A 72,089-nucleotide genomic window follows, 5' to 3' on the forward strand; every position below is an offset into this window, starting at 1 on the left:
AGAAAAAGAAAAAATCAAGGAGGTAATGTACCATTAACAGCCCCAGTGAAGAAGAAAACACGGTCTTTAGATGTCTTTGACTGAGAGACTATAAATAGAGGAGTGTGAGGGAGAAGAGTTTCATTTGTGAAAAATCAATCTTAGTAGACAGACATCATGTTACAACCCGATTCCTGTGCTTGTGGGATGGACAATTTACAATTGTTCCAAGTCCCTCCCACTAATATTGCTTTAGAAGAGTCCAAATGGGAAGAATATTACCCTATTTCTAGTACTTTAGATTCAGAGACAGCTCCGATCGAATTTGAAATTAAAGGACAAGGAGATCAATATTTAGATTTATCTCAAACTTATCTTCAAATGGTATGTCAATTTGTCCAAAATGATGGAAGTGATCTGGCTGGAGATCCTGCTAAAACAGCCCCAGTGAATAATATCTTACATTCCTTGTTTACGGAAATTGATGTCAATGTCAATGGAAAAATAATCACTCCAGGGACCGATACTTATCCTTACAAAGCTTATCTGGAGAAATTACTGTCTTACAAACCCAGAACTTTAGCCACACAAATGAAAGCTTGTAGTCTATGGGAAAAAGATACGGCAGGACATATGGACGAAAGGGGGCTAGCAGCTCTGGGAGTGGCTGCTAATCAGGCCTTTGCTGTAGCTCATGATACTTGTACCATTAATAAACCCATCATCCCAGCGTACCCAGCCAATTCTAAAAACGAAGGATACAGAAAACGTCATGAAGCTATAGATGCTAGTAAGAAAATCACTTTGTTGGATCGTTTACATCTGGATTTGTTTCAACAAGATCGATTTCTACCGAACGGAGTGGACGTCCGTTTGAGATTTAATCGAGCTAGACCTGATTTCTACATGATGACGGCTCAAGCCAATACGGGAAAAGTCAAAATATTAAGTATGGTCTTGTGGGTGAGAAAAGTGAAACCTTCCCCTACTTTAATGAATCAGATCAATCAAACTTTGAATACTTACAGAGCCAAGTATCCATTAAGAAGAGTCGAAGTCAAAAGTTTTACCATACCTACAGGAACTCAATCTAAGATTACGGATCATCTGTTTCAAGGCCAGATGCCAAAAAGGCTCATTTTAGGGTTTGTGGAGAATGCAGCTTTTAATGGAGATAAAACTAAAAATCCCTTTAATTTTCAAAATTTTGGGATTAAAAAATTAGATGTTAGTATCAATGGAGAGACCATGATGACTCGTTGTTTCGAACCTAATTTTAATGAAGATTTATATCTGAGATCTTATCTGAGTATGTATCAAGCTTTGGGAAAATTAGGAGAAGATTGGGCTCCGGACATTACCTTAGAAGAGTATAAAAACGGATACACTTTATGGGGCTGGGATTTCACGAAAGATCAAGAAGCCCAATCGGATAAATTTCATCTCATAGAAACAGGAAATTTAAGAGTAGAAGTCCAATTTACTAACAATACGGCTACCACTTTAAATTGTGTGGTGTATGCAGAATTTGATAACCTCTTAGAAATCAACAAACAGAGAGAAGTGAGCATTGATTATTAATGGATACAGGACAGTTGAGAGAAGTGTTATCTAGAGAATTAAAGAGTTCGTTTGGTGGAGTGTATCCTTTAGATTTATTACCAGATCAATTAAAATTTGGAGAAAAAGCCATTGTAGTCAATACAGATCCTCAAGATCAACCTGGAGAACATTGGGTGTGTTTATATGTAAGCAGTCCAGTGGTAGAATATTTTGATTCTTATGGATTTCCTCCCTTACAAAAAGAAATTCAAGACTTTATCCAGCGTCATGGTCATCAATGGATTTATAATCCGTATCGATATCAAGATTGGAATACGGATGTGTGTGGACAATATTGTGTGTATTATTTACATCAAAGACATATCAAGAAAATTAAAGCAGATGAATGGTTATTTCCCTTTGACCATCCTACAGCTTTACAAAGAGATCATTATGTAGCTCAATGGTTTAAAGACACTTATCATAAAAGACCAACAGGTCATGGACAAACTTGTCAATGTTTCTATCAAAATGTATTGTAAAAAAAAAATTGTTATTGTTATTATTATTATTGTTGTTTGTTGTTTGTTTGTTTGTTCTTAAAATAAAAAAAAAGAAAAAAAAAATGCTGCCTAGGTGTTTTTTTTATAGAATCTGAAACTGATGCTCCTATATATAAAAATAGTAACAAAAGAGTTAAAAATAAACTAACACAAAGAGTTAAAAATAAACTTACAAAAAAGGTATAAATACGAAGGGATAAGGTGTATGAAAATCAGTTTGATGAGGATGAGTTTGAGTAAAAAGTCCAAAGATATGGAGGAAGAGAAAATACCATTATTAGAAAAAAGAATGATCATGCCTATGGAGGTAAATGATTCCAGTCCTTCCAAAAGAAGAATAGAACTAAAAACTATGGAGGAGGAGGAAGAACCCTGTAATGTTTACTTGCCAGCAAATGAGAAGATCCATGACCCAAAGGACCCATATAGAAGCTACAGAGTAGCCATTAACTGGACATTAGTTTTAAATCAAGTGAACGAAGAAATAGAAGATATAGACATTTTTCTGAACCTTGAAGATGAAATTCAATACCTGATCCTAAAAAAGGAAATTCATCCCTGGACAGGAAAAGTGCATCAAATCAGGGGTTTCATTCAAATGAAAGAACCTGTAGGAGGACTGGATGTGCATAAACTTAATCTTACAGCAAGATTTGATATGTCCCACAGTACACCCGAATTAGAAAGAATGTTTTACAGGCAAGGTGGCAACTATCAAGAATATGGAATTCTGAAACCTGAGGAGAGAAACAAAGAATTACTGGAGAAATGGGAAACAGCAAAATTGTGCCTGGAGAAATTTCATAGAAAAGAAAAAGAGAAATGTTATTTTTGTTCAGCTTAAAAAAAAGTGACATTAAAAAAAATTTATTCCAGTGTGTATTATAAAAAAAAATTTAAAAAATAATCTTTGTGTGTTAATAAAATGTTGATGTGTAAAATAAAAAAAAAAATTTAAAAAAGTATTTCTTATTTCTTTTTTAAAAAATTAATTTTAATTTTTTTAAACAACAGTGACCTATGGGTGTTTTTTATGAGACGTTTCTATTATAACCAACTGTGTATCAAAAAGGTATCTATTCGAATCATTGAAGTGGCCCTTAAAAGGGCCGTTGTTGATTTTTTTCTTTAAGGGTTTACTCCCTTAGTGGGGCTGCAGGCCAAATCCTCTCCAAGGAAACGGATTATAGCGACACAATGGACAGGGTAGGCATCTATCTATAATCCTGGCAGAACACAGGTAACATGCGGGCCTTTGTCTACATTGGTCACATATGTAGTTATTTTCCTCTTCCTCACAGAGGCACAGGCTACAAAAGATGGTGGTGACTGGGGCTTGTAATCCCCAGCTGGGGATACAGCCCTGAAACCTCGTGTGGGTCTGCTGGCTCTGGTGGCTCTGCTGGTGTTCCCTACTATAATCTTCATCCACCGTTGATGGTATAGGCGATGGCGAAGGGGAATCAGGAGAATCGGGAATTGAAAAATTCCTTCCCTCTTCCTGGGGCCTGGGGTGGTATATAGGCCTTGGTGGTGGTGGCGGTGGTGAGGCTGGTCTTGGTGGTGGTGGTGAGGGTGATCTTTCTCTTCTTCTTCTTCTCCTAGAGTTCAGTCTGTCATAGGGGGTTGCTGATATCCTTCTCGCATGGCTGTTGTCACTAATCCGGACCCGCATCATTGGGCACCTTAGCAATTCTTGTCCGTCTGAAATACGTTCTACCGCATAGTAGCAGACCAACTTTATCCCTGGGATAAGGAACAATTCCTCATGGAAATTTTCCTCAGTCATCGTAACGGTGGCTGGAAATCAGCTAATAACGAATGACAGTTAACAGCTGACGAGCGTTGGTATTTATACACACAGCGCGACCCGAAAAGAAAGCACTTAAAAGCCCGGATGAAACAGAGCTCAAAAAATCATGGAGAATTCAAAATTGTGTTATTCTGTGTTTGTGAATATCTCTATTGGATTAAATAACATATTATGGAATGATATATAGTTTCAAACCTTCTAGTGAAAGAATGAAGGTAAGTTTTGAGGATGATTTCACAGTATTATTCATACATGACATTCCTCCGTTGTTTAGAACAGGCTCATTCATGCCGAAGCGAAGGCCTAACCTTGAGTGACCTGAATACGTAAAATAAAGAGTTTTAAACTTTTAAAAGTGTGACACCAAGAAAACTTAATGTCTATCATAAGATCGAACCTAAGGAAAAGTGTTGAGAGGGTTTTTAAATCAAAAGAATCCTTACAAGTGTAGAAATAAACTTAGCGTCGGTCTAAACATAAACACAAGGGAGGTCAAAGGTCAGTCATTTTCAGAAAATCAGTGTCTAGACTTGTATAGAGCTTATACGATTCTTTTCAATCCTGATCTTTAATGATGAAAATGTTGACATGAATACAATTGGAAACTTATAAAAATCATTGGTATCTACTTTATTTGCAATGGGAAAGTCTAGATTTTTATAAAAAGACCAAAACAAAAAAAACATCTCAGCGTCTAAAAAAGGACACAAGATGGCGTCCTATTTATATAGAAATAATAACAAAAAAAAAGCTTAGTGTCTTTTTTCATTCTTTTTTTTATTTTTTTAGTTTTAACAATTGTTCCAAGTGTTGAATTCTCCTCTGAAATCTTAATCGATCAGCTACTACAGTCATCCATTCACTTTTCCGATCTTCGGGGGGTAAATCATAAATTTCATTCAAGTCTGTATTAAACGTCACACATTTTTTAGTAGATCTGATATTTCCAGAGATTTCATTCCGTATTGAATACAGATTTTCTCCATCGTTTCTATTTCTTTCCAAAGTAGAATCACTTTGCTCCCTTGGGGATGACATAGAAAACTGTAGGGTTTTTGTAAATATTGCATCATGTTCATCCCGTACATTTTTTCGGGTAAAGTCTTTTTCATTCGTTGACATAGGAAATGAATAATCGCTAATCTCCCCACTGTCGTACGATGGGATAAAGCCAGGCATTGTAACCACAAGTCCTGAGTGGTTTCTATGATGTCTGCTTTCTGAAACACTTGTTCTGCTTCGGGGGGTAATGGTTGTTCCTGTTGTTCTAGACATTGCATTAAAGTATCATAACTTTCCAACACTAAAGTGTGATAGTGTCTCAACATGATATCAATGATTTTTAAAAAAGAAATGTTTTTTATGACCTTATTTATACTTTTTGGTTTTCTATTTATAGAAATAAAACCAATCAAGGTAAAGATAGGGCTTAAGTTAAGTTTTTTTTGCACACGGTACTATACTACACAGGTGTGTTTTAAGACTCTTGAATCGGTGCCAAGATTAAGTACATGACCCCTCTCTGCAGGTGTTTTAAGAATCAGATCTCGTGATTAATATATATAATTATAGTAACAAAAAGGTAAAAATAGTTTTTCAAAGTTGAATAGGTGCCAAAATTTCACCTGTGCAGGTGTTTTAAGAATAGGATCTCGTGCTATTATAATTATAGTAACAAAAAGCTAAAAATAGTTTTTCATAAGGTATATAAACTCAGAGTTCAGTCAGTTATAGCATTAGTCTTGACACCTGTAGAAAGAATAAACATGGCAGAAGCAATGATGAATCTTAATAATCTTACAGGTCAGAATTATATTCCACCTCAGAGTAGTGGATTAGGATATGCCTTACCCACGGCACCTGATACACAAGATCCCATCGGATTGGATTTAGGACTTTATAATATACCAGAACCCATGACCAAAGAAGATATGAGCATCTTAACCACCACTCTGGATGGAATTATTAAAATGCTGACGGATTTAAAAGAGTATAACACCAGTGAATTTTGTTTGATAAGGGGAAAATTATCCAGATTAGAAGTTAAAGTGACTAACATCCAGGAGAAAATGAATGGTGGATTTTATCAGAAAAAACAGAGTAGCAGCAGTAGCAGCACAGGAAAAAAGACAAAAGAAACAGATCCATGTTACATTTGTAAAGAGTTGGGAAATTGGGTTCCAGACTGTCCAAGAAAAAAACAGGATTTGTGTTACAAATGTGGAAGAATGTGACATTGGGTTAATGAATGCCCAGAAGATGATCAACAATTAGTGAAAGAAGTACAAAAATTAGAGAAAACTCAAGAGAAGAAAAAACATCAGGAACATCAAATTCCTACCAAAGGCACTAACAAAAGGAAACTTGAGAATACCAATGTAAAGGAGAAACTAAAATTGAAACTCCAGAAAAATAATTGACAGTTTTGTTGTGAATAATGGATGTGAAACAGTAAGTTTTCATGTTTTTTGTGAACCTTGTGATATTCCGGTTAGGACTGTTTCTCTGATGTTTTTTTCTTGTTTTTGTGTGATAATGACGTCATAATGGACATAATTGAATCGCTGCCAACACTGTGTAAGTCCTGGGTATTGGTGACTAACCCAAAAAAATCCTTTTGTACACTGATAAAAAATTTGTGATTTTCGTGTTGTAATAGGACTGTTCTCTAATCTTGTTTTCATATTGTATTGTATTGTATTGGATTGGATTGGATTGGATCAATAATAAAAGGTTTTGTTGAAATTTTTTTGTGGATTTTTTGGATTTTTTTTTTAAAAAGGGTGAAAAAAAAGTGCACTTAATTGACCCGTCCAGCGCATTTTGGATTTTTTGATACGGTATCCTGTATAGACTTTCTTATTTTGACTTTTTTTTTACCGTCTATAAAGGCCCCTATACGCCTGGATAGACCGGTCCAGCGCATTTTGCATTTTTGACATTTTTGACATTTTTTTACCGTCTATAACGGCCCCTATACTCCAGGATAGACCCGTCTATCCTGGAGTAATCTACTACTACCATCTATTTAAAACAAGACATGGATAGCATTGCATTGGTTCATGAATTGGCAATAAAAGGCGATATCATTATCCATGTTATCTGTCACATTGTTTCTGTAAATCCAAAGTTTTCATGGTGATAACTATATGTTAAGTGACGGTAAAGCAAGGACAATGACAGGAAGTCACTCAATGTTAATTATTTCCAGAACTGTTGGTTCATTTGTGGCTACCTCCACTATGATGTTTTGATTGAACAAGAGATGATTTTCGATTCTGTCTGCTTCAGTGAAACTTTTAAGGATGCTGTTTGCCTTAATGACGGAATCGTTGATTGTAAATCTCTCCTTAATATCCTTAAGTTTTCTGCTTCATCCCACATTTGGCACATTTCAGAAAAGTTGCTGCTGCATTAAACGACCCGATGCTCTTGTGACATGCAATACCCACATGAGTGATGGCACAACTCACGGAATCAATGATTAGTTGTTTCTGATTTCTTGACACTGTATAGACATTTTCCAATGTCGTCAATTTTTACTAGAACAGTGTCTGGACTAGTTGTCAAACTTTTCCCATCATATGATCGGACCGAGACATTCGTTATGGAGTAGGAGTCGCCAACCTTGATTTCCTGTATTTCTTCACCCCAAATTGTAAGAGGAATGGTTTCAGAAATATCCGAGACAATTAATTTACACTTGTTCAATTCTGTTCCGGACTTGAGGACTTGGGTATCTGCTTCTGCTTTTTCAAAAATCTTTACTTTGACACAAGTCTGAAATATAAAAATATTTATAAGTAAATATTTACATTCACTGTATGTATTTTCCTTTATTTCTTAAGAAAACCCATTGCCATTAATGAGTGCATGAACGACACTGAGCAAGCCACATGTGTGTTTTCTTGAACAATGGCTGTTCCATCAGTTCTACATACAATGGCATATTCATCTTAAAAACAATAGTAAACACATTTAATTTTACTTTGTTTTTTAAAATAAACAATAAAATACTTTCTTTGTTAGTACGGGGAATTAACGTCGCAGCAGTTGCAGAAAAAAAATTATATATTTTTTCTGCAATAGCTGCGACATTAATTCCCGTACTAACAACCAAAGAAAGTATTTTATTATTTAAATTACAACGTAAAACTACACTGAGTGGCCAAAAGTATTGCAACAAACATGGCTGACGTCATCATGTTTAACTTGCTTCAAATTTGTTTTAAATATTGACGCATAATGAAATAGATTTTGTATATAAAATTCGGGGTGTGAATTAGTCGGGATATGATTTAATTTCTGGAATGTTTAAGTTTTAACTTGAGCATACGATTTCCAGCTTGTTGTGAACGTAAATAATGTCAAAGAAAAAGAGAGAATTGTCAACTGAATTAAAGGAGCGGATTCTACTATTTAACTACAGGGGATTTAACAACAATTAAATAAATGAAGCATTGGGAATCCATCGAAGTACAGTGGTGCGAGTTTTGTTAAAATTTAAACATAAGGGAAGTGTAGAAAACAACCCTCGAAGTGGAAGGCCACGAGTGACAGATGAAAGGGGTGATCGGAAACTTAATCAAATTCCTAAAACAAATCGCTGACAATCTCTGGGAAATTTTACATCAACTTTCAACAGAAATGATCTAACAAACGTGTCCAGTAGAACTGTTTGACGTAGATTGCATCAATTAGGATACAGGCAGGGTAAAATCCAAAAAACTCGGACAATATGTAAACTAACTGACAACGGAGAGTACTGTGGTGCCGAGGCAAAAGACATTGGAATTCTGATCAGTGGCAAAAAGTTATATTCTCAGACGATACACAGGTAGTTATTGGACAAAACTAGAAAACTGACCACTCAGCAAGGGCCCCGCTGAGGGGTAGAAATATATTTTAAGGGTGCAGCTCATTGAATGAGAGTTTTACTTGATTACATTTAAAAAAAAAATATATGAAGATTATAGGTAGCAACTGAATTTTTAGGAACTTACCCAAGTTTATCTATAAGAAAGATATGGACTGGACACTAATTAAGAAATTTTTATTCCAGTGACCTTGAACTTCCCCAAATGACCTTGGGTCAAGGTCATGACACACCCTTAGGTCATGAGCATTCTGTGTCATGTAGTAGATTCTCATGTTTCTCCGTAAGAAAGATATGGACTGGACATGTTTGCACAGATAGACGGACGGACAAGCTGATTCCTATAAACCCCCCAGACTTCGTTTGCGGGGGGTAATAATTTAGGAATGACTTTAATTCTTGGCCAAATTATTCGAGTATAACCTGGTTTGGGTCAGTTTACGCTGTTTTATATTCGCGGATTATAAAACAGCGTAAACTGACCCTTCGCGGATTATAAAACAGCGTAAACTGACCCAAACCAGGTTATACTCGAATAATTTGGCCAAGAATTAAAGTCATTCCTTATAATTTAATTTTAAAATCATTAAATAACTATGGGTGTAAAATTTCGTTGCTTTTTATTAGTTCAAATTTGCCGCTTAATAATACAACCATAGTAACGGAAGTGATGGGAAGCGAGGGGAGGTAAAAACTAATACACAGGCCTAGCAGCTTTGTTGTTTATTTACATGTGGTAAGATCGAATTATTGTTTGAAGTTAAAGGTACATTTATTAAATATGGAATTTTCCATGAATCCCGAGGACTGGAAAGGATACAGATGTTTCAGCTGGTTGTCAGGGGGGTGTGTCCCAATACCAAACCAGGTTATACAGAAATAATTTGTGTTCCTTTTTGGATATTAACCAATCAGAGGCTAGAATACAAACAAAATTAAATTATTTTACTGTATACTCTTGAGACATTATTTTTAAAACTAATTAGGTTTTATTTATTCCACAAATTTTTAACGTTTGTTTCTCAGAAATTGAGCTAACATCCGATTTTTACCTTCTGGAAAGCATTGAGGTTTTCCTCTATTTCTTTTATGGTTCTATATTTCGAATGCTCTGGCAACTGGAACTCGAAGTCCAAATTTCTTGCAGGGGTCATATTTGAGCGATGGTTATATTTGACATCGAATTTTCCGCTTGATTTCAGACTGGGTGACATTTGTACATTATGAAGTGACACTGGTGTTCTGAAATGTAACCAAGAAAGAGTTTTACAAACAGTACAATAACTACAATTAGGTACACATTTAACAAGGCCAAGTCTAAATATTTCTACTGTAAGAGATTTTAATAATTTTTCTTGAATTAGTTTTTATATTATCATGATTATATTGTTAAATTGCTGGAAGATAAAACTAGAAATTGTTAGTGTTTTCCCTTTATCTCAAAGTCAAAGGGTTAGAGATCAATTGTAACAGGCCAGGGGCTGAGGTTTATAAACAGAAACTCTGTGGATCTTACAACAAATTTTCATTTCAAAGCTTTTTGTCAATTGAAGCCGTCAATTTGGTTAGTAGCCGGTTCTTAGGGAAAACACTGAATTGTCAAGAGGACATGAATGGCCCACAAAGGGTATATTAGTAATTAATGCAGTGTATGAAATTTGATCAGAATTCCTTTAATATATTAGTTACATTAAAATTGAAGTCTAAAAAGTTGGATATAGATGATAAATTCTCAGAAAATTATGTATAAGTGCATACTTATGTACTTTATCAGCATATTAAGTTTAACAAGAGGCTCATGGGCCACATTGGAACTGAGCTAAACGCAAAGTGTGATGGAGGTCAGATGGAAGGACAAAAGGACGGACATGACAAACACTATATGCCCCGGCCATATTCATGGCGGGTCATAAAAATTGAATGGTTTTTGTTTTGATTTCTCAGGGGACCATTGCTGAAGTTGTCAAATTTGGACCATGTGGGAATTAATTGGAAAAGTGTCAAATTCTTTTTCTTTTAATATTGTTTGTATTTCTACCTTAAGGATCCTCGACACCATGTGACTTGTGATGTATATAGAGAAAAACTTTAAATGTTTGATTGTTCATGTGAAAAATATTAAATATTTATAATGTAATTAATTTAATCTTTGATAAATAAAATTTAATTGAAATAAGTCTGAAAAAAAATAGTAGTTGAGATCGGGGTGATTATAACCTTTAATGCATTGATTCATTAATGTTGCTTTCTTGTCAAACTTTCACTAAAAAAAACAAATATTTGAGACAAATATTGCAATATATTATTTTATACGTTTTATAATACTGTTTAATCAAGTTTTATATGCATAAATAAACAGTCTAATTATATATTAAATTGCTTTTTTTCTAGCGTACTCTAAAGTACTCTATCGTAATCTAGCGTACTCCGCTTAGTAGTATCCCGGAAATGGTATTGAAAACAATTTCACTGTTGGCTTACTAGAAAATGTATAGCAGATGTAAATATTTAGGTGTATGTATTTGCTATTAATTCCGATTCATTTCTTAAATGAGCTTTTTTTTCAGCATGAAAAGAAGAAAAATGTTCTTAATAGGCCTAAAACAATTTCTTACCAGTAATCCGACTGACCCATTCAATTTAACCACGGGTGCATATTTTGCGTGTCAAATCTGTGTTTGATCAATCAGCTGATTTCTTTTTCTAGCAATATTGATTGTAGCTGAATTTGAGACGTTACCAATATGTCAACCTAGTCAACGTTTACTTTGAATATAAAGAGTATTAAGGCCTTATTTATCAATTTTTTATTATTAAGATTTCCTGCAAATTTTGATCTACATCGTCTCAAGTTTCTCCCCCCCAAAAAAGGGGGGGGGGCTACATTATTGCAGCTAGTCACCTCGAAGATGGCGTACAAGGAAGATAACTCGGAGAAAATACGTCATAAGAATACAGAAAACTAGGTACTTGGAATTACAATGAAAAAAAATCTATACATTCAACTGATGGTATTGAAAAAAAGCAATTACTTACTTGCTTTTTGACATTTCTAGCATTTGTTGGTGTGCGGAGGCACTGAAGGACACGGCAACGGTGTATTCATCCTTTCGTTGTATTGTCATATTAAAATATCTGCTCCCGTTTGCCGAAATTTTTACTGGGGACAAGCAGTGGATAAATCCAGTCACCATGGTTACAGAGTTGTCTGATGGTGGTGGATTTTCATCCATCTTTCGTTTTTCCTCCGAAGATGTCATCTTGGCAGTACCTTGACTTCACTCGTGGAAAACCAGAATAAAGCATGACGTTAGCTCTTTCGAAGTTTTCGGGTTTTCATTAAAGTATATAAAGAAGTCCAGATTTTTTCCGGCTAGAATTCTACACTCCCGCCAAGAAAATTGCATGACGTCAGTCGTTTTGTTGTTATTGGAAGTCTTCGAGTCACTTCAAGTATATAAAAATGGTACAAGTAGAGCTTTCTAAAAAAAAGCTTACCGTCTTTAGCAACAATCTTTAAACCACTGTATACAGTAAACCATCTACACCTATCACACAATATCAGGCCATTTTATTCTTGAAAATTTCTTGGTTTTGTATTTCTATAAAAAGTTTTTTACTGGTATTAGCCCTACCATGGTTGTCGCTTGGCCTTCTCCGTAAATTTCGAGATCTTTCTGCAAGCCTCGGCTTATTCCGTTACCTTCTTCTAACAGCATTTCAACCAATGAAATAATTGAAAATTTTCTCATTATGCAATTTCTACCAATGCATAGGCCGAAGACTGTAATCGGGAAATGGCAAATAGAATACAACAGGATTTACATTAAAAATTACCTTTTAAATTCAAGTACAATTAATATATTTCTCATGAAACAATATATTTAAACTTCATCTTAAAATACTTATTAGAATACAGTATGGAAAATACACTATGATTTAACTTATCGTTGGTACATAAAACATTCAAATCTATTTAGTGGTGAATTTATTATGATAATAGATAGTTTACGATGGACCTAAATTTAGCAAAAGTTACCTCCCGTTGGCCGCCATATTGGAGGTCGACTCGGTGAGTTTTCCTCTTTGTCTTACCAAGTTAAAGAAAATATAGCAGAAATGTTTGGTGGAAAATCTTTATTAAATATTTTTTTTAAATAAAGGAGGTTTCCAAAAATTTATACACTTCAGAATAATATCAGCTAGGAAAACGCACAAATCAGATCAGAATTGAAAAGTTTACCGAGGGGGTGGGCGGGGGGAATCCGGGATGTTTTGCGCCAATTCTGTTTCGCACTGAGATGGTTTTATTTTAAATATTTCATCACATTTTCATCCGTTTTAAATTATTTATCAAATATGACATAAATATTTTGTGTGCTCAAATTCATGACTTAATAACATGGACTGCTATAGTTAACGGATCGTACGGTGCCCGTTTGCTCAGCGTGTCTGTTCAACAATTCAACAGTGTTTCAATGAGGATTTAATTGTAATAAGTTGGGGATCAAAAGGTGAGAATTTAAGTTGATGTGTAGGTTGTCCAAGCCAGCAATAATTACTTAATTAGATGGTGGTATTATAATTATCTACTTGTACGTAATTAGCACGGTGTTATAATAATTCATAATTATGCTATGTATGTATACTTCAAACACAGACAAATAATTTACGTGTCTGCTTAAAATATATAATCTTCTTAAATTTGAAAAAAAATGTTCCAAAAATATCTATATTTACATATATTTAAAATCTGAAATTTTGTTAATTGAACCAAACTCAGTAGCACATTTATGTACTTGGAGTGAAACACCGTGGGGCGAACCATGCATAGGTGCGAAACATCTCGTTACCGGCGGGGGAAGGGGGCTTGAATTCTAATACGAAATCATGGCTTTGCTATTCTTTACAAACAGATTTTTTAAAAATATATTTTAATGTAAAACTTGGATCCCACATTGTGGCCCCACCCTATCCGGCGGTTATGATTTGAACAAACTAGAATCTACAGTATCTGAGGATGCTTCCATAAAAATATTATTAATCATGGCTTTGCAGTACTTGTGAAGAAAATTTTAAAGATTTCCCTATATATTTCTATGTAAAACTTTAATTGGCCATTGTGGCCCCACCCTACCGACGGGGGCCATGATTTGAACAAAATTGAATGTACACTACCTGAGAATGATTCAACATGAGTTTCATCTTTCCTGTCCCAATGGTTCTTGAGAAGAACTTTCAAGTAGATTTTTAAAGATTTCTCAATATATTCCTATGTAAAACTTTGATCGGCCATTGCGGCCCCACCCTACCCCAGGGGCCATGATAAGAACAAACTTGAATGTACATGCACTTCCCTGAGGATGATTCAACATGAGTTTGATCTTTCCTGTCCCTATGGATCTTGAGAAGAAGATTTTTTTAAAGATTTTTCCTATATATTCCTATGTATAACTTTGATCGGGCATTGTGGCCCCACCCTTGCCCCGGGGGTCATGATTTGAACAAATTTAAATCTACACTACCTGAGGATGATTCCACATGAGTTTCATCTTTCCTGACCCAGTAGTTCTTGTGGAGAATTAAGATTTTTTAAAAAAGTCATTAATTTATCACTAATTCATAATTATCTCCCCCTGGAAGAGGGCGTGGCCCTTCATTTGAACAAACTTGAATTCCCTTTACCCAAGGATAGTACTTTGTAGCAAGTTTGGTTGAAATTGGTCCAGTGGTTTTTGAGGAGAAGATTGAAAATGTGAAAAGTTTACAACGATGGTGACGACGACAGACAACAGACAAATTCTGATCAGAAAAGCTCACTTGAGCCTTCGGCTAATAAAAACAAAAAATGTGAATAAGATTTTACTTTTATTTCTTTACAAAATTCAACAGACTTGATGAAAATTTATCAGACAATTGGTAGATAATAGAATAAAAACTAAGAATCGTTAATAACAATTAGGGTGAAATCACCATGGATCGGACACCCTCGTACTTCAACAAGTTCTAGCGATATCGCTACCGACCGAATATTATCAAAATGAAACTTAACATGTAGTATGTGCTCAAAATATAAACTTTTGACAGAATCGTGTGCTATTTATTGAGAAAATATCACTAAAAACCGATGTATTCGAAATAAGTCAGAATTCACCATGGATCGGACAATATTCACCATGCATCGGACATACAATATTTAAACCAAAAAAATATCATACCTTGATCTCGGTGCTTTAAAATTAGTGATATCGAAACATTTTTATCTTTTATTTAAAAATTAACCATCTAGTTAAATTTGAATGACTATTTCAATCCACAAATGTGAAGAGATTTTTAGTTGCATTACATCGCCTTAGAAAGGCTTTACAATGCTAGTAATATGGCAACTCGCGCCTTTGTCTCGTGAGTTATCATCATCTAGTTTAGAGTAATAAAATAGAGTCCACTTCTAGTCGTCATATATCGATAACTTGTATTTTCACTGAAAATTTAGAGTTTCTATTTTCTATTTCCGTATAAAACAGCTATCATTTGGGCTTTATATGAAAATGGAAGCGATTACCCATGCATCGGAAAGTGTCCGATGCATGGTTAATTTGTGTCCGATGTACGGTGAAATAAATATACTAGTAAAAACAACTCTAAAGAATATTATACACACATTGAAGTAAATTTTTTGAAAATTTTCTTTAAAATTAATAATGATTGACAAATTTTACCTAGGTCCGTCTCGTTCCGTTGAAGTCTATTTAAAAGAACGACAACTCTAAAAAATGCAAAATTGTAAAATGCTGGTTACTCTCCTTTGATGATGCAAAATATGACGTAATTTCAAGGCCATTCTTGTGGTATTTTTATCACAACATGAAAATAAAAATCGGCATCATTAAAAAGTCTAAATCTTCACCTTTCAGTCAGAAACAAGTAAAAACACGACAAGACTCAGGTTCAATAAAAGTTTATTGCTTAAAGTTGTCCGAAGCAAGGTATGTGTCCGATGCATGGTTAACTCACCCTAACTATCTAAATTTTAGATGACTTCAACACACATATACACACATGCACAGAGTATCAAATAATTATGCAATATTGCAACAGTTTTTGATTTCGATGAACAGCGTTGCCATGGTTACTAAAAATGGAAATTTCTGTGAAATTCCTGTAAAATGCTACTCCTCCCACAGTTTTCGTCTGATTTCAATATGGTTTGGCATACAAGTAGACTACATTAAGATACATAATTTTGTGCATCAGTTTTTGATTTCGATGAACGGTGTTGCCATGGTTACTAAAAATAGAAATTTCTGTGAAATTCCTTTAAAACGTTACTCCTCCTACAGTTTTGGTTTGATTTCAATATTACTTGGCACACAAGTAGACTACACTAAGATACATAATTCATTGCATCAGTTTTTGATTTCGATGAACGGTGTTTCCATTGTTACTAAAAATAGAAATTTCTGTGAAATTCTTTTAAAACCTACTCCTCCTACAGTTTTCATTTGATTTCAATATAACTTGGCACACAAGTAGACAATATTAAAATACATAATTCTATTCATTGCTGCATGTTGCAAAGTTTCAAATCCATGTGCTACTTTTTCTTTGTTACATGTATATGTACAGACCAGTAGAGCTATAGTCTCATCAGAGACTTCTGGTTTAAATAATGTCCCCACAATTCTAAAGCTAACACTATAGGAAACAATTCTTTGGCAGTAATATACCAAGACACCATATCGTTTGACCTCTCGCCAGTTAACCATTTGCTACCAAGAACAGCTGCATAACCTTCATGCACACCTGCAGCATCAGAATATAATTTAAGGACAGACGATACGTTCCTCAATAATATATAATTTTTTCTAAGATTTTGTCATTGAAGTATTGCTACTTTAACATGTTTACTCACAAAAAATTGAGGTACCTTACCAGGCATTTGTGCAAGATACCAGAGGAAGGTGTTTCCTATAAAACCCTTTTGGAAAAAAAAATAATTTTCCAATATCACATTTTTTAGTGTTTCATTTTTTTTTTAAAGAAAATCAGAAACCAGTTTAGAAATCAGAAGGTAATTAAAATTTTGAATATTTTGCATAAATAACGAAGATATACAAAATAGATATTTGAGAAACGTATCGACTGACCTTAATTGTATCTGATGAAACCCATCTATCAAATAAGAAACAAGTCTTCCCGTTGAGATTATCAATGAATGTAGACCAGGCATGCATGTCTGACCTTGCTTCAGCATTGAGCGTAATGCGGTATGAAGGACAAGAATGACCGATTGTTAGACCTATCAATCTACGTAGGAAAGCCCTGCCTGGAATAATAACACTACAGGCAAAATTTAATAAACCACTGGAGTTCTTGCAAAGAAATGCTGCGTTTCCGCCTCAAAGTATGCAAAAGACAAGATATTTTAGCTTTTTATGCTCTGGCAAACGTCACGGTCCACTAGTCCGAAGGCTCTCTAGTCCGACAATCCACTAGTCCGAAGGTTCACTTGTCCGATGGTCCATTAGTACGAGGGATCTCTAAAACAGTTCAAAAAGTCACTTCCACTTTTGAGTTATTTCTCTTTAAATGAAAATTTACGAGGCTTCATTTCCAGACAAAGGCTCCGAGACTACAAAAGTTGGAGCTGAGATTCTACCGAATTTAAATAATAGAAGGATTGAAGTTGTGCACATCGGTTTTTGTTTTTCGATTTCTGTATTCAAAATGGCGCTATATAGGGGTCAAAAATTAGAACGCCTAAAAGAGCGAAAATTTAGACATATTTTCCTTTGTATCTTTAAAACTAGAAATATTTTGACAAGACATGTAGAATAAAAGTTGTGCACAATTTTAAGACCTTTCATTTGACACCACTTTAAAGTTTTTGCTTTATAACTCAAAAACGGTAAATATTTCGAAATGGCTGTCGATAAAAAAGTTGTTCTTTAACATCTTATTGATCTCATGAAAATGTTATTTTGTTCGAGTCTTGTGTTTTAAATGCGCCAGAAGCTTGACCTATATACAGGTAACTGTTTTCATTCAGCAAGTAAACGAGAGCTCTTCATGCGTGTAACTAAAATAAACTTACTATCAATAATAAACCTGGCTACATTAGATACTAATATTCTTTAGAATAAGGTTCTTGAAGTGTTTTGTGCTTTATTTTCAAGTTATTTTTTGACAACTTTTCCTTTTATTTCATTTTTTTCAAAGTCGAATAAACCAGTCTACTTAAAAAAAGGGAAAAAGATAACCTTTTCTTCTTATCATATAAAAAACAAACAATATAGTGAGAAAAAAAACACAACTTTGAAGCATAGACTATTCACAGCCATTAAGTGCACGCCTTTTATATTCAACTTGTGTGTTTACAATTATGTAACACCTCCCTCGATAGCGCGTGGCAAAGAAGGTCACCGGGGATCAATCGGCGTGTGATCCAGCGACCTAGTCATACACGAAACAAATCATAGAATGGCCATTCCAAATTCATTTTGTAAACTAAGTCATGAGTGGATAAATATATTGAATCTTTCAGATTATTTCATAATATCTTTGATTAAATCGCTAGTGCATTTCATTTAATATTTTATTCGCTGAATTACAGGAAAATTCCATAATTATTTTTATAAACAATTTTTTTCTCGATATCGAGGTAATTGTGTTTTATTTAGAATAAAATTCAAAATATGTTACCTTAATTAATTCCTACTAGTAATGGAACTTTTGAAACTTAAATGTACATGTATGTAATCTAATATACGTTCTTTTGTCGACGCCCTTAAAATGTATTTATCATTCTGTTCGCATACAATATCAAGTTTAGTAGAAAAAATTAATTTGTTCAAGGTAAGATGTCTAATAAATTTGTAATATTCAAATACAGTTACGCATGTATGTCTCATTCTACATATTTTGGAGGCGCGTGTGTATGTGGGATTTTGTATTTCCATACGCTCGATATGCGTAGATTTGGAACGCTTTGTATATACACAGTTGTACTGTAATTAATTATAGGTTCCCATTATTTTTTTCTGAAAATCGGAACACATTTATCAGCTCTCTTAAGGTTTTACGGACACATACAATGTACACGCATGCAAGTACAGAACATGCAAGTTTTATAATTTAAGTGCATATGCAAGAGCGCCCCAAATATATGCATATCGAGCGTTTGAAATACAGAAAAATCTAAATCCCAAGTCTTTTTTTTCCATGACCTTGCAATAAAATATCGGTTAAACTGAAATGATTTTATTGATTTACAGCATATATTAAAGTGAAATTATAGGTCCGCTGAGTTGATCATGAGTAGTTTCTATAACGGGTAGTCCTCCTGGCCAGTCATCGTCACGGTTTGTAACATCGTAATTACACAGGTAAATACTAAGATGTCAATCTATATATTTTTCATAAGAAATGAATTACCGGGAGATGTCTCGTTTACTCTGACCATATATTGACAGCGTTTATGAACAGCTGTTAAAACACAGGCCTTTGTAAACCGGTCAATCACAAAAAAGAAAAATCCGAGACATAAAAAACAGAAAATATAAATGTCTCTGGAAATAACATTTTCTTTAGATAACTAAAATAAATTAATGTCCGCCGATTTTTTAATTAATCCAAACATTCATTGATGTGTACCTGTACAGGCAGTGTGTCACCTTTTTTGAAACCTTCGTCCAAACGAACAATATATCTTGAATGAATTAACTAACCCCTTCAGTACACACACATTCGCCTACACCTGAAATCTAATCAAAATCAGATCTTTTTACGGCCCAAAATTCATTCTGATAGTCGCTGTATTTCTACTCTGATTGACTATTCATGTACCTTTAACAAATATTCTTCAATTTTCTTCGAGACCCCTGCATCACTAGTCAGGCCGATATCCACGACCCAAACCACTACAGTTTTATTAACTAATATCTTCATTTTCTTTTCATTAAATCTTTTTTTTTAAATAAATTTTTAATTATAAGAAATCCATGCAGGTGCTCCACGTGTCAATTATTGTGATAGAAGTACTTACTACGTGACCTGATCATAATGCATTCATACTGGTCAACTCTGTGATGCATGGTGTGTATTTATCAAACCTTTCAAAATCTTTCCTCTTGACCACATCTTTAAGTGTATTAAAAAGTCAAACGACTTCCTGTCAATTTTGAATATCGCTGCCACACGTGAATTTTGAACTTTGATAACCAATTTCATTATTTTCATCAAAATGCAAACAAACGACTGAAGCATCTTGAACACAAAAAGGGTGGGTGGGGTGCATAACTACATGTATAAAATAAAAAAAAGCAAAGGCGGATCCAGGGCCGGCGCGCCGCCCCTCCCCCCTTCCGTTTGAATTTTTTGTATGTATATGTAGAACTTATATGTCCATTATTTTAAAATCAAGGAAAAAACATCTCTTATTTGTAAGAATTTGTCAACTTCGGGGGGGGGCTTCGCCCCTGGATCCCCACCAGGGCTTTGTCATAGACCTACTAGGGGCTTCAATGCATCCCCCAGACCCCTCCTCTGCCTTCTACTTTGCCCCCCTTCCCCGTTATGAAATTCCTGGATCCGCCACTGCAAGGGACGTAATAAGCAAGAATAATATAGCTTTGAAGGGATGTGATCTTCGGTATTGGTACTTTTACCTATGATATATACACAAAGACCTCTAGATCTACACGACAGAAATAAAACTTGAGCGGCAGCTCTGCTTTAAAACATGTATCTACTTTTCGGTACAATCAGAGAAAATTATAAGTATTTAGCAAATCCTTGCTACAAAGCACAAACACCATAATATTTAACTTGACATGTAACTACATGTGTAAGATTATTCCATCAATAATCCACGAACATACATTAAAAGGATTATAAATACACGTATCTGTAGAAATTAAAAAAGCAATTTGGAATTTTAAAAACTGTCGGCGAGTTTCTTATTGCTGCTATTGCGTTGAACATGCCATTTGATTGACAATCTCTTTATATATGCCAGGACAGACATCTCTACATGTAACTTTTCAGGGACGTAGCATCGTTTTTGAAAAGGGGGGGGGGGGCAGCCAGAGAAAAAAAAATCAACTTACCTGAAAAGACTTCACAACCAAAACCAAAAAAAGGAAAATTGCCCAAAATCCTATTTCCTGGCGGAAGGGGGTGGGGGCAACGGGACTATACTGCAACAAAAAGTGGGTGTCAACGGGACTTTCAATGAACATTACTTAAGTAAAAAGTTAGGTCTGAAAAAAGGGGAGGGGGGCTGATCCTACGTGCCTGCTCTTATAGCTCATACTTTATTTGATCTGCAATATCATAAGTTTACTTGAGTGAATACCTCGGGGTCTCTCTTATCCTTTCGACAGCCTTTTAGTTTGACCAACTATCAAAATTTAGCCTTTTGAACAGTTGGCGTTAGGGCTTTCATACTTCACATCCGAAATTCTTTGTGACAAGACCTTTCCCTGGGAATAAATATTTTTGACCTTGTGACCTTCACCTTGGAGTTTGACCCACTTTTTAAAAAAAATAACCTTGGCAATACCTTTTGAAAGGTTGGGACTAGCGTTTTCACATTCACAAGTGTATTCCTTGTGACAACGCCGTTCATTGGATATCAACAATTTTTACTATTTGACCTTGACCTTGGAGTTTGACGTACTTTAAAAAAAATTAAAAGTTTTGACTTTTTACCTCTGACCTTAGAGTTTGACCTACCTCTGAAACATTTTAATCTCATTCATAACTTTTCAACGGTTGGTGTTAGGGTTTTCATGTTTTTACATGTGTGTTTCTTGTGACAAGACCCTCCCTTGAGTACCGACAGTTTTGACTTTTGTCCTTGACCTTGGGGTTTGACCTCCTTTAAAACAAACGTTGACCTTTGCCATAACTTTTGAATAATTAATGCAAGGGCTTTCATATTTCAATGTCTATTTCTTGTGACAAGGCATTCCTTTGGATACCGTTAATTATCCTTGACCTTAACATTTGACTTTAGTATAAAAAAAATTAACCTTTGCCATACTTTTCAATAGTTAGTCCTAGCGGTTTCATATTTCACAGTTATATTCCCAGAGACGAGATCTTTCTCTGGGTAACATAATTTTTTATCTCTTGACTTTGACCTTGGAGTTGGATACGGATTTGAGAAACTTAAACCTTTGCCATAAGCTGCTATACCGGGGCATCAGTGTTTCACAAATATGTTCAATATCCAAACTGGACAAAAACATTCACAATGAATCCTTAAATTATTGTGTGGAACCTGTTAAATTATTTGACTCGATCTATGGTCTGAAAGAACATGGCTGAACTTATCCAGTCAATGACTCAAAGTTTGGGATTTTTCTTAACCACACAGCTAGGTTAAGGACTCCCATATATATATATACGTCAGCCTATGCAGAGGTTCGGGAAAGCTATTATGACGTCACGTTAAAACAATACAAATGAATCTCGGTGAATAAATACTATATGTTCTTTTTAATACACACTAAATAATTTTGTTTCTCATAAATATTATAAAGATAAATGGACGTGCAACTTGTCTTGCCATAATATCACTTAGCGTATGTAGAATGAAAGCCAGCTTCATCTCGCTGTAGGGGAGAGGCAGCGAAAGTCGGACGGTTTTTCGGACCCCCTCGTCTGCACCTTTGGTAAACGCTCCAAACTCTTCACATATATCCGGAAACTTTTACATCACATAAAATGATGTTTTTACCCTCTTTCTATTCTTAATTTTCATTGGTTAAAAGCTTTGTAATGTTATAAATCAAAACCAAACACGGGAAGGCAAGGGCTGATAAAGTCGGACATCGACAGTGAAAGTCGGACATGTAGAATTTAAAGTCGGACACATACTGGTTTCGACATTTAAAGTCCAATTTTCTTCATCTTTTAGGCTAAATCATAGAGAGTAGGACACGTAGTGTGTGTGGTGGGGGGGGGGGGGCTCACTTTTTTCCCAAGCATTACTTTTCACAATTGAAAATTATTTTCAATGAAAGGCTGGTTGCCCCACCACCACCTTTTTTTTGTTGCAGTATAGTCAAATCAGGGCAATCTGGTAATGTATGAATAAAATTTGGTTTTGAAAGAAGTTGGAACCCTCTCACTAACCCCCGAAATAGGATTTTTGAATTTGGACAATTACCCCCCTCCTTTTTTTTTTTTTTTTTTTGCTCGTCGTTTTTTTTTTTCTTCAGATAAGTTGATTGTTTTTTATTTGGCTGCGCCCTCCTCCCACTTTCAAATACGATACTACGTGTCTGGGCAAACTTCGTGAACATTTACGTGATTATTATGTCATAAACTTAGTAGTCATTGTATGGATTATTTAGATAAACTTTCCATTTAGACCAAGAAATTTAAATGAACATATAGTATCTTGCGATCTATAAACCAATGCGTTATCGTGTGAATAAATTTTTAGGTTTAAATTGTTTCCAAAATTAAACCCATTTATATAATAAGACAGATAGCCGGAAAGGAGAAAACTATATATCCTTCAATCTTTAAAGTGGAATCAGTAATCTATGGAACTAATTTTATTTTTCAACAAGGAAAGTTCTTTTTTTTTTTTTCAAAATAAACAATGAAACTGAGTGCCGAGTTATAAACATGAAACTCAAATAAAGCCGTGAAAAAAAAATATTTGTGTTGAATTTTTTTTTGACTTTTTCGCGGCCTTTTCTTCTTTTATTTTCCTCAGTTCCAATATTTCTCGTTTCTCTGACTGTTAAAATTCTTTGAGATGTTTTTTGGTTTTATAGGTGTTTTTCGTTGTTTTTCTGAAATGAAACAATTTCTTTAGGTAGACGTATCTTTTTTTATTTCTTCCTTCCTAAAAGTTGCAGGGAATCAGCATGCAGAATTTGATTTGCAAAAGCGAAAATATTCTTAAATTACCAGTAAATTATATTACATAATAAGGTTCCGGGTTCAAATCCCATCCCATACCGTATTTTTTATTTTTTTTTTCGAAATGTTAATAAATTGTTATAGTTTTTAAGAAAATTGACAATTAAAAACAATGTATTGTGTGTTGTCCGACTTTAAATTCTCCTCTGTCCGACTTTAAATGACCCAGAATGTAAAGTCGGACAGTTTAATTTTAATGGTTTTTATAAATAAATATCCACCAAATTATTATTATTAAGGGAATAGTTAATATTTATCATGTAAAAGTATGCTTCAATTACAAAATATATTAGCCATCACAGAATACAGACAGCAAACTGAAGATTTCTCCAAGGATCACTATGTGTTGCGCATGCGAGTTTTTATCCGGATCCGTGAGATGCGTATGTACCCGACGAATTTTAGAGGTTATTTCAAACATTTTCATGACTTACATTTGAATGAAACAACCAATAACACCCTGTAAACAGAGATACTTAAGAAAAATACAAACGACACTAAATGTAGTAATGATTTTATTCTGAAAAAGAAGAGTGTCCGACATTCGATGTTGTCCGACTTTAGCTGTTCCGCCCCTACTTACTGAGATGACGTCATTTCGTAGTTTGACACGCAGTTTCTCTGTACTTGAGGCGTGGATCAAGCTTTTATCGTAGCTTGTAAAAACAAAAATAATACGAAACACGCTTAGTCGGACCAAAAGAGAGACATATTCTGAATATATTAATCCACATTTTATTGTCATACTAAATTGATAATGTGTAGAGTTTATATAAAGCCCTAGGGTGCACATTTGTACAGTAACGTGCCAGAATGAGGGGTCCAGCCCCTCGAAAATATCAAAAGTTCAACGATATCCGCTTCACTATGAATTCTGAAATTTTCAACACATGTAGCAATTATTCCTACTATTCTGAAAAGTGCTGGGAGCTGGTTGTGCATTGTTTATTTATTCCGTAATGTAGCATTATTCCAATGCGTATTACATTTTTGTCTGGAGTTTATAGAAAGACGGCTAAATTTGAAACAATTTCCGAGCATGAGGAAGTTGCTCCCAGCACTTTTCGTGTTAAGGAATTTGTGTCAAAGAAAACATAATAAATTTTATAGCTGAAAAATGCCCGTATATCGTGAACTTTTACGATCTTTGTTGTAGTACAAAAATGTTCTAATTTTAAACCTGTCACGTGACAAACAGCTGATGTAAGTGATGTCGCTTTGGCCGAACTCAGCAGAGACCCGATTTATACAAATGCAAACACCACAATTCACATTTATCATAACTAATGCTGTAAAAAAAAAAATGATTAAAATTGTATTCATTTTCCCTGAATATGTTAAGGCGTATATTTCATGGGCGTCCTTAACCTAGCTGCGCAGTGTGTGTTATGGTCTTGATGAAAGGTCATTTTGATGAGTTTGGATGAGAAACTATAAATTCGTTACCGTCTTTTTCTAGTGAAACATTGTTGGTATCATGCAGAGTGTGACATGGCCTAAACCCAAGTTCAAGGTCACTAAGGACAAGATATTTTGACTGGATGTATGAACCGTATGAACATGTGTGAATTTGAGAAGTCAGTAATACACAGATGGGTTTTGCCCATAACCAGAGTGTGTCATGGCTTTCGCAAGGTTATTTTGACAAGTTCAAGGTCACATACATTCCTTTATCATCTTTTTACTACAGAGTGAAACATTGTTAGTTGATACTCCTTACAAGATTGCTTATAACCTTATGATATGGCATGACCTTTACTCAAGGTCATTTCTTCCTGCCTGCAGCTCCAAAGGAAGACCTACTCGTTGCTTTGCAACGAGCTCGGCTCTAGTTTAAAACAATTCTCGTGCATGTGCCTGTGTTAGATGTGTGTGTGTGTGTTTTGAATATGTGTATGAATGTCTAGCCCTCGAGAGAAAAAGTCACAAGATAATGTAACTCCAGGTCAATTTTTTTTAAAGCTTCCCTTTTTTTTTTTTTTGCAAAAGCTTAATAAAACGTGTGTGAAAATTATTTACTGTTGTATTCAAATCGGACTTAACTGGTTAACAACATGGTGAGAATCTCATTAAATAATAGAAAATTACATATCGATATAAAACTGGACGAACTTCAGCTGTAATCATATTTTATAATATAATAAAACATAGGTATACATATGTTCCATAAAACTCTATATTTTAAATGAAATTTGTATCGCTCTTGATATAATATGCAAACAAAAAGTTCGTAACTTTTTTTTTTATTCGGACCAGTGAACCTTCGGACTTGTGGGCTTTCGGACTAGTGGACTGTCGGACTAGTGGACCGTCGGACTAATGAACCTTCGGACTAGTGGGTAGACCCCCTGGCAAACGTGCAAGCCATTAAAACGGAATCAATTTCTATTCCATACGAAGAAGAAGACATCCAAAAGATGTAATATGCCTATTACCCCCAAAGCTCTGTGATAAAGCCCAATGGAGTGCTGATGAGAATTTCTCAAAGAGCTGACAGGAAGATGAGCAACCCATAGGTAAACATGTGCCATAGTAATATTTACCTTCCCATACAAAGCCAAGTAAATGATAATCATCAGGGTGAATAGGGAGTAAACGAAAAGCATCCTCAATGTCTACTTTCGCCATAAGCGAATTAAATCCATGTGATTGAACTAAACCGATAAAAGTCTCTATATTTTCGTAAGAAACGGAACAAAATTCTCGTGGAATTGAATCATTAACTGACTCTCCTTTAGGAAAGGACATGTCATGAATGACACGGTATTTCCCGATCTCTTTTTTAGGAACCAAATCTAAAGGCGAACAGACAAAATTTGGAAATGGGGGTTGATCATAGGGACCTTTGTATCGTCCTAATCTTAGTTCCTTATTTATTTTATCACAGACAATTTCAGGGTTGTCAATAGCACTTTTATGATTTCTACATTTTAAAACTGACTGTACAGAAGGTGCTGCACAAATACGAAAGCCGGAAACTAAAAAATCTCTGTCAATCTGATTGTACCTTTTAAGGTGATACGCCAGTCTATCACACTTCACTGGTGTTCTGAGATTTGGGGGAACTTTGTGATTTTTTTTGGCAGAGCTGCAGGTGTCGGTTGCGTGTTTTTTGCCACAGTGCACGCACAGATGTTTGACTTTGCACTCTGAGAAACTACACTGCCCTGTACTGCAGAATCTCCAGCAGAAACCTCTTGGGTAGTTTGGTCGCTTCTGGATCTTAGCCTGAAAGGGGGTTTTGACGCGCTTTGAATTTGAGGAGAGGTTGTATATTCCAGATTCCTTCTGGCTTGTTGCCACCCGTCACAACTCATCATGCATAACCGACCACTCAAGTTTATGAACTTGACGAAGTTTTCCAAATTCTTCATCGTAGAATCTTACTGCCTGGAAACCATAGTCTAGTGATAGTTTTCTAATGTTGTTGCCGCACTTAATGAGATCTAAAGCAAGAGATGGATATTTTGTGATGTACAAAGACATGTAAATATCAAAGGCATTATTCCACTGATGGACTTTAAGAAGTATTTTTATAGGGGTAGAATGGCAGTTATAAGCTTTACACCCGAAAAAATATCATGTACTTCGTCAGGTTGCTTGACATGTGGTAACAAGGCAGCAAAATCTACGTATACGTCATCAAAAACGACATTCCTATGTTTGTCACTGACATGATACGCCAAAGGTTAAGCATTTTTGACAATAAAAATGTTGCTAAAATTTACAGGCATTGATGTACTACCTTCGACGGATCTAACAGATGGTAAACTATTGCCAGGAGTTGCTGTCAATGATGATGTTGATGGTGCAGGTTGGCTCATCGTAGAGCGTGAAGTCAAGTTACCAACTAATGATACCAGATCTGGCGGCATAGTGGGTGGCTGGCTAGTGACAGTTTGTGCCGTTGGATGGTCGATGCGAGGAGTTGTAAAAACAGACTGGGTGGAAGTGACGGGCTGGTTAATACTAGAAGAGTTTTGAATTTTCTTAAGAAGGGCTGCTGCAATCTCGTCTGCAGAGGGTAACTGTACAGATTGTGAGGGATTGGATGCTTGTTGTTCCGGAAAACGTTGGTTAGGTTCATTGGGTGGAACTGCCTTTTGTAGGTCACCCGAGTCATTCAGGTGACCTATTGCTATCCGTTTTCGTTCGTCGACGTGCTTCGTGTGTTAACATTTGAACATTTAGCTTCCTCATTGAAACCGCTTAACCAATTTCAACCAAATTTGGCATATAGCATCTATGGGTGAAGGGAAACAAAAATTTTGTGAATTTCATGGTCTCTGCCCCCCTGGGGCATGAGGGATGGGGCTAAAACCACCAAAATTAATACAATCTTTAAAAATCTTCTTTACTCCTGGACATAAAGCAGTCAAACTTTGGCATGATTGTAATGAGCATTGAGCCCTCTACTAAAATTGTGAAATTCATGGCCCCAGGGTCAGGGGTTCTGGTGCTAGGGTGGGGCTATATGGATCATATAGTGAAGGTGCATTATTCATTCATTACCATTTTGATTCAAGTTAAAGAAATTACAATATAGAAATCATATTCATTAGTAGCAATGAGATTTATATCTCCTATCAAAGTTGACCAACCTTTAAAATATTATGATTAATTTTTTATAGAAACCTAAAAGTTATATTTAATAAAAACAAAGAAATTTCAATGAATTAATGTACACACATATAAATCATTTGTAGATGGTGGAAGAAGAAGAGATGAAAGAAGAAAATTTTGAAGGACTCGTTGAGTCCATTTCATTTGACAGGTATACAGTCTTATACGGTGGATGAGGACATTGTCAATTATTTTATATTGACAATCTCACCAGAAATAGATCAATCCTATTTTGGAATTGAAATGAAAATGAAATGAAAATCCTTTATATAACAGATTTATAACGTCCGTAAACACGTATGAGCAGTACAGAATTCTGACGACTTTACGATTTACTCAGTCAGGTTAAAGAGAATTCATTTGCACATGATTTGACAATAACCTCTGTACAGTATACACGCCACCTCTGAACAGTATGTTCTTTCCTCCCAGAAGCAGCTTAAAGATCTAGAGCATTTTTGTACTCATCCATTGAAATTCTGATAAATCGGCAGAGAATGACAGGAGTGGGGTAGCATTAGCACTTGCTGAAAAACATTGCAATAAAAACACTGAAATGTAATGAATAAGTACGTATGTGTTGAAATTGTTTAAATTCATTTCCATCATTTTCAGAATGGTACAGTCTTCAGAACCATATTCTTCTACAATGATTTTTCGACTGTTTGAAATAATTTTTTTTTATAAAGTGCAAACAATGCATGATCTTTTTACAAATATAAGTCCTAGTACTATTTTACAATACTTGCAAGAAACTGATTTTTTTAGCAAGATTTATATATATACATTTTAAAGTAGGGGGTCTAGTAGTGACGTCATATCCGGATCGGACTCTGGTAAAGTTTTTATGCCCCAGGATCGAAAGATCCCGGGGGTATATTGTTTTTGTCCTGTCTGTCTGTTTGTCTATTTATCTGTTTGTCCGTTTGTCTGTTGTCACCTTTAACCTTGCCCATAACTTTTGATTGGTTGGAGCTATGACTTTCATATTTCACATGTGTATTCCTTGTGACAAGACCTTTCTTTGGGTGCCATTATATTTGACTTTTTGACCTTGACCTTGGAGTTTGACCCACTTTTGCAAAATTTTATGAGACTTTAACCTTGGCCATAACTTCTGAACAGTTGGTGATTGGGGTTTCAAACTTCACATGTGTATTCTTTGTGACAAAGCCTTCCTTTGGATACCAACAACTTTTACCTTTTGACCTTGACCTTGGACTTTGACCTACTTTTGAAAAACTTTAACCTTGGCCACAACTTTTGAACAGTTGGTGCTTAGGGTTTCAAGCTTCAGATGTGTATTCCTTGTGACAAGACCTTCCTCTGGATATCAACCACTTTGACCCTTTGACCTTGACCTACGAGTTTGACCTACTTTTGAAAAACTTTAACCTTCGCCATAACTTTCGAATGGTTGGAGCTAGGGCTTTCATACTTCACATATGTAATCCTTGTGACAAGACCTTTCTTTGAATACCAACCACTTTGACCTTTTGACCTTGACCTAGGAGTTTGACCTACTTTTGAAAAACTTTAACCTTGGCTATAACTTTTGAATGGTTGTTGCTAGGGCTTTCATACTTCACATATGTAATCCTTGTGACAAGATCTTCCTTTGGATACCAACCACTTTGATCTTGACCTTGACGTTTGACTTTTATTTAAAAAACTTTAACCTTCGCCATAACTTTTGAACAGTTGTATCTAGGTCTTTCAATGTAAAAGGAACATAATTATTTTTCTGGTTTTAATTTGTAAAGAGAAGTGCATTGCCAAAATAAATTGTATGTGCCAGAAAAATAAAATGTGCTTTGAAATACATTTTAGGTCAAGTTCAATTTTTTTTTCAACTTTTTAAAATTAAAAAAAAAGAAAATTGAAAACTAGAAATACATCCATAGGACATGAATGCCCCGCTGAGTGTATATTAGTGATGTAACATGAAATATGTTTAAGTGTATGATGTTTGATGAAAGTATCTTGAACAGTTTCTTTAAATAGAAATTAAAATCTAAGAAATTGGACACAGATGATAAATTGTCACCAAATAATGTACAAGTTACATAAAAATACCTTAAATTGTTTCTTTAAATTTAAGCAAAATACAAATGAAAGAAAAGGGAGGTCAAGGTCACAGGAAAATGCATGGTCAAAAGTTTTTGATGCAGTTGAATAGCTCCCAGTGATGGTATCAGCACATTATATTGAATAAAAATATTTTGCAGGGTTTAATTAAAATCAGTATCTATCAGCGTATGAAATTAAATAAAATATCTTCGTTTCTTTGAAATTTAGCTTTCATCTGAGCTTAATGCAAAATGTTATGAAAGGACAGACGTAAGGACGGATATGACAAACACTATGTGCCCTGGCCATATTTCTGGTGGGGCATAAAAAAATACAAACAGACTATACTTATATATACATTTTGTAACTAAAGGGGTAATAAAGGATAAATGCACACTTTTTTATTAAAGTACAAAATAAACAAGGTGTTACAAAGTAAGTGTCTGTAAATGACACATGCTTATTTTTTTGTTTCAAGTACAACATAAACAAAGTTTTAGAAAGCAAGTCTCTGTAAATGAAACATACGTGGTTTTTTTCCCACAAAGTACAACATAAGCAAAGTTTTAAAAAAGTCTCTAATAGCTGCTAAATGAAACGTCACATAAGAAGTAACAGTGTTGCAGTGTTTCTGCATTTTGATGAAATCATTGTGAACAATGTAATTTTTCATAGAACTTTTTTTTTACATTGGTGAAATTTCTTGAATGACATCGTTGTTGCACAATAATTTTAGTTGCTGTTGTGAAAGGAGGTAGTCTTCCAGGTCCTCTGGTGTTTGAAGTAGTTGAGTTTGGTTGCGTTTGGTGAGGAATACTTTCAAAGGGCGTTCGAAAAGTGTAAGTCGAGTTGTGGTGCTTTCACACTAGAAATTTATTCTGGTCTGTATGGTTGTTGAGTGAGGAAGTTTTCTGTTTCATGCTGCAATGTATGCATTTGGTGATTGTCTTCCCAATTTCAGTCTCGGGTATGGTTATGAAACAACAGCTACACTTTTTTGTTACCAAGATTGATACAGCAAGGATGAGGCCAACAAATTTTGAGAATTTCTTCAAAGATATGCTTTCGTCTTCAACATCATTTTCTAAGGGTGCAATGTTGTTGATTGTTGTTCTGGGCGTTGTGGTTACTTTAATTTCTTCATTGAACTTTCTTGTGGACACATTGGCAAAGTTGTAACTTTCGTTTACTTTTATTTCATTTATGTTTTCTCCCCATACCGTCAGGATGCATGCTTTTGTAGAGTCTGCAATCAGCACTTCTGCTTTAGAGGTTTTCTTACCATATATTTCAATTTCTTCTGCATCTTCTTTAAACATTATTACTTTGGCATTGATGGTGACCTTAAAAATAGAAATCATATTTAAAAAATAAGATTTTTAAAACGTTATCAAGTAGTTCTTTTCGTGTAATGTATTAGGCCAACAAAAAAGTCTTGTTTCCTGCTATCCGATTGTCTTTAATTTTTTGGCATCCGACCCTCAAGTTTTTTTTTTTTTTTTTTTTTTGAGCTTTGGAAAAAAAATAATCAGGAATTTCATGTTTCAGAACTGAAAAAAAAATATTTAAAGGTGTATAGACACAGATTAAAAATTAATATTTTCTGAATGATATCACAACTTTTATATTGTAATAGCATTTCACACGAAAATTAAAAGAATTCATAGTATTTAAAGAGTGGAGGCATACAAGGCGAGGATAATCCCCTACTCTGAGGAAAGTAATTTTACATCTCTAAAAGTTCATGAAAATTTATATTTCTCATAATTATATGGTCACACATTAATTTTGTCTTTTGTTTTAAAATTTCAATCATTAAAATTATATATTTCTTCACTCATATTTTTAATATATGTAAAAAGAAAAAGCTTCATGTATTTCAACTCTCTCAATAGCACAGGGTTAGACACAAGACGGTTAGACCGAACGTTTTAAGCTCTAAATTCTCGCTATATTTCTGGGGCATAACATTGTTTACATAAGTGACCATGAATGATTCAAAAAATCATTTTGCAATTGTAACAATGTATTGCCAAGGGTTGAACTCAAGATAGTAATTTTGTCAAATGAGAAAAGTTTAGAGTGTTTTATTAGCTTTCAAAATTTATGATTTTCAATAAAAATTCACGAGCTTAGTGAAAAATATCGATTGATGTCTGTCAGTGTGATTTAAATGAACGGGTTTGTTGAAGCGTACATTTTTTCCAGAAATGTTCAATTTTCTTATAGAATGGGTTCAGATTCCATTTTTGGACAAATGAAATGGATTTCACATTTATATTTCCATGGAGACTTGACTCATTTATGTTCAAAATTCATGTTTTATGGCTCTAGTAAACCCATTTTTCACTAAATATGCTCAACGGTCAACTTTGAAATACAGATTGTCAAATGATAATTCATTCAGTGAAATAAAATGTTTTGAAGATGACATAACTGAGAACATGATTCTAGAAAAATACAACTTTTCCATGAATTTTGAAAATTGAGAAAAATTAACATATTGTCTCAGAACAGGGGATTGTCCTCGTCTTATATGCCCTCTTTCTTTGAAATTTCAAAAATCTGCTTGTTGTCATAGACCTCAATGCATTCATCATTAATTAATTGCTTCTAGGTTTATCATTTTTTGTAAATTTCTCGTGCTAAATCCATTTCTACTTTTATCTGTTTTGAATTAATTTCAAAGTATTTAATACAGGTTGAATATTTACGGTTAGAAAATTATGTCTTAATATGGGTCGGATACCTTAAAATATGACTATAGTGGTAGAGGCTGAAATTGAGCTTTAAACATTGTTGCAAAAAGAAATTGGTTTACAAAGAAGACATGTGCATATTGATGGTCTTCCAATGATGTATTTTTGCTTCAGAGTTATTCCCCTTGGCGTCCATCTTGTAGGGCAAAGTAGTGAATAGTCCTCTTTGAGCAACCAATTATAAACGTGCGTGCCAGAAATATTTGGGGGAAAATATTTTTCTATGTTGAACAGATTGGTACCAATCACCCCAAATGGAATATATGAAAAGTTTGTAAACTTCTTGGGGATTTACAAGAAATCGGCTACCGCCCAAATTGACCGCTTCAATTGACAAAAATGCCGCTTTGAAATAAAAATTTGTTGTTAGGTCCACAGAGATTTTGTTCATAAACCTAAGCCCCTAGACTCTTACAACTTATCTTGAACCCTTAACTTTGAAATAAAGGGAAAACACTGTAGAAGTGGTCACTCAGTGACAAACTACCATTGGTGAAGTATCTGGTGTTCTTTCTGCTAGTCGTGATCTTCGTAACGTCATGTAAAAAGCCATTGATGGAACTCGAGTCGCTTTTCTGTTCCGACATCGTGCTTAGCATGCTTAGAGCAGTCCGTGCAGTTTTCGCGCCATGTATTGCTACGCGGTGGATGGAATACAATTATAAAGCACTAAAAGATTACAAAACTAAATGATTTTGTTTCAAAATATTCTAATATAATTGAAAATGTACATAGAGTTTAACTTGGACATACATATTTACTGTCTTTATTTTTATGTCTGAATTGAGGAATATATTATTGGCGTTCGAAACTTTGTGAATAATACGGCCTACATCTATTTCTGGCTGCTGTCTTCATCAGGTCTGGACGATTTCCAAATATGGTAGTCGGTGAACGATAACTGCAAGTTGCCTTAACACGAGATGGTTTTCTCTGTCCAATCAGAAAACAGAATTGTGACACACCTACGAAAAATTAGAGCAGTCCATGCAGTTTTCGCGCCATGTATTGCTACGCGTTGGATGGAATACAATTATAAAACACTAAAAGATTACAAAGCTAAATGATTTTGTTTCAAAATATTCTAATATAATTGAAAATGTACATAGAGTTTAACTAAGACATACATATTTACTGTCTTTATTTTTATGTCTGAATATGTCTATATTAAAAAAAGCATTGTTCACCAATTGGGAAAAAATACTCTAAATATGGTAGTCGGTGAACGATAACTGCACATGAGATGGTTTTCTCTGTCCAGTCAGAAAACATCATTGTGACAAACCTACGAAAAATCACAAACAAAGACCGGAAACACACGTGGATTTTCTCTTATCGTGAAAAAGATTTTTTTAATAGTTTTTGTTTGGAAATCAAATTAAATATATTGGTTAAAAGAAATATTTACTACATTTCTACTGTGAACAAACTATTGTTTTCAGACATTTTACAGCATAATTTAACAGCATCATAAATTGAGTATAGCAAATGGCATATGCATGAAATGCATGTTGTTTAATTCTAGAGGTGTGTCACAATCCTGTTTTTGAATGAACAGAAAACCCAGGTGTTTCGGAAATATATTTATAGTAACTTGCAGTTATCGTTCTTGACTTCCATTTCTGGAAAGCGTCCAGACTTGTCCATGCAGAGTTATCGTTCGTTCCTCTCTCAGAAACCTCTGCTCACGTCAATTTTATTTAAAAGCTCTCTGACATAAGGTATAAACGAAGTATTTACGATTTTTTTCAAATAAATGAAATATTTCTCCATTGATTTAGTAAAGAATTATCTCATAACTCTGACATGAATTATAATGAATTAAAACAAACACACTATTTCTAGTGTTTAAAAGCCAAATATTTTCAAAGAATTAATGCATTTTCACTATCAGTAGAGCCCCACCCTAACACCACAACAACCAACCCAGGGGCTATGAAATTTACCATTTTAGTGGAGGCAACCTTTCTCATTGTGACATTATGCTTTTGGTTTGTTTTCATAATTCCCAGGAGCAGCTGGAGAAGATTTTTTAAAGATTACATTACTTTGAGTGATTTTTACCCCACCTTTCAGGCTCCACTTTTTAAAAAAATCAACCTTGGCAATACCTTTTGAACGGTTGGGACTAGCGTTTTCACATTCACAGGTGTATTCCTTGTGACAACGCCGTTCATTGGATATCAACAATTTTTACTATTTGACCTTGGAGTTTGACGTACTTTTAAAAAAATTAAAAGTTTTGACTTTTTTTCCTTTCACCTTAGAGTTTGACCTACCTTTGAAACATTTAATCTCATTCATAACTTTTCAACGGTTGGTGTTAGGGTTTTCATACTTTTACATGTGTGTTTCTTGTGACAAGACCCTCACTTGAGAACCGACAGTTTTGACTTTTGTCCTTGACCTTGGGGGTTGACCTACTTTTGAAAACAAACGTTGACCTTTGCTATAACTTTTGAATAATTAATGCTACGGTTTTCATATTTCAATGTCTATTTCTTGTGACGAGGCATTCCTTTGGACACCGTTAATCTATCCTTGACCTTAACATTTGACTTGAGTATAAAAAAAATTAACCTTTGCCATACTTTTCAATAGTTAGTCCTAGCGGTTTCATATTTCACAGCTATATTCCCTGAAATGAGATCTTTCTTTGGATAACATGATTTTTTATCTCTTGACTTTGACCTTGGAGTTGGATAGGGATATGAGAAACTTAAACCTTTGCCATAAGCTGCAATACCGGGGCATCAGTGTTTCATAAACACGTCTTGTTCAATATCCAAACTGGACAAAAACATTCACAATGAATCCTTATATCATTGTGTGGAACCTGATACATCATTTGACTCGATCTATGGTCTGAAAGAACATGGCTGAACTTATCCAGTCAATAACTCACAGATTGGGATTTTTCTTAACCAGTGTGTGTTATGGTCTTGATGAAAGGTCATTTGGATGAGAAACTATAAATTCGTTACCGTCTTTTCTGGTGGAACATTATTGGTATCATGCAGAGTGTGACATGGCCTAAACTCAAGTTCAAGGTCACTAAGGGTAAGATATTTTGACTGGATGTATGGACTGTATGAACATGTTTGAATTTGAGAAGTCAGTAATACACAGATCGGGTTCGCTCATAACCAGAGTGTATCATGGCTTTCGCAAGGTCATTTGGACAAGTTCAAGGTCACATAATTACTTTATTGTCTTTTTACTACAGAGTGAAACATTGTTAGTTGATAACCCTTACAAGATTGCTTATAACCTTATGATATGGCATGACCTTGACTCAAGGTCACTTCTTCCTGCCTGCAGCTCCAACGGAAGACCTACTCGTTGCTTTGCAACGAGCTCGGCTCTAGTTCTGCATTATTTCTTAAAAATAAAAGTGAAATCTTACCCCCCCCCCCCCCCCCATATAACACTTTGAAATTGCATTTCGTTTAAAAGATATATACATCGTAGTACAGGTAACTCCATCAGTTTTCCATTCTTTTTAAAAATTGTTATCCAATATGGTTCGCCCTACTTTCAATAAAACAATTCCATTTCCGTACCTTTGCTCAGTCGCACCTGTAGATCTGCTGCAATATTGACGTCTGGTCGAGTTTTCTACCAGGACAACAAAAGTGGTGTGTGCAAATAAATTTCCTTGCAACTTAAAGGAAATTTGCATGACAGTAACAGAGTTAATGATAAAAGATAAAAGTTTTCAATATAAACAAGGTATTGAATATTACCGGAAGTAACGTTGAGGAACATTTTTGATACGGCTATTCGGAGTAACTTTTTTTGAAAGCAGCTGTTCGAGCCAACCGCTTATTTGGGGAGTCAAAACAGCGAGATTAACAATTGTATAAGAGAGTGGTTTCGATGTGCGTGTGACCCTGAAGGAGGGAGAAAAGAAAGAGGAAAGGAAAAAAGGAAAGAAATCAACGCTCTATAAATACAACAGAGGACAGCGACTGATTATCAAATAACAGTGGAAGATTTAAAGGTGCTTAGACACAGATTTGAACTTAATATTTTCTCAAATTTTCTGTATAATATCATGACTTATATTTTGCAATAGCATTTCACACGAAAATATAATTAAAACCTTATTTTATCTGGAAATTATTGAAACTACGAATTCCGGGGCGCGTTTGATTGACACTTCTTAGCACTTACACGTTTTAACCTTATCCTTAATAGTTAAGAAAAGAAGCGATTTTGTTATGTATTAATGAAAAATATTACATTTATAATCCAGAAAATTTAGAGTAGAAATGTTCGAAAGCAAAACCAGCTCACCAGTATTGTCAGTCCGTGTTCTGTGATTTGTACAGAGTTTAACAAACTGAACACACCCGTGAAACGTAAACTGTTTTTGTAAACAGGGCACGAGCTCCGTTATTGTTAATGTTTACGATTCATCGGGTGTGTTCAGTTGTTAAACTCTGCACACACCACTGAGCACGGACTTACAATACTGTGAGTGGGTTTTGCTACGGACTTACAATACTGTGAGTGGGTTTTGCTTTCGACCATTTCTACTCTGAATTTTCTGGGTTATAGTTTTAATATTTTTCATTAATACACAACAAAATTGCCACTTTTCTTAAGTATTAAGAATAAAATTAAAATAAGGGAAAGCGCAAGGATGTGTCAATCCAACGCGTCCAGAAATTCGAAGTTTTAATAACTTAATAAGTCAATGTTTTGCCAATATCAGGGGAAAATGCAGTCAACATTAAGCCAACCTGTTTATGACAGTGGTTCAACGTTAGTCCAATATCACACACATTGGGCCAATGATGATTCAACGTTGGGCCAATATCTGAAAATGCACACAAAACTGGCATGTTTGTAATGTTGGCCCAACACTGGACCAACAATCGCCCAATATCACACAGACGGGACCAACGTTGATTCAACGTTGGGCCAACATCAGGAGAAAACTCGCATTACATTGGGCCAATGGGTCAGTAGGTCCGTGCTCGGATTAAAGAGTTTTTCTCGGGTATGATTAATGCAAAATATACACATATTATGACACCTGCCTGGTGTCTTTGAATCAAGTGACTTAAGTGTTTTTAAGTTATGTATGTACAGTGAATACTGGTACCTTATGACAATTGCCTGACTATATAAGTCAACATCCACCTGCCTGGTGCCTCTTGACAACTGGCCTAATATGTTGACACCTGCCTGGGGTCTTCTGCTAACCAGTTGCCTATAATTATACCCTAGCCTGGCTCTAACATACTCATACTCACAATATGGACGAACTGTAACAACTTCACTATACTAGTGACAGGGTATAGTATCTTCTAGCTTTCAACACACAACTACTATATATAGATTAAAATTTGTTTCAATTTTATAGTTAAATATGCTTATGGAAAAATTGTTTTGGACAAAGACAATTGTAACATGAACTTCTCAGAACAAAGACCTTGCTCATGCCGCAGACATGCTTATGTCATTAAGATTAGAGTTGCCTGATAACCAGAATTACCATAGCAGACATCAGTCAGAAACAACGCATTCTCCTGTACATTCTCATCAATGTCCACTCTCCTGACATCTCATCATACACTTCTTCTTATCAGGACATATCAGACACGTCATCACTTATTTAAATGTTTACGCAACAGATCCCAGAAATGACATCAACTTAACCTTATAAATAATTCTACACCACCTCTATCTTCAGAGCTGACTTCTCTCTCTCAACCCTGTACATCGTCAATGCAGTCCACATCATTTTCATACTCTGAACCAATAGCACCACAATAGTACATACATCAAGTACTCTTGAGGCTGTGTCTATGGCTGAAGACATGGATGGGCCTCCATATTCAAAACTACAGAGTATCCTCCAACTCGTTTGCCAACACTGTGAAAAAACAGTTGCGACTGGCAAGTAAAAATCTCCAACGTAGATATATGAACTTCATCAAAACTGTTACCCGTTAAACAAAATGCTCAACAAGGCATGTTAACAATATATAGATTTACAGTTAATTTTCTTCATGCTAGGAAAATTTTATTGTTACAATTGTAAATTCAATTATTTCAATAGCAAAATGTATTTTGCAAGTACAACAATTTTATTTCAACAGCAGCATCAACAGCATAATATAAATGCCAGATACAGGTATGTACAAGGTGTTTTTAAGTAGTAACTAAGGCAAACTTTAGACAAGCTCAAAAAGAAAAGAAAAAACATGCGTGTCCTCACCAGTGACACGCACTGTCCGTTCCATATCCGCCTTAAATATAAGTAATCATACAATCCTAGTAAAACAAAGAATGAATCTTGCATAATTATATTCACTGTATGATGGCAACAAGCATATAAATAATTGCTTGATCGTCTTTTAAATATAGTTGAAGAGCATTTCAACTGAAGTACATGTAATACAATAACAAAATTTTACAATTATGCAGTACAATAACAAAATTTACAATTATGCAGGAAAGCTCTTATCTATTTAAAATAGATTCTTTCTGAAACAACTTGTCCCCTGAGTGTAACAAACGTCTTCGCTGTGGAAGTCTGAGCAGTCTTGATGTCCACCACAGCAGCAGGAGGCATATAGTCAAACTCTTTTCCCTGTTTAATCAGCGATACTTGGACTTCCAGATAACCGATCTTCTGATTTCAATCACAAACCTGTTTACTCTTACGATTTCGCCGTATTTTGTACGGATTTTGAGTCCAAAATACGCTTCACGTTTTGCTATTATGAAAATACGGAAATCGAAAATGCGTTAGTTTGGATATTAGCAGTTAGTTTTCGTTATGATCTGTCTCAGTTTGACGCTTTTTAAACGTTAAAAAACGAGAAAGATTTCAAACACTTACGTAATGTCGGGTTGCCAAAACAAAATGCCGTGCTTTAAAAAAAAATGACAGAAACCCCTCGGAAGAATGCAAGGCATGATGTTTTTCTTTGTTATTAAACTATGTTTTGGTAATCAAAAATATAGTTTTTCTCAAGTAATATATGTAAAATCGATGGAATGTGAAATCTTACGGGCAAATGCCAAATCTCACTGACAAATCTAATAAAAAATACTGAGAGACAACAATTTGGGTAAACAGGTCTTCAATCCTGTTTGTTATCACTATTGATTTAATGCTTTCATTATTACATTTATCAACATGACTGTCTTTCATCTTTTACAAAGTTAAGTTTGTTTGTATCACAGAAATCCCCTCTGAAGCCATTGTTGTGTTTGCAAAGCCTATGACCGTTGATTGGCGTTGTTTACCATTTCTGTAGGCGACGACAAATCCTTACTTTCATTGCTGTTGGGCATAGAGTGCTTGCTTAACTGATACAAAAAATTATGCATCGTAGTGAAGTCTACTTGTGTGCCAAGTTAAATTAAAATCGGACCAAAACTGTAGGAGGAGTAGTGTTTTGAAATTTTCTAGACGGACACCTTACTATCGCATAACCTCTTCTGGTCTCTGACCAGTAAGGCTAAAATGTGCGATTTTTTATGCTAACATATACGTATGTTTAATTATGTCCTACATCTTAAAAAAATATGGCAACATACATTTATGGCAATTATTAGTTCATTTATACTATAATTTAGTGAAAAAAAAATTATTTCCTCGTCATTTCCACGTTGTGTGTTTCAAAGTTACTGTTTTCTATCGCATTCTTGGCTTTCATTAGACCATTGTCTACAAATACATTTTTTTCCTCCAGACGGATATCCCTGACATTGGTATTACTCACAATGGCACAGATCCTTCTTGCGAGGTTGTATGGTATAACTTTTAGTATGGTGGGAATGGCACGAAATGCACGTATTGGTGTGTGTCTGTCGGCTTAGTAAATATCCGTATTTAAGCTGGTACCCCCGGTATTATCTTTTGACACAAGAACATCGAGAAATGGCATATGTGTATCATCTTTTCCATCGCGAATTTCATATCTGAGTTCATTTGGTTTAGCAGATCGTAAAACTCTGCTAGTTTATCGACATCATTCTCCCATAAGATAAAACAATCGTCTTAAAATCTCTTCCATTTAGACTTTCTTTGTATTCTATCCCCCACAACGTAATAATTGATCATGTAACTATGTTCTAGATAATATAAAGTCAATGTTGCATAGGTAGGTGCAATTTTGTCCCAATTACTGTTCCTTTAGTTTGTAGGTAGTTTGCTCAGTGAAACTGTAAATAAAGAAAGAGACAAGAACTTGTTAACACAACGTGTATCAGACATATACAGTGCAGATGATGGGTTCCGAACTATTGAACTTTCTTGTACGATACAACACAGAAGACAGTGCTTGTGAACAGGCAACTCTGACAGAGCGTGAAGAGAAGAGACAAAAGTGAAGTCCAGCCGCTTTAAATCTGAGAGAAACACTAGCTACTCGTCAAGTAATGCATCACTTCTAGGCAGGCATCGAACATTGGGGGTTGATGATAAAACTTGACAAGAGATATTTACGGATAAATACATTAAATTCTCTTCTCTCCTACCAGCTGATCCTGATAGTGCAGACAATAAGTACAAATCTATCAAGAAAGAGAGCCAGCTCGTCATTGTTAAACAAAGCGAAAAGAACAAAGCCAGCACCGTAGTGAAATGGATGGAGGCTTTCCATATTTATGCTGCCATCTATGCAGAACGAACAATACTCTACCTGATATCGGGGGCAATTCCAGCAATACTCAATCTAGCACTGACCTGTGCACTCCAACAATGCCAGTTGTCCAATGAGATTAGAACCAGCAATACTCTACCTGTTATCGGGGACAATGCCACCAATACAAAAGCTACGTTTTGGGTCAATTCCAGCAATACTTAACCTACAATTTGGAGAAATTCCAGTAATGCTTTTTCCTTTACTGGCGGCAATCACATGGAATCTGGGCCCTTCAATTTCTATGCTGAAAGAGAGCCAGTGCAGCCCAATACCTCATTCACTGATACATATACCCTTAGGGTATGTTAACCTGTCTGCAAAATCAGGTGAGTAGTTTTCAACAAAACATTTCAAAACTAACAGTCATGTTAAGGATTTAAAGCAGAACTAAGATGTAAGCAAAAGAAGTTCCGTGAGAAATTTGTAACAAATCACGGTAAAAGATGTGTAAAGAGTTTTGTACTGAAGGATGAAACAGACAGAATTAAAGTTAGTAGGGGTATTTATCCATAAAAAGATGATACGGTACATGTGCCTGGACAGATGCTTCTTCTTTATACAATATAGTGCTGTACTGATTTTAAAACAACCCAATATTCTTAAATAAATTGGTGTTTATTGACCATGCTTTTTATTTATGATTATTCATATTTGTTTCAGGAGTGTGAGCCACCAGTAGCAAGAGTACAGGGATCTGCCATTGCCTTTGACAAAACAGAACTGCATTTTGCTGTTTTCTTTTCCACTTTGTTTACAGAGAGACTTTCCAGATGTGTCCTTCCTGATATACTTTATTTTACAAATAAAATATACAACATGACTATCTTAGTTATGTTTAATGACTAAGTAAATACTATGTTTTTCTTTATTATTCATCCAGATAGTGTAGAACGAAAAAGTAGTGATGTAGTTTTTTGTGTTTGATTATTTATATTTATATTATATATTTTTATGTTTACGAGGTTAGATATGTTAGTTACCATAGTTAAAATAATTTCTGGATTCACGAAGATAAATTGAGGCCGATTCAGTTTGCTAAAGCAATGTGTGTTATTCAAGACAAATAATTAAATCAGGTCATCTGATTGATCAGCAAATCTGTTTGGTGTCTTTTGTAAGAATAGCACAAAAATGTACAATGATGTAATTTTTTATTCAGAGATTCAAGTTAATTTGCAGATAGGTGTTATGTTGTTTGCATTTGTCCTTAAGGGTTTCCTTACATTTTTTTTACTTAGTGTCAAAATCAAGTATATCAGTAGATTTTTCTTTGTTAGGGGATTACCCTTGATAGAGTCAATTAATTGATAATGGTCATTGTCCGGAGATCATGTTCACGTGATCAGTTATAATTAATGGATATTTAAGGTAAAATAATGGGTTTTATGATTTTTCTTATTCTGAATTAAAGTTATTCATATTGATAAGGTTAACGTAAACTTGTCTACATTTTGTCAGTTCGAATTTCCTTACTAAATGTTTACATTCACTTCTTACTTAGCCAAATGACTTTGTTTAGATTTAGATTTTCCTATAGAGTGAGTATTTTTTGTATTGTTTTATCACTCTATCAGTCACCAGATTTAGGTAAGTTAGAGCACCAACCTTTGTAATGCTTTATGCAGTTAGAAATGTAAATTTTATTGTGCCTGGTGACTAAATATATTGTACATTCTTATCGGAGACCTGAATAAAGAAGTAACGTTTTCTAAGCGCTTCCCTGTGTCTAATTTCAGAGTAATCGTCCCAAACCTTCTTGGACTGGACAGTACGTCATTAAAGGGTCCTCTCCACTGCCAGCGAGTCAGATCCCCAAATTCAGATCGTAGCCAAAAAGGCGACACGATAACTGGTGGAGTAGATCCAAACCCCGGATTTTATGAACTACAACCTCAGGAGCAAAAGCGTCAAGATGCCAACACCATCGAATGGAGAACGAGAGTCACCAGTGGAGAACGATTCCTCACAACTCGAGCAATTGAGGAAGATCTTAGAGGAAAGAGAAAGAGAAATAGCAGCTCTCCATGAAAAGAATGAGGAGCATCAACTGAGGGAGATGAAGATGCATCGACGAGAGCTGCGACAACTCATGTTTTTAAACAATTACACATATTTACATGTTATAGATATTTAAAGAAAATTTGTAATGTGACTGAATTATTAAAATATGGTTGTGTGCATGTGTATTATTTCTTTAAATATCATATAATTAATAGTCAAAGTTTATAGGAAAGGAAAACAACGTGCCCCTGAGAGTGTCCATCCCCTACCCCCCCCCCCCCCCCCAATATTTTGATATTGGTTATTTTTTTCTTGTCTAAAAATTTCTAGTAGGAACCCTCTGTGCTCTTCAGAGCTTCTAATAAGTATAACAGAAACAAATAAAGTGCCCCGCCACAGCATGATACGCCCGTCATATATTGTTCAATTATCAAAAACAGTTTAGAGTGCAAGAAAATCATGTCAACCTTGATACCTGTAAACCTATAGGGTTTGAGACAATTATTTTAATCAGAAAATAAACATATTAAACTATTTACAATGTACTTAAGATAGAGTGCATTGACCTGTAATCCAATCGGGATATGAAAGTGTAAGACTTTTCCGTAAGAATAAACAAACCTGGTAATCGGATTAAGGACAATGTAAGCTACCAGGATGTTTATCTATCTTGGGACGACGATGCAGGAACAGTAACGGAACATTGCTAAAAATTATCTTAACATTATTTTAACTTTTGCACAATACTAAAACGTTGGACTGAAGCTTATTAAAGTTTATGTTTCAATTACAATTTATTTTATAAAATTCCAGGATTTTGTACAAATTTATTGAATAACTTGTTTACTTGAATCTGATTTGTCTATTTCATACGTAAATTAGTATTATGTATTGTACATTATAAAATACGATCTACGGCGCTCTTCGGGAGAGCCACTATACGATCAGCTGTACGACTCACACCTTTCAATAAATAAACTCTTTGCAAACATTTTTGGGTTCATTGGCTTACATACCGGTAGGAGGATTTCCATGATTTTTCCATTCCTTATAATATTTGTTTATACATCTCCTGTGGTGTAGGCATTAATTTTAACAAATATTACATTACAGATCCTCAACTGGTTGTGTTAGAGCTTGACAAATGCCCCCCCCCCCCCCACCCCCCAATCTTTCATATTTGTGAGACATGATGCTCTAGTTGATATTTTCAAAAAATATAAAAATATCATATTAAGCAATATCAATTTAGTCTTAACAACTTAATCTATACCAAATTAATTTTGAAAATAAAAAGGCTGGCCATCAAATGACATATGCTATAAACTGACCAGCAGTTCTTCTGTCTAATTCCCAAAGGATACAGATAAGAGCTGCTTGATCAGAGATGCTCTAACAGAAATGACTGAGACAGCTAGCCTTTCTACGTTGAACTCATTAATTAATCTTGAACTGGATGCATGTCCACTCAGTACTCCCAAGGGATGAATGATTCTGCACTATTCAGGGATGGGGTAATCGTAATCGAGTAATTGTAATCGATTGTAATGATTACTTTTTTTTCAAGTAATCGGCAGTAATCTGTAATCGAAGAGATTTTCGATTACTTGTAATCGTAATTTAATCTATTACAGCTAAAATTTTCAATGTAACTATAATTACTTTTTCGATTACTTTCGATTATTTTATACATAAATGGATGTTGTTTTGGAGAATTATTTCCACTCAGTCACACATAAACATCAAATATAAACCACCTAGTGTAATGTTTGGTTTTCCTAACTTTTATTATCAGAAGTTTAATAATGTTCTCAATAAAATTTGCATTATAGACCTACTGGTCTAGTATTAAATAATTCAGAAGCGTATTTCAACCAAATTATTAATAAAATATACAGATTTTTCGAGTGTATTTAACATTTGACCCAGTCTGTCCTCTTGCTGCATGTCCTTTTTCATATTTCAGATGCTGAAAAACTTTGTCTTCGTTGTAATAGAAAATTATAAAAAGCAAAAACAGATTTAAGTGCTGTATTAAATATAAATAATTTGGTAAATAAACTAAATTGTACTCGAAAAAAAAGAAGATGGAAATACTTATTCATATCTGAAAATGTTTAAAAGACTTCAAACTTGTGTTTTAGTAACTTTTAAATTTGCAAAATCATTCTCATGTTTTCATTCAAAATTGTAAGGTTGCTTTTTGTCAGTGAGAGGTTATATCAAGAGTCTGTATTTTTAAGAGAGGGAGAAAGTGTCACTGTGTTTGCTTATCTTGGCTAAATAATTGACTGAGACATCCCTGATTTGCAGATAATGAGGTGTAAACTGTGAACTACCTAGTGTTAACTTTCATTCCATTGAAGACAAACAATATTAATAAAACAATTAATAGCTCTCAAAACACTTATTTCAATACAGAGTAAAATTGTGCTATTAGTTTAATTACTTAAAGGCACATTTAATTTACATGTTTATTACTAAGAGTTCTGATTTACTTATTTTTTTGAAAAAGACACATACAGGAATGTTTAATGTGTACTGTTAACATACGGGCAGCCCAAATACTTCTAATGAAGTAATTCACAATAAAATATAAGATAATTTTTGCAACAAGTCAATAAATTATTAATGGAGGTTCAGATCCAAGGTTGAAAGGAATAATTAATTCCTTGGCACATTTTATTGTAGGAATCATGTCTCCACTTTCCATGGTATAGAATCCCTCATTTGGGCATTTAGTGAGGATGTTAGCCAGAATAAAACCTTAAAAGAATCTGCACTGAAACTGCAAAAACACATTCAAACTTCAGTGGATAACATCAACATTTAAATATTGCTTTGATATTTGAAGGGATAAAAACTTGGAAGTAATCGATTATTAATCGATTACAGGACAAAAATGAGTGTAATCGATTAATAATCGATTACACTAAATTCCTCTAAGTAATCATTATTAATCGATTACATTTTTCAGTAATCGTGCCAATCCCTGGCACTATTTGCTTTGTAGTGCAATAAAAATTCATATTTATGTCATCCTGAAGTTAAATTTGAAAACAAAGATTTTTTTAAAAATTTGTTACAAAGATTTTTAAAAAGAAAAAAAACTTTTGTCATCTTGAAGCAACATTATTAATAAGGTTCCTGCATGACTCTTAAATTTGTAGTGGCTATCTACCATAATTAAAACATTTTGTTAAATACTTGATTTTTTTTAGATTTAAAGGAAACGTATGGTCAAAAATTTAATTTTGATATGTGAAACCTGGTACCTTGTAGATAACTAAACTTAGCAAATTAAAATTAATTGCTGCTGATAACAAGAGTTAATCTGTCATTTACACTGAAAATCGAGCTGAATGGGAGAATCCCTTATCATGGCGGCTGATGACGTACTTGCGCCTATTCATCACAGCTGCTGTGCCTCTCGCACCAAATGGGTTAATAGAGTTGCAGTGTATCCCAAAAAATGCCGGAGTGTCAAGCAAAATTTTGCACCGTGGTCAGAGGAAAAGGAATATCTACCTTCAGCATCCCTGATCCAAAAAAGAATTATGAACTTTGTGCACGATGGATTCATAACCTTGGAAATGCAAAATTAAACCCTAAAACGTTTGTTTTTTCAAAAGAGAAAATTGTATGTGAAAGGCATTTTAAGAAAGATTGTTTCAAAGAGGATATGAGGGTAGGTACCAATTATTTACTTTTTTTAGAGGTTAAATATAATAATTTTCCATAAATCACATGTTTTTGTTTTACAAATCTGAAAACTTTACTCATAATCAATTTCTTATTTGATTTTATATTTTACCTCCTTTGAACATTATGTTCAGGCTAAAATGAAAAAGTTAACACTGCTTCATATTATTTAGTTGAATTAATATTAATAATTTTTAATAGGCTAAGATAATGGGATACACGCCAAAGAGAAAACAATTAAAAGAGGATGCAGTACCTACAATATTTGATGACAGCAAGCCTAAGAAAATAAGAGAAACTAGCTCAAAAAGATCTGAGAAAAGGGAAAAACAGGAGGTAACACATCTATGAGTCTTTTACTGCAGCCTCAGACTTGCATTAAATATTTAAAAAATTAACTTTAATTCATTAGGAAAAAATGAAGTACAGACTGTGACTTCAGTATCTATAATTAAAATTCATTACGGTATTTTTCATTTTGCAGCTAATCAGTAGTCTTCTGGAAACCAATAAAAATACAGAACCTGTTGACCAACCTGGACCATCAACAGTGAACAAAACAGGTGATTTGATGCCTTACTCTAATATAACTGATAAAGAAAGTTTTACAAGCAAGGTCATTTTAATTCTCCGAGTGCAGTTAACCTTTCAATGTTTGACATTTACGCGGCAATTACAGGAGTGTAGTTCTACATTAACTGATTTGCTCTGTATACAGTTTCACATTGCAAAATTTTTTTAAACAGATGTACCAATAAATCATAGAAAGAGAAAACCGCCAGAAAAAATAAAATCTTCAAAGAAAATAAAGGTAAATATTTATTGTGTGAAATACATTGCATCATCATGGAAATTCCTTACATGCAGAGAACTTTATACATCATGAAACAATAATTTCAATTCTATATTTTCAGCTCAATGAAGACATGAAAAATGAGAAAAGTACTCCTATCCATTCAGAAGATAAATCAACTTTGTGCAATATACAAATAGAAATACCCAATCATTGTCCAGCATGTGTCCTAAGGAGTAATCCAATGATCTCAATATCAGATCATGTTTATTCCAAAGCCCCAAGCAAACCAGACCCACCTCTCACATCCACACCCATGAAAAAGCCTATCTCAGATTCCTTTCATGATTCACTAGAGACTGTGTCCCCAGTACATGAAATAGATGATTCATTTCATTTCTCTGAAATTTCATTTGAATCACCAGATTCATCGCCAAGTGCAAGTTTTTCTAATCCCCAGACTGCAGAAAATAATTTACCAAAGGATACTGTCAATGAATCAAAGTTTATGGTTTTTTCGAGCTGCCTGGATGTTCTTTTCAAAATGATTGTATGCCAGATCTGTCATTCACCATTCGATTTTGATGATGTAAGGAAAATCGTTGACGGAAGTGCCCTGAAAGTCAGTTTTACATGTTTGAATAATCATTCATATTCTTGGAAATCTCAGCCTTTTATTGGAAAGCAACCTGTGGGAAATATCCTTTTGACAGCAGCAACATATGCCTCTGGAAATACATTCTCTTCTATATCAAGCTTTTCAAGTACATTAGGATTAAACTTCATTTGCAAATCGGTATTTTATGATATTGGAAACAAATTTGTTCTGCCTGCAATAGATACTTTTTACAATGAACAAAAGACTGTTTTACATGAACGTCTTAAAAACAAACAATTGACAGTTATTGGAGATGGACGATGTGATAGTCCTGGTTTTTGTGCCAAATACTGCACATACACTATAATGGAAGCTGTAAGCTCCGCAATACTAGACTTTAAGGTCATTCAGGTTACCGAAACTGGTTCATCATCACGGATGGAGCTGGAAGGATTTAAACGCTCTTTTACATCTCTTATTGATAACAACATCAATATCAAAATTTTCTGCAGTGACAGACATGTACAAATCAGAAAATATATAAAGGACCATTTGCCTCATATTTCCCATCAATTTGATGTCTGGCATTTGGCAAATAGCATTCGTAAGAAATTGGTGGCTATTGCAAAGAAAAAAGAAAATGAGGAATTAATGCCTTGGGTAAGGAGTATCGTTAATCATGTTTGGTACTGTGCTGCAGAATGCAGAGGGGATTCAGACCTTTTGATAGAAATGTGGACATCAATTCTACACCATATTCAAAATGTCCACTCCTTCAATGGGGAAAAATACTTTCAATGTGGACATCCTCCGCTTTCGCCAGAGCAATCTCGAAAGAAAAAATGGATTCAGAGGAAAAGCAAGGCCTACAAGGCACTTGAAAAAATTGTTACGGACAAACGAATACAAAATGATTTAAAACAGCTCAATCATTTTTGTCACACAGGAGAAATTGAGGTGTACCATTCTATGATGCTAAAATATGTTCCAAAGCGACAGGAATTTCAGTACCCCCAAATGGTTGCAAGAACTCAGTTGGCTGTTCTTGATCATAACTTTAATTTGAATAGAGGTATAAAAATTGACAAGAATGGTCAGGAAGTATATGCCCCTCAGTGTTCTAAAGCTACAGGAAGATGGACTGTGAAGAGTCGATACGAAAAAAAAATTATTCCTTTAGAAAAGAACTGCTTGAAATTACATTGGAGAATAAAATATCAGAAAATATATTTATAACACCTCATCAAAGAAAAGTTAAGGATCTACCGAAGAACATTGCTAAAATTCCAGCTCCTGATAAGTCTGATTTGATAGAATCTCATTTTTCACGTTATAAATTAAATTAATTGGATGCTTGTGTTACACTGGTTCAGTGCAGAATGAAAAGAACATAAATGTCAAGGTGATAACATTTTATTCAGTCTGAATCAGAACTTGATGATTCGCTATGGAAACCTTCATACGCATCATCTGGGAATGTTTTTCTTATCTTAATGACGACACAAGCAGGTAACACCACTCTATTCTTTCTCCCTAATGGCTGTCCCCTCCTCACAAAACAAATAAATTGCCTGTATGCCATAAGCCTTGATTGCCTACAATATATATATAAAAAAAGATACCTGCAACTATTTACTGGGCATTTATTTATGCATTACAAATTACTGAATACAATTTTATTTAGGACAATTAAATTATATTTAATTGTTTAGAGATATATTCTATGATATGCAATCATTTACATTATTTATTACATATTGTGCTGTATTTATTTCTTATTTCAAAGAGAAATAAATATTTGATGAAATGATTTTTCCACAATGTTTTTCACGAGCACTCACCTGTTTGTCAAAACTTGGGGAGCCGGTCCTCTTTTCCTTTTGTATCGCATAAATGCAACATAGGCTGTTTCCAAAACTGTTCTATTTAGACTCACCATTTCAAAGTCACTATGCTGTGAAATGCATGGACATTGAGAAGAAATGTAATTTTCAGCATAATGCTCAAACTCCTGACAACATACACATTCTCTACGACTCGGGAGAATGTCACAATGTCCACAAGAGCACCAATTTTTATCATTTCCTCTGTCATTTTCTTCAATCATTCCCAAATCACTATTGTTTTCAGTTGAAGCTGCCAATAATTCCTCTTCATTATACTCGGGCTCATATTGATAACCTTTACAGTCAGACATGATCAGCTTCTTATCACTCAGAAGAGCTTCAGAGGCAATATTGCCCCAGATACGTCATAAGCAGATGGGATTGTGGGAAATATCATAAAGAACGATAACTTTATCTTTCAAAATGGCAGCCCCCAGCAGCATTTGTATAGCAATATTTAGAAACTGATTTCTACAAAACTAACAATTATCAGATGAAAATACCCAGTGGAATTAATTACTGACCATTCAACCTTTGACATATGACATTTTTTGTGTAAACCATACGTTTCCTTTAATGTCACACTAGCTGGTCTTAAGCTGCAATCATATGGACAATGGGCATGCTGATTTCAACATTAACCCCCCCCCCCCAGTATAATTAGTTTTCAATAATTAGTTTATTATAAAATATCAACAAATTTTATTTAATTTTCATGCAGTATCAAATAAGTTTTAATTACGTTTCACCAAATTCATTTTAAAAGTTAGGCTAGCCTGTGAACAAGAACTACAAGTATTTAATCCAACATTTGCACAGTTCCCAAGAGATATAGATAACACCTGCTTAATCAGAGATGCTCTACCAGTTAGCTCCTCACACTAAACTCATTAATTTCTCTCTAATTTGACATGCAATTTTCTGTTATCAAAATTCTACTTGACCAGTGCTTGATAATTAAACCCATGGGAGAGGTGGAATTTCTCTTATAACATTACATTTGTTATAGATTGCTGTAAAGTATATAATGGAAAAAACAAGTATTTTCTTGATTTAACATTTTTTAATCTGTATACTGCAACACTCTTACATTTTTTGGGATTGTGTAATTTAATAGTACAAAGACTTTTTTTTTATATTGCACTTAAAGGTCACAGTGACCTTGAAATAGGTCGCGACACACCTTCTACCTAAGATGCATAAATTGGCCAAGTTTGATGATTCTAAGTTTCATAGTTTTCTAGTTATGAGCCGGACAGGATTTTTCCATATTTGGCCATAACATCTTAATTAAAGGTCAGAGCGACCTACTTTTAATGCGCGACACACCTTCTACCCAAGATGCATCAGATGACAAAGTTTGATAACTCTAGGCCTAAAAGTATTAAAGTTATGAGCCGGACACGAAAAGCTAACAGACGGACGGACGGACATGAACGCTATAACATAATACGTGCCGTCTTAAGACGGGCGTATAAAAACTGACTTCGTTTGATCTGGAAAGTATGTGAGAAGGGTCCACATGTTTTCATTCCCGTGAAATATAGTTTTCACAATTGTTTAGTCCCCCTTTCGTTTGGATGTGTAGGTTTTCTTCTTCTTCTTTTTTTTTTGGGGGGGGGGGGTCTTGTCAAAAAAGGAGACTATTTTTTCTTCAGGTTTAATCCACCCTGCCCCAGAAAAAATCCTTAATTTGCCCTTGTGAAGACTATAGCATTTCCCATGATTTTTTACTACATCGAATTTTATATGCATTATTGCTTTTATGAATGCTTACACATGAGAGAGAGAGAGTATACTTGTATTGAAAATGCAAAACAATATTTATCCATAATCTTGCGGTTAGGATTTCAAGTAATACATAAACTATCTTTTAAGATTTTCTCAAAATACAAGAAATTGAACAGGTACCAAATTTTAGACTGCCTGCGGAAACTCTCCAGTTTGAAAAGGCTTCCTTTACATGCATATAAAACAGGCAAGTAGCACCGTTTCTCAAAATATGTGTATGCGCAGGGGAGCAGGTGGGGGTAGTGAAATGATTGACAAGCAAAGGAAAAACTTTAAGCACTTAAAAATTGGGGTGAAGAAGGAAAACAGGCATTACAAAAAATCAGTAATCAGGGGAAGGACAGATTCCATTCGATTATACTATTATTTTCGGCAGAAAAATATTTGAGTACAATGTACAATACTATAGTGTTGGGTGTGAGGGGGAGGGGGGGGGGCAACCAGTCTTAAAGAAATCCTTACAAAATCAACCATAAAAGACAGGCCTGTATAACGCATGGGGGGATGACCCCTCCCACTTTTTTCCGAGCATAATGTTTCACTGTTTAGTATGAAATGCACACTACAAGGCTGATCCGCTTCACTTTCTGTTGCACTATACTCAAATCGTCGAAAAGTTGCTCCCCACAAAATAAGTGTTGGTGATTTTTTTTTTTATTATTTTATTTTTCTTATTAATATTTTTGTTATTAATTTTTTTCTTGTCAAAGATTTTTCAGGTAAAGTGTCAATGATTTCTTAGATTTTTCAGGTAAAGTGTCAATGATTTCTTAGTTGCTACGTATCTGAAAGACACTCTCAGAAAAGGGGGTACCCCACCCCCCACCCCTGCTCCACGTGTGTGTATATTTGTTAATTTGTGTTATGGTTAAATACTTTAATGTCGTGCTCTAAATCATTTTCTTACATCAAATTACTTAATTTAGTTTTAGATAATCAGCAATCAGACTTTTTTTTTTAGTGATTTCTTATTTTTTACCTAGTCGCGCCAATACTAATTCCCTGTTTCCCTTTTGATATTTTCCCTGACCAAGATCTGACCAGCACGGACTAAGTGCATTTGAGTGCTAGGATGTACGATGAAGTGACATCGTGTTTACTGTTCAGTATTTATGGAGTTTATTACTCTTATTACTTTTTTGTGATGCATATTTCAATAAATGGATTACAAGGTGTAAATCACTCGGCATGTGCACATCTTCGAACGGCACAGTGGTCTATTAGTTTACAGCGTTCGAACTGTTCTCTCGATATATGCATCAATTGTATTTGTGTTGAATGCATACGGACGTGCATAGCAAATACGATGGTTGTTTGTTCCATTCTTACGATAGATTATTGCAAATTGTTTGTACGATTTACTGTGTATTATTTCAAGTTTATTATGCATATATTTTTAAAAAATACACGCGCAACTTTGTTTTTTTTTTCTTCCAAACCTTTATTTATATTATTCAAAACGATAATTATTCATAGATATCTTTATGACTGTTTTTATCTGTTCTGATTTCAAAATGTTTTCAACAATTCATGTGTTCCCAAATACTTAACTATGGGAGATGTGCACGCGTCGATAGCCAAACCAAAAATTCACTCAAGTGTAACGGGGGCACTGGGGTATATATCGTTACAATAAGACAAGGTATCTGAAAGAAATATAGCGGAATACGGCTAGTTGGTATGAAACAAGTCGTACATTGATGCAAATGTTGCGTTTTAAAGAATTCATGTTAGCTTGAACTCACATGCGTTGATAACGGTCTGAAAATCATTGATACAATCTGCTTTGCGATCAAACCATTGACTTTCTTGTAAAGTCCAAGTTTTCTTTTCAGACTCTTTCGAGAATCTTAGTACACTCCAGGCTACAATTTCCCATTTGTAATGTGTCCTTTGACTTTCCATAGTAAAATAAACACTTAAGCCAAAAGAAGAGATATTTAAAAGTGAAAAACCATTTTCATTGGACTAAGTGTAAAAAAATAATTTCATTTACTAAGTATGCAGATAAAATTCAAACTCTCACGCGGATCAAAGGTAGGCGTTTAAAATAGAAGAGTCAATATGTCCAACAGATGTTTTCAAATATTGCCATTGCATTCTACTCATTAGTATTCCCTCAATAGTAGGTAAACCGTCTTTAAAACGCCGAATAACAATCAATCTGTTCTGGTTTAAGCTACATATAGAAACATAAACATCATAAGTTAGGGGTAACTGGTCAGTATACGGAAACATTGGAGATGTTTTGTTTTCATCATTTTTCCATTTTACGATATCCATCGCTAAATCAATGCCATTTTGTCTTTTCTTCAGCCATAGGAGATTGACACAAAGCAATACAAGAACGGCCATTAAAATGATAAACATTGGAATCATCCACACTTTGTCCCTTCAGCATCGCTTGAGTGTTCTTCTACACTCTTCATCAAAAGTGTTCTCAATCAAATTTGTCATAACCGCAACACTCTCCATTTCAATTTTTTTCTACCCAACCCTTTCTTGGTCAGTACAAAGACTGAATGAAGAATTAGCAATCACTTTTATACTCCTCATTAATAGTGGCATGGGTCACAAACAACGACCAATTATTTTGGACACTATATCTATCACTTTGCTTTACATCTGTGTATTTTAAATAGATTTCACATGTTTCAATTCATGCATCTATAATTATACATTCCTCATACGATTACACAATCCTTCGCTTAAAAAACGCCCACACTCTGATAGATGGCGCATGCTCAGATGTTATTTTATAAATTGCATAACCTTGCGTCATAAATCTATCATTGATCTTTCCGCCATTTTTAGGTCACCTGAGTCACTCAGGTGACCTATTGCTATCCGTTTTCGTCCGTCGGCATGCGTCGTGCGTCGTCCGTTAACTTTTGAACATTTATAACTTCTTCTCCAGAACCGCTTAACCAATTTCAACCAAATTTGGTATATAGCATCTATGGGTGAAGGGGAACAAAAAATTTGAATTTCATGGTCCCTGCCCCCCTGGGGCCTGAGGGGTGGGGCTAAAACCACCAAAATTAATGCAATCTTTAAAAAACTTCTTCTTTACTCCTGGACATCAAGCAGTCCAACTGTTGGCATGATTGTAAAAAGCATTGAACCCTCTACCAAAATTGTGAATTTCATGGCCCCAGGGTCAGGGGTTCTGGTGTTAGGGTGGGGCTATATAGATCATATAGTGAAAGTGCATTATTTCTTTGAAAATCTTCTTCTCTGCTCCTGGGTATCAAATAAACAAACTAAGTACATAGTTATGAAGGGCAAGAGTGCCTCTTTCAAAATTGTGAATTTCATGGCCACAGGGTCAGGGGTTCTGGTGTTAGGGCGGTGCTCTATTGATTATATAGTGAAAATGCATTAATTCTTTGAAAATCTTCTTCTCTGTTCCTGGGTATTAAATAAAGTAACTGAGTACATAGTTATGATGAGCAAGAGTGCCTCTTCCAAAATTGTGAATTTCATGCCCCCAGGGTCAGGAGTTATGGTGTTAGGGTGGGGCTCTATTGATTATATAGTGAAAATGCATTAATTCTTTGAAAATCTTCTTCTCTGTTCCTGGGTATTAAATAAAGTAACTGAGTACCTAGTTATGATGAGCAAGAGTGCCTCTTCCAAAATTGTGAAATTCATGGCCAGAGGGTCAGGGGTTCTGGTGTTAGGGTGGGGCTCTATTGATTATATAGGGAAAATACATTAATTCTTTGAAAATCTTCTTTTCTGCTCCTGGGTATTAAATAAACTAACTAAGAACATAGATATGAGCATGGCTGCCTTTTCAGAAATTGTGAATTTCATGGCCCCAGGGTCAGGGGTTCAGGTGTTAGAGTGGGGCTCTATTGATTATTTGCATTAATTCTTTGAAAATCTTCTTTTCTGTTCCTGGGTATTAAATAAACTAACTTAGTGCATAGTTATGATAAGCATGGTTGCCTCTTCCAAAATTGTGAATTTCATGGCCCCTGGGTGGGGTGTTGGTGTCAGGGTGGGGCTCAATTGATATATATAGTGAAAATGCATTATTTCTTTGAAAATCTTTACTCTCCTGGATATTAAATAAACTAAGTACATAGTTATGATGAGTATGGCTGCCTCCTCAGAAATTGTGAATTTCGTGGCCCCTGGGTGAAGGGTTCTGCTGTTAGGGCGGGGCTCTATTGATACTATAGGGAAAATGCATAAATTCTTTCAAAATCTTCTTCTCTGCTCCTGGGTATTATTCAAATAAAGAAAGTGCATGGTTATGATAAGGAAGAATGCCTCTTCCAAAATTGTGAAAATCAAGGCCCCTGGGTCAGGGTTCTGGTGAAGGGGGGGGGCTCTATTGATTTTATAGTGAAACTGCATAATTTCTTTCAAAATATTTTTTCTACTACTGGTAATAAAGCAAAGTTCTTCTTCCAGAATTGTGAGTTCATGGCTCCAGGGTAAGATGTTCTGGTGTAAGGGGGGGGGGGGGCTTTATTTATTTAATTATATAGTGAACATGCATTTCTTTGAAAATCTTCTATGCTTTGGGCATATTCGAGGCAAACAGAGTAAAATTTTTAGTATGCAAGGGTATTTTTATCAGAGACCAATGTGAGAAGTGGTAATAGTGTTAAATGGGGGACAGATAGATGCTATACTAATTATTCTGTTGATGCTTATCATACTATTTTTCTTGCTTTTGGGCAACATTTAAAGCTTCTTTTATCAGTTTATGGATCCTCTAAATTGTTGTATTGTACTCAGGTGACCGTTAAGGCCATTGGGCCTCTTGTTAAAATTAACATCCAAATATGGGAGGGTATATCTGCAGCAAACAACATAATCTGAAACAAGAGGCCCATGGGCCACATCGCTCACCTGAGCACTGTGGCTAGGAAAGAGCAAGAAGAGGCCCATGGGCCACATCGCCATCGATTTTTCCTATATATTTCTATGTAAAAATTTGATCCCCCATTGTGGCTCCTCCCTATCCCAGGGGTCATCATTTGAACAAACTTGAATCTACACTACCTGAGAATGCTTCCATATCGATATGACTCAGGGTTCTCCACAAGGGGTTTTACCATGGCGGCCCGCCATGGTTAAATTTATGTGCGCCATGGTTAAACGAGCTGCGCCATGGTTAAAATCGGCGGCCGCCATGATTAAATTTTTATTGCATTCCAATATTGACAACTATTTTTTAATGACTTGAGTAGTTAATTGTGTTTATACTACGACCGCCATGCACCTCGCACGCCTCGAGAGAAAGCGGACATTGCTAAACAAACACAGTTGTTGACCGGTGACTATGCTGTGAAGCGTGACAACAGAAAGTAAATCAGCTTATGATCAATATCTTGAGGGTTATTTTTCTGTACACATGCACGTAATTTCGGGGATTTCCAACGTGTTCACCATAAGATAACAGATTTACAAAAGATGACATAACAAGCAGTAACAACATGATAATCGATAAGCATCCAATTAAAGTTTCTGTGCCCAGAAAAATTTAACCCTTTCAAAATTACCCATTCCTTTGTGATTTATCGATCCCCCATGCTCTTATTATATCTTTCTGATAAAATGTACATAAGTGCAAATCGCCGTCTTTATTTTAGGGTTACCTTCCGTTTTTATGAAACGTTGCGTGGCGCTATTTCAAGCACGGGGGCACGTGGAAAAGAAAACAATCCTAAGGAAATTTAGCGAAAAATTCAATATGTAGCAAAAAAACGTTTAGAAAAAACAGGAGAAAGAAAAATTAGTTATGTCAAAATTATGCTCCTGGTTATATTAAGTTATGATACATTTACTTTTACCATGTACTTACGACAGTAAGTTCAAGACCATGCAGTTAAAATCGCTTAGGCATTGTTAGAGATGTTGGTGTTAGTTCGTCTGTTGGTTTGTGTGTCTGTTAACTTTTTTTCTTCAAAATACTACCCATTCATCAGTCTTAGTCATATTTGAATAAAACATTTCATACAACAGGCAACATTAATTCTGTATATCAGCTTTTGAATATTGTTGCCATGGATACTCTATCAAATTTTTTTTTTAATTCCTGCAAAACGTTCGTACAGTTTTGTGCCAATTTTTGTACATTTTTAGAAAAAGATATTTTTATTATTAATACTCCTTATTGTTATTATTTATATTTTGTTGGTTATTTCAGTGGTTAAGTTTTGTGATACCAATCGTTGAAGGTTAAAAAGTCTTACACACATTCATGTTTTCGGTCACATTTTGTTTTCGTGTAGCTTCCTCCATGGATAAATTTTCAAATGTGGAGAACCCTGATGACTAAACATAGCTTTTCTGTTCTTGAGAAGAAATATTTTTTCTATATGTTCTTATGTAAAACTTTCAATTCCCTATGGGGCCCCACCCTATCCCCGGGGGTCATCATTTGAACAAAAATGATTTAACACTTCCTTAGGATGCTTCCATATCAAAATGACTAAACATGATTTTCAGTTCTTGAGAAGAAGAAATTTTTCTGTATGTTCCTATGTAAAATTTTCGATCCCCCATTGTGGCCCGACCCTATCCCCGGGGGTCATCATTTAACAAATTTGAATCTACACTACCTGAGGATGCTTCCATATCAAAATGACTAATCATGGCTTTGCAGTTCTTCAGAAGAGGATATTTTCCTATATATTTCTATGTAAAATTTTGATCCTCCATTGTGACCCCGCCCTACCCCCGAGAGTCATGATTTGAACAAAATAGAATCTACACTACCTGAGGATGCTTCCATATAAATATGATCAATCAGGGCTTTGCTGTTCCCGAGAAGAAGATCTTTAAAGATTTTTCCTATATATTTCTATGTAAAACTTTGATCCTCCATTGTGGCCCCGCCCTACCCCCAGGGGTCATGATTTGAATAAACTTGAATATACACTACCTGAGGATGCTTCCATACAAATAGGACTCATCATGGCTTTGCTGTTCTTGAGAAAAAGATTTTTGAAGTTTTTCCGTATATATTTTTATGTAAAACTTTGATCCTCCATTGTGGCCCGCCCTACCCCGGGGGTCATGATTTGACTAACTTGAATCTACACCACCTCAGGATGCATCCACATGAGTTTCATCTTTTCTGGCCCTGTGGTTCTTGAGAAGATTTTTAAAAGATGCTAATAATTCTTCACTAATTCTTTATCATCTCCCCTTGAATGAGGGCATGGCCCTTCATTTGAACAAACTAGAATCCCCTTCACCCAAGGATACTTTGTGGCAAGTTTGGTTGAAATTTGCCCAGTGGTTCTTGAGAAAAAGTCGAAAATGTAAAAGGTTTACAGACAGACGGACTGACAGACAGACGGACGCCGGACAAAAATGATCAGAAAAGCTGACTTGAGCCTTCGGCTCAGGTGAGCTAAAAAAAAAGATCATTATATCAATATCCGTGTTTTATACTTAATAAACTTTAACTGGAAAGTAATATACGCCTTTTCTTCCTCCATCAAGCGACCGTTCACGGTAGCTCAGTCGGTAGATCGCTCGCTTCGTGATCGGGACGTCGTGAGTTCGAATCTCGGCCGCGACTGACCTAAGTCGATAAAAAATGGGTAGCAACTGTTCCTTCGCCATGCGCTCGGCACTTTGAAGTGAAAGTTGCGGGTTCTTCGGATGAGACCTTAAAAACCGAGGCCCCGTGTCACGGCAGGCGTTGGCACGATAAAGATCCCTAACTGCTCAATGGCCCTGAGTGCCGAGTAAAGGTCAAAATTTGAAGCCCTTCACCGGTATATGGTGACGTCTCTATATGAGTGAAAAATTCTCGAATGGGACGTAAAACAACATACAATCAATCAATCAATCAATCCTCCATCAAGCGCTCGGCACTCTGAAGTAAAAATTGCGTGTGAGGAAATTGGGTTAATTAAGATCTAATATAATGATTGGGTTCATTCAATGTACAATATATGTTGTTGATTGTTCAATAAACGTTACATGGTGTCAGAAGTACACATGTGCACCAGCTGCGATGAATGCTTCTCTTCTGTTCGGAATGTGTGAAGGGAACAGGGAATCCCAAGCAACGGAAGTTGCAGTCATCCCGGAGAAATTTTATGTACCAACGAATAGTCCTTTACCTGCGAAATTGGACATACGAGGTAATATGGCCACAAATGGCGCCATTTTAAATCGATACGGGGAAAATAATGAAATTGCCACGGTACTGAAAGAAAAACACAATAAACTGCTTGTAAAAACATTGTTAACGTGTATTGGTACAGATGCATATTGACAATACATGATGGTCTTAAGTTTGAAAACGATGAAGATCAGAAAAATATGAAAACACTGCAAGACCACAGGATCCTTCTGACCTTCAAGAAGGGGCGTGTTTACAATTAAATCTAAAGAATTGTGAAACAAAACGTCATCCAATCACACCCATATTGTAGTACTAACATTATTTGCGATTATTGCAGCTGGACCTGGATTTTTTTTTTTGAGCGCCATGCCCACGGATTTTTGCGCAAAGACTTAATAGTGGACGACAAGCGACATCTGATATTTTATACAGAAAGACAGCTTCAACTATTGGATAAGGCGAAGACATGGTATATGGATGATTTCCACTGACTTAATGTTGAATAAACATTGTTATATCTATGGCCAGTAAAGATTTACATACTGATAGATGCAAATACATGCATGTCTTTTTCCACATCAGCGCTACAAACGTGATCATTAAAGTTAAATAGTACAAGATACTAGTAATATTTACGTATAAGCTTCAGGTCAATTTCACCAGACAACATTCACCTGTAAAAAGTGAGTCTAACAATGTCTAATGAGAGATAAAAAAAAATGTTTGATAACCAGAACCAAGAACAAGTGCCGTTTTAACGCCATACTATTATGTCATATTTATTAAATAATGCTCACAGAAAACATTGGCTACGCAAATAAAAAATTACAGAAAACAGCTATGAAGATAAATATTTGAAAATATTTCCTTATTATCATATTTTCTTCTTCCGTGCTTGTTTACTTTTATGAGTGTTTCGTTGATATAGCCTATTTCATATATATGTGACATTTTTATTATGCCCCTGGATCGAAAGATCCCGGGGGTATATTGTTTTTGTCCTGTCTGTCTGTTTATCTGTTTGTTTGTCTGTCTGTCTGTTGTCAACTTTAACCTTGCCCACAACTTTTGATTGGTTGGAGCTATGACTTTCATATTTCACATGTGTATTCCTTGTGACAAGACCTTTCTTTGGGTACCATCATATTTGACCTTTTGACCTTGTCCTTGGAGTTTGACCCACTTTTGCAAAATTTTATGAGACTTTAACCTTGGCCATAACTTCTGAACAGTTAGAGCTTGGGGTTTCAAACTTCACATGTGTATTCTTTGTGACAAGGCCTTCTTTTGGATACCAACAACTTTGACCTTTTGACCTTGATCTTTGACTTTGACCTACTTTTGAAAAACTTTAACCTTGGCCATAACTTTTGAACAGTTGGTGCTTAGGGTTTCAACCTTCACATGTGTATTCCTTGTGACAAGACCTTCCTCTGGATATCAACCACTTTGACCCTTTTGACCTTGACCTAGGAGTTTGACCTACTTTTGAAAAACTTTAACCTTGGCCATAACTTATGAATGGTTGGAGCTAGGGCTTTCATACTTCACATATGTAATCCTTGTGACAAGACCTTCCTTTGAATACCAACGACTTTGACCTTTTGACCTTGATCTAGGAGTTTGACCTACTTTTGAAAAACTTTAACCTTGGCCATAACTTTTGAATGGTTGATGCTAGGGCTTTCACACTTCACATATGTAATCCTTGTGACAAGACCTTCCTTTGAATACCAACCACTTTGACCCTTTGACCTTGACCTAGGAGTTTGACCTACTTTTGAAAAACTTTAACCTTGGCCATAACTTTTGAATGGTTGGTGCTAGGGCTTTCATACTTCACATATGTAATCCTTGTGACAAGATCTTCCTTTGGATACCAACGACTTTGACCTTGACCTTGACGTTTGACTTTATTTAAAAAACTTTAACCTTCGCCATAACTTTTGAACAGTTGTATCTAGGTCTTTCAAATTTCACAGATGTTTTCCTCGAGACAAGATCTTTCTTTGGGTATCAACATTTTTTATCTTTTGGCCTGGATTTTGACTTGCATTTGAGAAACTTTAACCTTCGACATAAGCTGCCATACGGGGGCATCAGTGTTTCACAAACACATCTTGTATTTTCTGAAAATACGAACATAAGCAATCTCCACCTCACCTCTTGCAATCGGATACAGTGAATAAATTGACAAAAAATAACCAAAAATAATTATAAATAAGTGTAAAACTAACTCACAAAACAAATGCCGAATTAACTAGGTGTCGAGATAACTAGGTGCCGAATATACCAGGTGCCGAGTATACAAGGTGCCGAGTTGACTAGAATTTCTTTTGCGATTCCCTACGTTGTTCAGCAAAAATTGTGTAGCGTCCTTGTAAATAATCCTCCATTTATCTTTTACTTCTGTTACAGTCCTTTGAGCAGTGCCCACAGCATCGATTTTTTTCTGTGATGTTTTTCCATACCGCTTTTCTTTTTTCTGGTTAGTGACCATATAATAAAGTGCTTACTCTCCAATATTGGGTTTGCTTTACAACATTGTGTATGGTAGTCGTCCCCATAATACTTTAATTTTGGCGTCTAGGGTGCCAAGGCTTGGTAAAGAAGAAGCAGAAGTCGTCAGTGCTCTCCATGTTTACATAAGAAGTAGAAATGCATTATAGGTGACCAAGTGATTCATTCAGTTATCTCAGTGTTAGTTAACCATTGCGTTAAATTGTTTTTGATCAACAGAATTTAACCACTGTGTTAGCTTATTAATTGATTAAGATTTAACCCATTGTTATCCTAACCACTGTGTTAAATTTAACCACCTTTTGAAAAACTGGGTCCTGATATTTTTCCTGTCATCCCTCAGAAACACATGCGAAAGATCGCTGTTGAGAGCATATGTACATAGTAACATAAGAGTTGCGACCCCTAGTTCCATAGACAGAGTCTCGGGTGAAGTTCCGTATTTTTAATCAACTGACAAAGCTATGTTTATTAAGATTCTGTCTTACAGATTTGTAATTTAATATTTTTTCCCTTAGGAACGACAGGCCCGTAGGAAGCAATTTCAGTTTGGGGGGGGGGGGGGGGGGGCACAGCCATACATTATCAGTTTGGGGCACAATCAACCAAAAATTCCTTGAGAAGCAAAAAAGAAAAAAAAAGGGTCATCAGACGTTTTTATTGAGGGGGCACAAGCATATAGTAGCTAGGTTTTCTATAGCAATCTATACATCGGCAAAATTATTGGGGGGGGGGGCACGCCCGCCCCCCTCCCACCCCCGGTTTCTACGGCCATGAACGATATTTACAGATGCATATAGACAGACAAAACAATGGCACTTGCCACATGGACACAAGACTTCGACTACACACAGCCACCTCCTTGGACTGAACAAATATCGGTGCCATCGTTTGAACACCAGATGTCAACACAACAGATTTCCCTTTCACATCCAGCTCAATACATTTAACCTCAACAGATGTATACACATCATTCAATGTTTCCTAAAGTCTCACTGGTACAAAAGCCAATACAACACATGTTGCCACAACAATTACTACCACAGAATCCTTCCCAGCATACCAAACCACAAAATATTTTATCAATATATTTACATGTAGAAAGAACACATTGGACGTCACCTAGAAGCACATCTCCTCTACTCCAGAGGATTCTGATAGACTTCCATTTGTTTCAACTTTTCACTGACCTTTATTCTTATTGTTTTCCTTTCGTTGACCAACTTTAATCTTATTTTGAAGTACTGATCTTTAATGAGAGATGATGAGAAATAGATAACAGTTCATTGGTTTCTATAAAATCTGTTCTTTCTTTCTTGCCTGTAAGTGGAATATAAAAACACATTAAGCCCTAATTTCAATGCCTATATTAATGTTTATCTTTTTATAAAAAATGGGGGGGGGGTGTTAAGCCCCGCCCCCACCACCGGTTCCGACGACAAAGTGAACATAATATTTATATGATGACATTGAGAAAACGTACTTACCTTTCCTTTTCATTCATTGGGGTGTTATTTCGTGCTGTATCTGGATGTATTTCCTTTTCTGGACATCACAAGAGGTTTTAATTCTTCATTTACCAATAATTACAATTACAATCAACTGCTACTTTTGTGTGTGAGTTTCTGAACCCGATCTTCTTTTAGTTTTCTCGTTAAGATTTCTCCGAGTGCAAAAGCTGAACCTTGGCTGGTAAATTTTATTATACAGCGGTTTTAATTCCTTTATATAGTTGAAGCCAATTTCTGCGATTTTTTGAATAACTTCTTAAAATGAGAATTTGTTTTTGTGTGAATATCTCCATGTGACTTCGTTTCTCCATGCCAGCTAATCTCTACTGTGTTTTAACAAGATTCTTATAGTTATGGAACCCAATTAAATTACCATACAGATAGTTCCATTTCATATAGGATTATTGACATATACGCTGTGCTTGTACCCTTTGGATACCTCAAAATGCGGATACGAACAGGGTTACAGTCCTGAACCGAAAATAAAAAATTAAACGGGGTTCCAGCTCTCAGTGCTGTCTGTGATATTATCATTATACCATACTAATGGAGTAAGTGTTCATAACAGTAACACTAGACGCAATCCGGAAAGTCTCGGTCTTAACAAATAAGCTAATTCCTAGAGATATTATTCATATGATGCATTCAGGATGTAACAAAACGCATAAATAATATATATATATATATATATATATTAGTAGGATAAGGCCAGATATCTAGATATGAGAATTTTAAAAACGATTTTCTGAGCACGTTCTGCACTAGGCCTACTAAAGTACCGTAGTGTTTTTTTTTTAAATTAATTTTATTTAATGAGAAGAACAAATCAAGTTACAATAATACGATAATTTAAGTGAATATCTATAAGTAATTTATTTGAAATTATTTGTTTGTAGTGTTTTTTTTTATTTAATGATACAGTGCTGCCTGCAGACCCCCCCCCCCCTCCTTCTCATGTTTATTATCAATCGCTCCTGCTGTTGACCATCACATGTGTTCACTTTCATTTATTTCATACTTATATGATAGCTTAGTAAATTATAAAATATCTGACAGACTGGTGTAAAATTTGATTACGTGATAAATTGATGACGGGTGTTGGTGCAGCCTCGCAGTCACTTTCGCCATTTTATATCGCACGTGCGCTTTACAAAGACAAAAGAAGAGAGTAATTGAACTAAGTAAGGTCTAGTTCTGTCAATCCGTTATTGATTTGAAGGCTTAAAATATAAAAGGTAAAAGTAAAACATCATTTTGTTTAAGAAACATGTCGATAAATAGGTGAAAAGGGGAGTTCTGTAGAAGTGTTTTAATCAATATATCAATACTCGTACAAAATAATTCAGTTTGGGAGTTTGGGGGCATACATTTTCAGTTTAGACTGGCATTACCAAGCAAAAAAGTTCTCGGACGTAGTTAGGGGGTGGGGGCACTTAATAGATGTGCGTTTTTTAAGTGGGTGGGGGGTTTAGGAAAATTCAAGGAATTCCTATTGGACATGAATACTTAAATCCCAAGCTCCAGTCAAAAATTCAAATTTTTCAACCAAATACCAAATACCCCCGAGAAAAAATTTCCATGTTCTGCAGCATGTAAAGTAATGCATTTATTGATTTATGTACATATGTATTCATTAATTGACTACTTTAAAGTATTAAATGTACATGTGGCTACCTACAGTAACATTGATGAAAGGTCTTTCAAGGTATCAGTGTAAGGGTGTTTTTTAAGAATGTTTTGTACCTAATGCAAACTTGTACATGTAATCGATTATTAATAATTCTTTACGTGTACACTAACTACACTTTGATAAATACAACTTATAAAATGTCCCAGAAAGATCAATTTTTATCTCGAATTCTGTTGTAAAACTGAATACAGTGAAAAATTTTGTTTTGTTCGAACATTCAAAGTTTTAGCACAAGAGAACAGAATTTACACCAGAACAAGTGAGGGTGCTGGAGGAGGCCTATGCCCTATGGAAAGGGTACGAGGAAAGGAAAGGCTTGGTTAGGTGCTCGTCAGGAATTGACAGCGAAATTAAACAGAACTTCAAGTAAAGGTAGTTCCCTTATCCATTTAGGCTTTAAATTTGTTTTAAATAAATAATCTTGGTACATGTATGTATTTGCCTCTGATTGATCAAAAACTCTAGGTAAATAGTCTATGTATATTACAATAACAGAAGTACATGGTATTATAATTAATATTATATGTATGATTTTGGTGTTTTATTTTTTCAAATATATACAAAAAAATATCGACTTTATTGCAGAATTGGTTGAGAAATTACCACAAGTCTAAAAGTAGACGAGGTAAATCCTTCTTAAGGAAGATTCTCCCAGCAGTAAGGCCAACTGCTTATTCATTATTTTGTAAGGAATACTCCGAGGGTAAGATTGAACTTTTTTTTTAATTTTTCCAATGAATTATATTTCAGACTGAAAATTATAGAATAATGTAAATTTTTAATCCAACAACCAATCAGGTATTGATGTAGTGAAGTGAAAATTCCCTTTTTTATTAAAAAAAAAATTAATTTTATTATAACTTCATTTTCTTTTTTATAACATGTTTGCCTGCATACATTCATACATATATTTATTAACTCCTTTCTTCATTTTTTAAGTAAGAAAATCATTTTACTTTATCATGATTATGTTCCATTTCACTTGAAAAATACACATATTTGCAGATCGTCCTGGCTTTAATCCATCGATATGAAAAATGGAGTGGGAGACAGATGGATAAAGGAGAAAGAGAGGTACAGAACCGACCAGACACAACCTAACAGAAAGCGAACCCAAAGCGCACCCCGGGTTCGCTTGGGGTTCGCTATAGCTGACCCCGAGCGAACCCAAAGCGGACCCAGAGCGAACGCCAAAGCGAACCCCAAATTCAGTATCGAACCCAGAGAGCGAACGCGCGTTCGGTGTTGCGTAACAGAACTGTCAATCAGGATTAGCGATAAAACGTGTTAACCAATCAGCGGGTCGACCAATCAGCATGCCAGTTTGTCATTCGATGTAAATAAAACATTGTACAAGCAAAGCGTGTTAATGTACAGTGTGAAACAATTTTTAACATTATAAAAAAAAATTAATTAATATATTTTAAATATCCAGGTAGCATATTATTTTTACACATTTATTTATTTTTTTTTCATTTTCAAAATCCATTAATATACATTGCGTAAATTTATCAGACAGAACATACCCTAATGTATTGTAGTGGTTTAGATTTTTATTTCATAGCCATCGTTTCGTAAATAATATTTTACAAGTATTTGCTGATATTTCAGTCAGATTATTCTATTTATCATTTGTTTTCAGTTTTTACTTACGTAAAACCCCTTTATTATTTGTCGCTTATAAGTTAGGACATGAGTTGACATTCCACATGTTTTACTTTTTAAACAGGAAGTGTCATCCATGTTGGCAGTCTTTCCGTGGTACTTTTGATAGCTGTGTTCTGATTGGTTAACTTAGCTTTAGGATCTTTGATAGTCATTGGTTTTTATTTTGGACCTAGCTAGGGTATTTAAACCCGTGTTCGAGCAGTTTACTTCACTTGGTTAGGGATAAGCCTCATGGCTCATTATCTCTGATTTTATGCCAACCTCAAGGTACACGGCATTATAGGTTTCATTTAGCACGTGCTGAGCGAGCACTATATGATAGGTTAGATGTAGGTTTTATAGAATAAAATTATATGATAGGTTAGGATGTATGTTATTTAAAGTAAATTAAGTTTCCCTTTCCAAGTCCTGCCTGGTCTAGGGATATGTAGATAACAGGTTTATTTTCTAGAACCACTATTTATTATTTATTTTGGGTGTTGTTTATTTTCTGGGTCAGTTATTTTTAGAACCTAGAATTAGCATTGATATTTTCAGTTCAACTCTAGAGTGTTGATAGTAGTCATATTGGGTGATGTAGCTCATTCCTTTTACACTTTTCTAATTCATTCATTTTATAAGATTTTTGACAACTTTCATAAGTATGGAAGCCCAGTAGGGACATAAATTATTTTTTCATAGTTTTTCCACATTCCTCCCATTTTCTATTACATTTTTCAATTACTTATTTATTTATTGAGATTATTCATTGAGATTATTGTGAATCACCTACCAGATTAAATTACATTTTTGATAAAGCCCTATTAATCCTGTGCAAATTTCAAAGACTTTTCTGTTTGTTAAATTTTGATCATTATTTATTATTTGTTATCATTTACAAAGGTTAATTCTCACTTTATTAAATTTATAAAACTTACAACTGTGTTTTCATTTAGCGTTGATCATAGTTCAGATATCCCCTTACCTGGGTTGACAATCATAACTGGAGGCAGTTTACTGCTTTAAGCCAAGTTGGCTATTAACTTTGTTAAGTTATTCATTAATGAGTTCTACTTCCGGTTACAGTATAAAAGAAAAAAAAGAAAGCAATGGTTATTACAATTGTTACTAAAAACGAAAAAAAAAATGGTTTTTGACAAATTTTAGCATTTCCTCATCTCAAGATACTGTACAAGATTATGTTTATGTTTGTGCTTTTATTCAATTATTTTATTTTTATAATTCTAATGTACATTTTCGTATAAATCCAGATCAACATCAAAATAATTGATCTTCTTCATTGAAAATTAAAAAAAAATTGAATGTACAGTATAAATGTACATTTTCATGTATGTCCAATCGTAAACTACTACATTATGGTATTAATTTGATTAATCTTTTACAAAAAATAATGTAAATCTTGATTTAGCTTGTTTTTTTTTAAACTTAAATAAAAAGAAAAAATGAAGCGCGATTTATATAATTGAACGAACTAATGGTATCTGAGTAACTAAGCAAAATAGTAAGTCGTACAGTATTGTATTCTCTTAAAATATCGTAACTTTTACTGATAAAGCGTATTTAAGATGTTTAACGATTTTTCTCTGATGTTAATTATGTTAACTGCTAATTGTAGTCATGGTATTTTTATATCAATACATCAAAAATGTATATTTTTAGAAAAAAAAAACAACAACGTGTCTATCGGCACGACGGTCGTGCCGACTATTTTCGTTATTCGCACGACGGTCGTGCTAATTACAGTTCTTATCCGCACGACACAAGAGAGATAACTCTATAGTACATTATATTCACTTTTCACCAAAAATTTAATAGTAAAAGAGATGCACCTAATACACACATGTAGAACTAATTATAACGAATCGTCGTGACACAGTATAATTATTATAAGAATTAATTTTTATTCGTCCTTTATATCATCTCTTGAGTACATGTAACGTACTTCAGACGTTATTTTAATTGAAAAGATAATAATAAAAAAAAATATAGATATTTATTTTCAATAATTTTCTTTCGTTTATATGGTGTTTATATTCTCTTTCCATAATTTTCCATTTTTCTGGATGGTCTTAATAATCTCTCTCTCTCTCTCTCTCCTTCAGGTATACTGTAGACGTATTTTTTTTATCTTGGGATTAATTGATAACGCTATATGTGAAAATTATCACAACGTACTTCTTTAAGACATGCAAACTTTAAGGCAATCAAAAATTCAGATAGACCCTAATTTTATATCCGCGAATCGAACAGAGTTTGTGATTCAGTGGAATTGTGACCCCGTAGAAAAAATAACGTTTACATTACTTCACATAGCTATTATAAAATGATTAAAATATTCTGTCGTATTTCCCCTATTTATTTTATTTTAAAATAAATTTTATGTTAAACAGTACATCAATTAATTTCTAATATATTCATAGAGTATTTTTTTTTAGTCAATTTATGCATTATTATATACTTTGATAGTGAACATAATTAGTTTCATCTAAACGTTTTCTTATTTAAGTACGTTGATCAAACTTGTTTTGAGTTTTTCAAATATACAGGAACATTTAAATTCATTCAGAAATTCTTTAAAATTAATATGATACGATCGATATAATCCATGTCCATAAAAGAAAAGACACTGATTTTAATTTCAGAGTAGTAAATATAAATATTTAAAAAAAGCATGGGATAGATTCACATCTAGTCTACTTTATTGCAATACTGAGACCGTGATCTTGATTCCGATATAATAATTCACGTGTACATGTATAAGGCGCCGTCGCGGAGGATCTAGGAATTTTTACCGGGGGGGGGGGGGGTCCACCCCAGTCAAAAAAACATTCAAACCCAGAAATTTCTTGACACTCAAAAAAAAAAAAAACGTAAACTCCTTTCCCAAACGTGAAGAACCTATTTCGGGGGGAGGGGGGGGGGGGATGTTAGTCATTGACATCTAAAGCTTCATACGTATGTCTTTTCAGACCAACTAGGGGGTCCATGGTCACTTTTACTTGGTTTAGTATATACATTTTATAACTGCAAATTCCAAGGGGGGGGGGGATTCCTCTAGATCCGCGCATGTATATCATAGGACGCAGACTATCAATTATTTTGCCATAATGTACTCCTTTATAACAAAAAATTAATTTAAAGAATTTCACTGCCTCAACTCATCTGGAAAATCAGGAAAATTCGTAGTGTACAAGCCATACTGTGACACTTCAAATAACCACTACACTGCACATATTTCAAATTCCCTTAACATTTGAGAACCAAATAAAAAAGTCTTTTTATACCCGTCTAATATGTTAAATTCGCTTTGAGTTTCTACACACAATAGCAAAACACCGAGTAAAAATTTATTTATATAAAATAAGTATATGCAAATATAAATAATATAAAGTTATAAACAAAAAAAAATATAAAATTGTTTCAAAGTTTGTCGTGCGAATAGCCTCCGTAATCGGCACGACCGTCGTGCGGATAACAACAGTAATCGGCACGACCGTCGTGCGGATAACACCGGTAATTAGCACGACCGTCGTGCGGATAGCCTCGGCCAAAAAAAAAAGAAATAAAGAAAGAAAAAGAAAAAAATTCCCGATACTTACATATATTTAGTCGGCAAATGTACACGACATGATTGTCGGGGTTACTTTTCATCCCTGATACTTGTTATTATTTTTTTATGTATAATTTCTGCAAATGAATGAATTTTTCTAAAAAAGATTGCTGATTTCTGAAATTCATAAATGGAAAGATGATTATAGTTTAATTCATTTTTAGGCCATTTTTTAAAATCTACCCCCTTACTGCATATCATAAAATCCAACTGAATCAAAAAACCTATATCATGTGATAGAAAATGCAGTATTCGATCATAAATTACATGTTTACATGTCAGAAAAAAAAAAAAAAAAAACAATTTTCCTAAGTCTGAGAATTACATAAATAATTATTTGTAATCTAAAATGACTATTAAGTCTTATTTATA

At 34.7% G+C, this 72,089-nt stretch overlaps 2 protein-coding genes across 2 annotated transcripts; both read right to left on the reverse strand.

The window, feature by feature from the left end:
- Positions 1 to 7,374: 7,374 nt before the first annotated feature.
- LOC133179879 (uncharacterized) lies at positions 7,375 to 12,033 on the reverse strand. Its single transcript, XM_061314567.1, has 3 exons — positions 11,810 to 12,033; positions 9,826 to 10,015; positions 7,375 to 7,677 (listed from the first exon to the last, which is right to left on the reverse strand). Exons 1-3 carry the CDS (start codon positions 12,031 to 12,033, stop codon positions 7,375 to 7,377), a joined length of 717 nt encoding a protein of 238 aa, XP_061170551.1.
- A 38,298-nt stretch (positions 12,034 to 50,331) lies between these two features.
- LOC133179792 (uncharacterized) lies at positions 50,332 to 51,171 on the reverse strand. The gene is made up of 2 exons (XM_061314478.1): positions 50,776 to 51,171; positions 50,332 to 50,529 (listed from the first exon to the last, which is right to left on the reverse strand). The coding sequence occupies exons 1-2, from the start codon at positions 51,129 to 51,131 to the stop codon at positions 50,352 to 50,354; spliced, it is 534 nt and encodes a 177-aa protein (XP_061170462.1). The 5' UTR covers positions 51,132 to 51,171; the 3' UTR covers positions 50,332 to 50,351.
- Between the last annotated feature and the right edge of the window lie 20,918 nt (positions 51,172 to 72,089).

Source organism: Saccostrea echinata, unplaced genomic scaffold (genome assembly GCF_033153115.1).
Source record: "Saccostrea echinata isolate AGI-Se365-2 ecotype Australia unplaced genomic scaffold, CSIRO_AGI_Sech_v1 ptg000005l, whole genome shotgun sequence".
NCBI lineage: Eukaryota > Metazoa > Mollusca > Bivalvia > Ostreida > Ostreidae > Saccostrea > Saccostrea echinata.

Excerpts from the sequence above, each read along its gene's own strand:
- LOC133179792 (XM_061314478.1), bottom strand. The coding sequence starts at position 51,131 with ATGTCTGACTGTAAAGGTTATCAATATGAGCCCGAGTATAATGAAGAG. Across the intron at positions 50,530-50,775 it reads CCCCAAGTTTTGACAAACAG|GCAATCAAGGCTTATGGCAT; the intron begins GTGAGTGCTCGT and ends TATATATTGTAG.
- LOC133179879 (XM_061314567.1), bottom strand. The coding sequence starts at position 12,033 with ATGACATCTTCGGAGGAAAAACGAAAGATGGATGAAAATCCACCACCA. Across the intron at positions 10,016-11,809 it reads CTAGAAATGTCAAAAAGCAA|AACACCAGTGTCACTTCATA; the intron begins GTAAGTAATTGC and ends GTTACATTTCAG. Across the intron at positions 7,678-9,825 it reads ACCTCAATGCTTTCCAGAAG|ACTTGTGTCAAAGTAAAGAT; the intron begins GTAAAAATCGGA and ends TTTATATTTCAG.